Below are 72089 nucleotides of genomic sequence, written 5' to 3'. Positions count from 1 at the left end.
GTTGCTGCAGTCTAAACAAAATAGAGAATCCACATGACAACAAATGCAAATGAACATTATACTACCAAAATGTAATTTTTTTTAATGCTTTTCATCACGTTATTAAGACATTGCATGCATAAGACCCTGAAAACTTGCTAAAACATATATTCCAAATAATCTAGGTCTGTCTGCTAGGTTTAATCTGCGTGGATCTTCATGAACGCAAATCAAATTTCAGCCATTTTATTTTTATTACTCTGGAACAAAGAGGACAAACAGTGTTATAAAGGACAATAAGCAGAACGTTAAAGAGCAAACTTTACTTTTCCCCAAAATGACATGAACAGGAAGCGATCGCAGCTCACAGCAACTCCCTTTGAAAATAAAAGAGAAACAACCTGAGTTTCTCGCATGTTTACATAAAACAAACACAATAACAATGCCTATAAACCCAGATAATATATTCACAAGAGTTTTAGGCACAAAATACAAAGAGTTTTATGTTGCGATGTTAATGCTGTTGTCCGTGTGCAGCAGTTAAAGTGCAGCCTGATCAGACCGTCTCAATGCAGTTTTCAATGTTAAGTTTTGTGAGATTTTGCGGGATTTGAAACCTCAATACGGCAAATATGTTCGTTGTACTGTGATGTCCAGTACCGGCAGGGCCTGTGCAAAGGGATGACATGGCGCTGCCTCCCACTCCGTCCCGTGTCTGCCATCCAGACTTTTGGACATTGGTCAGTCTTCAGCATCTTTTATGGCCTCTGACAGCAGTCTGTGTCATCTAACTGCTGTCTAAATAGGCTTTGGATGCGATCGTGCAGGTGTGGACAAGGTAGTCTGGATGGGATCCGTCCACAGTCCACACACTTCTTTCCCTCCAGACTGTGTCTGGATTATGGCCATATTTGCTGTGTCAGGCTTGTTCCTGCACATTCTTGCTAAGTGTGATGGGGGCTTTAGATATGTATTCTCTATTCTACTCTTTTATTGTATTAGTTGAATTCTGAAGTACAAATCCTACATTTGTACTTTTAATACTAAGAAGTCTATTTTTCATGGTATGAGGCGATATTTGAAAAGCAATAATAAGTCCATGACAGATATTTGCATGTATTATAAAAGTGTAAAAGTATAGACTTTAATTTTAGTTTCATGGTTAGTTTCATTTAATCAATAGCATCACATAGAGAAAAGATAATATGGTTTTAAAGATATTTGTTATGTGCATCGTCTTAGTTTTTGTGTGTGTGGAAGGGAGTTTTGCCTTCTATGCATGACATTGTTACTAAAGTGCTCAACAAAATCTGTCAGTTTTAGTTCCATCTTTGACATTAAAATGTTAAAGGTAATAGATCACAATGGGGCGAGCGAGCTGATATACAAAAATACATACAGATTTTTTTTCCATCAGTAATTTTTGCTACAGGCCTCACAGTAAAGCTGCTGTGGACCCACATGCTGATTTTCCACGTTTTATGCCAGATGCCCTTCTGGAAGCAACACTAGACAATGGAACATGTACAGTAGGAGATAATATATTTTTTATTTATTCATTTTAGTTATGGTGTATGTAAATTTAAGTCTGTAAGTGGAAGTGAAATATTCGTACTACACCAATTCCAATGAAGTTGGGATGTTGTGTAAAATGTAAATAAAAACAGAATAAAATGATTTTCAAATCCTCTTCAACCTATATTCAGTTGAATACACCACAAAGACAAGATATTTAATGTTCAGACTGATAAACTTTATTGTTTTTGTGCAAATATTTGCTCATTTTGAAATGGATGCCTGCAACACATTTCCAAAAAGCTGGGACAGTGGTACGTTTACCACTGTGGTACATCACCTTTCCTTCAAACAACACTGAGTAAGCGTTTGGGGACTGAGGACACTAACTGTTGAAGCTTTGTAGGTGGAATTATTTCCCGTTCTTGTTTGATGTACGACTTCAGTTGTTCAACTGTGCGGGGCCTCCGTTGTCGTATTTTGCGCTTCATAATGCGCCACACATTTTCAATGGGCGACAGGTCTGGACTGCAGGCAGGCCAGTCTAGTACCCCAATTTTGCATCTGCGCATGTGTCATTTTGGACCACAACAGCACGTCTGAGATCGAGTCTCTTCACTCAAAGCAATCAAATGGATCAATGGGATTATTAACCATCAGATGACAAGGTAAAACCTCTTAAATCATTCTAAAGTCAGTTTTAAACAGAAACAAGGCTGTTTTGAGCAGAAACAAGGCAAATTTCCGTGACACTTTGAGATGTCCAACGTGCAGTGAATGCATCAGCTAGCAGCTCGTTTAGCCTCGGTGCTCTGATCACTTCTGCCACCTTTTATATGAAATAATGCTGAATTTATGTGGATATGATTGTTGTACAAAAGCTTCAGATATCTGTCACTGAGACAGATGATGACTGGAGTGCAGTTTGATGCAGAAACGAGGTGATATGGACTGCGTCATCAAGGGGGACCGATTTTTAGGATGACCATTTGGTCTGCGACACTGGATCACCTCCAAAATTTTATGTCAAAATTTTAGTCTTCCATGGCCTAATATCTATTTGTGGTGCAAATTTAGTGAGAATGCATGAAGTAGTTTTGAAGAAATCTTTTGTTTTATAATGGGAAATCTTGATTGAGAATCTGGATCACCTCCAAAATTCAGTGGAGTCTTCCATGGCCTATTATGTATCCGTGATGAAAATTTGGTAATAATCTGTGTCGTAATTTTGACGTAATCCTTCAAAGCCTATATTAAGTGAAACTTGATCCAGAATCCAGATCCAGATCATCTCAAAAATTTAATGGAGTCTTCCATGGCCTAATATATATCTGTGTTGAAAATCAAAATCTGTGCAGTAGTTTTGACGTAATCCTGCTAACAGTAATCCTTCAAAGCCTATATAAAGTGAAACTTGATCCAGAATCCGGATCCGGATCCAGATAGTTTTGACATATCCTGCTAACAGACAGACAGACAGAAAAATAAATAAATGCAGATGATTTTATTACGTCCTTGGCGGATGTAACAAAGCACTGGACTGATGGGAGTTTAATAAAGTCAGTGTTGAGTAAAGAGAGTGGGAGGCCCCTGAGGCCACACTGACATCCTCAAACTGAAAGGAGGACAATGACGCCATTGTTGACTCTTTAATCAGGACACTGATCTTCGCCTTAAAGGAGGTGGGACAGATCCTGAGGTTTTAGATGGACTGAGTCCACACGCAGTCCGTCTGCAGACTTTTACAAACACATACGCTGTTTTCTTAGGATGGACATTCAGTGTTTGTCGGATTCTCTGAGTGTTGTTGATGGTGTTGTTTTCAAATGACACTCGGTTCTCGCCCACATGCATGCTGGATGTTGATCCTTTGGCAGGAGCTCAGGTAACTGATAGCTCCTGAATAAAATGCAAACAAGCATGTAAGACCGTATGACATGAAGGAGTGGACTCTAGGGCTGTTCATGTTCTATAGTGAAAAAATAAAAGTTGTTAGAGACTTTGGGCCACATGTTTTGTTCCACTTGGGGTTTTATAGGTGCAGACCAAATTTGAACTCAATCAGATAAGATTTAGAGGTCCCCCAGAGTGACACATTTAACTCTCCCTCCGCTGGCAAGGCAACGTCACCCGAATGGGAGAAGACTCTGACGCCATTATTTTTCTTTTACAGGTACATGTAACGACTTCTAATCGCAAAAAGTGGTGGTTGATTGGTCACCCAGAGGAGAACATTACTGGAATTACTGGATTACTACATTGCTTGTTTGGGGAAAAATGTTGCTTTGTGGGGGACCCCTAAACAATGTCCAATTACAGTCAAATTTGGCACAGATCTTTTATTTTATTAGTGGAACAAGAACAACATGTGGCCCAAAAGATTTTGTAACATTTGACATTTTGAACGGGTCACAGAATGTAACACTCTGATGAATAATAAGACAGTCAGCTGAATGAGCCACTGGTCCAACAGGGACACATTGCCATTGATGAGTAACATTTTCAAACTCATGAAAAGGTAAAACAACCCTGTAATGAATACCGGCGTGTGAATTTATTGCACTGATAATAGTGAAGGTAGCTGTTTAAGCCATGGCCAGTTGAACATTAGTCATCATAACTTCTCATAATGGAAAATTCAGAGAAGCACAACTTGTAACTGTTACTTCTGTAAACAACCTGGGTTAGATTTCTGTATGACCACACTGGTTTACAGTTATTTCCATTGTTCCAAAACCAGAAACTTTCCAGTACCTTAATTCAGAAACATAAAGTGAAGAGGAACACTGTGTCTTCAATAACCCATTCTGTACATAAATGAAGTCAAAATCAAGTGAATGCCACAGTCACATGATAGGCGGACAATTCATATTTTCTCAGTGCGGCCAAAGGAATGAGTGCAGCTTGAAGTCTGGCTATGTAGGGACCAAACTCAGAACCGCTTTTGCTGTTGTGCTGTTCATGTGGAGCTAATTGTACACAAATATGTGACATCATACATTTAATTTATTCATTATTTTATTTATATAACTCCAAATAACAACAACACTGCCTCAAGGTGCTTCACATGAGTAAGGTCTAACCTTACCAACCCCCATTGAGCAAGCATACTGGTGGTAAGGAAAAACTCCCTCTGGTCATGTTGAGAAAGAAACCTCATGCTTACCAGACTCAGAGGGGTGACCCACTGCTTAGGCCATTCTAACAGTTATAAGGTTTTGACAAATTTTACAAGAATTCTTTTGCAAACAGAAGAAACAGAAACAACAACAACAGGGTCCTTAATTGAAATTAAAAAGCAGTCCATCTTGGGTCTTTCATCTCTGTGCTTGTTCATGTCTTGAATGAGCAGGTCCTGAACAGATAGGGTAAATGGTAAATGGACTGCATTTATATAGCGCTTTTCCATCTGTATCAGACGCTCAAAGCGCTTTACAATAATGCCTCACATTCACCCCGATGTCAGGGTGCTGCCATACAAGGCGCTCACTACACACCGGGAGCAATAGGGGATTAAAGGCCTTGCCCAAGGGCCCTTAGTGATTTTCCAGTCAGGCAGGGATTTGAACCCATGATCTTCTGGACTCAAGCCCAGAAGAGAAAAAGAGCAGAATCAGTCAGACGGAAATAACTGCACCTAAGGAGTTAATTCACCAGCAGTAAACCAACAGGGAATCAGAGAGAATTACTAAGGTGATCACCAGCAGCTTCACTGTGCTTCACTAACAGACCCAGAATTTAGACGTAGTGAGGCTGAGACCTGTTCCACTGCTAATACGAGCAAAGCAACCCACAGCGGCCAGAAGCTTGCTCATGGTACATGGAGTCCCAAACAGGAAGTGCCAAATTTGGAGTCCATAGTGAAACAGCAAATGTCAAACACTTCCTGGATCGACACTTCCTGGATTAACAGATGAGATCTTGTGGAATCTCGCGGGAACTCAGTGGCACTGAAACAGGAAATACCAAATTTTGAGTCTACAGTGAAACAGGAAATGTCAAATGTTGAACACTTCCTGGCATGGGTGGAGCTAGAGCGGGTTCTCAGTCCAGTGTCAGGATTGCACTGAAGTCCACTGAAATCTGACTGGACACAGATGATTGACATTTCATGGTACCGCACGTCTGGTTGAAAAGAGCTGTATTTTGAAATTGTGACATATATTGACTGGTAGGTCTCTCCTGTACAGTAGTTGGCGCTGTGTACCACCACAAGAAGTTGTAATCTCTTCCTTAAACTCAAACTGAAAGCAAATCTCTACAACTTGATATAAATTAATTAAAAATATAAAATCCAGCTTCCTGATGGAGTGGTGCAGAGGAGGATTTTCTTAAAAAGAAGACCCGATAGTTCAGCTACAATTTGACAGAAAGTACATTTGAGATGAAAGCCTAGATTTGATGTTTTGCTAAAAGAAACTTTTGTATTTCTTCATAATTGAAGTAAATAAAATCCAGGACATATTCAGTGACTTGGAAATGTTCATGTTTCCATCCCCTGACTTGTCTGAATAAAATTGGCAATAGAACTTATTATTATCTAAAGGTACGAGGATTATAGTTTTAGAGATTTGCTTTCAGTTTGAGTTTGACAAAGATAATTTTCAAAATTTTTATTCTTTATGTTTTTTTTTTTTTTGTATTTCTTGTATTTAAAATGGCATAAACTAATTAAAATATGTGAAAAACCAAGTGCTCCAATACTTTTGGAGGGCACTGTATCCTAACCTTATGATGAGTGCAAAATGAGTGTGGTATTATTACTGTTTTGTTTAAAGTAGACCTGCATTGAAATAAATGCAGTCGGATCTTTGGACCAAAAAATGACTTATATTTACACATAAGATCCTTCTGAATGTAGTAAAGTAAATCTGCAAGTCCAGATCTGTCATTCAACTGAGAAATCTTAGTTTAAAAATGACAAATTTACAGCTAAAATTTTGCCCTCCGCAAAACTGTCAGCACATCCAGGACACTGCTAAGACGTCAGAGAGAAGACCCTATCCCAGCATGCATTGCGCACGCCAACTGTAATTTATGGATTTACGTCAGTTTGCATCTCTTACAAAAGCACCTTTTTATTGTCTTATACAGAAGGATTGACTTTTTTTAAAACTTCATATTGTCTTGCGGTACGTTTGGTGAGTATACATTTCTTTTATTGTTGCTTGAAAATTATTTTGGGGGACTTTTTCATATGCCCCCATTTGATTGAGTGGTGTCACATTGAAAATCTACTGTCTTTAGCCTCCGGTGTTACCGTCACGGGGTACGGATGCGGGACCCGCAAAGAATTCAATTCATTAAAAAGATATAAACCTATCTCAGCGGCCACGGAGCTCTGCGGCTCCGATTACCGAGACCGTGCAGCGCTGCGGATTTTGTCGCAAGAAGTCTGTCCTTGCGGGCAACAGGTGTCACCAGCTGCTCCACATCAAAACAGCGAGCTTAGTCTCTGGACTTGCTGCCAAGTTGGCCACACCTCCATTCAGTAGACAGGGAGGTGGTGCCGGCTGCACAGCAGACACGAGGGTGGTGTGAGTGGCCCGCTGCAGCGTTTACCGAGCCCTCAGACTCGGTAAGCGCATCGGAGGCAGTGAGAGCAAGGCGTCGGAGAAGAACATCACCCGCTGTCGATGTCGCCGCTGATCTGAGCATGCAGAGCTGTATCTCGCATTCAGTGCAGCTTACTTTTGGATGTTGAAACCAGGATGTGTATAACAGTAACATTACTAACAGATAAAATCAATTTCAATGCGGGATCGGACTGAAGGCGCGAGCACTCCGTCTTCTCCCCGGCGTCATGGAAATGACCCGGATGTACAAACTGTTTTCGCGGAGGGCTAAATTTTAGCTGCAAATTTGTCATTTTTAAACAAAGGTTTCTCTGCTGAATTACAAATTTGGCTTACAGATTTACTTTACTGCATTCATAAGGGTCTTATAAATACATATCAGCTATTTCTTTCTGAGATCTGACCACATTTATTTCAATGCAGGTCTACTTTAAGAATGTTTAATTTTCACTGTTGCTGCACTTTGTGTCAAATCATAGTCATATCGTATATCATATTAATATGACAATATTGAGATACAATAATTTGGCCATATTGTACAGCCTGACTGTCAACTAATTATTATTAGCATAATAATTTAGATCTACATTTTTTAAAAAATGGTTAAAGCAGCAGGAGGTTAAGAGGGGGCTGTAATTAGGGGGGTCTGGGGAGCCATGCTAATGCTGCTCTGAAGCAATATGAATATGAATTAATAGGAGAGGAAACATAATTCCAGACTACACCAGTATTACTGGTGTAGTCTGGACTTGAATGTCTTTACGGAATCTGACCTTTTTTATCTCTGCAGGGAGATCATTCCACAAGACAGGCGCATAAGAGAAGGCCCTGTGGACTGCTGACTTTTTTTTTTAACCCTAGGGACACAGTTCTAAGAACACAGAGCATGGGCCAGTGAAATGAAAATTATTTAGTAAAATGACTATCTGTATAGCAGTAGAGATCACTCGATGAACATGTACACTCAACAAAAATATAAACGCAACACTTTTGGTTTTGCTCCCATTTTGTATGAGATGAACTCAAAGATCTAAAACTTTTCCACTTACACAATATCACCATTTCCCTCAAATATTGTTCACAAACCAGTCTAAATCTGTGATAGTGAGCACTTCTCCTTTGCTGAGATAATCCATCCCACCTCACAGGTGTGCCATACCAAGATGCTGATTAGACACCATGATTAGTGCACAGGTGTGCCTTAGACTGCCCACAATAAAAGGCCACTCTGAAAGGTGCGGTTTTATCACACAGCACAATGCCACAGATGTTGCAAGATTTGAGGGAGCGTGCAATTGGCATGCTGACAGCAGGAATGTCAACCAGAGCTGTTGCTCATGTATTGAATGTTCATTTCTCTACCATAAGCCGTCTCCAAAGGCGTTTCAGAGAATTTGGCAGTACATCCAACCAGCCTCACAACCGCAGACCACGTGTAACCACACCAGCCCAGGACCTCCACATCCAGCATGTTCACCTCCAAGATCGTCTGAGACCAGCCACTCGGGCAGCTGCTGAAACAATCGGTTTGCATAACCAAAGAATTTCTGCACAAACTGTCAGAAACCATCTCAGGGAAGCTCATCTGCATGCTCGTTGTCCTCATTGGGGTCTCGACCTGACTCCAGTTCGTCATCGTAACCGAATTGAGTGGGGAAATGCTCACATTCGCTGGTGTTTGGCACGTTGGAGAGGTGTTCTCTTCACGGATGAATCCCGGTTCACACCGTCCAGGGCAGATGGCAGACAGCGTGTGTGGCGTCATGTGGGTGAGCGGTTTTCTGATGTCAGTGTTGTGGATCGAGTGGCCCATGGTGGTGGTGGGGTTATGGTATGGGCAGGCATCTGTTATGGACGAAGAACACAGGTGCATTTTATTGATGCCATTTTGAATGCACAGAGATACCGTGACGAGATCCTGAGGCCCATTGTTGTGCCATACATCCAAGAACATCACCTCATGTTGCAGCAGGATAATGCATGGCCCCATGTTGCAAGGATCTGTACACAATTCTTGGAAGCTGAAAATGTCCCAGTTCTTGCATGGCCGGCATACTCACCGGACATGTCACCCATTGAGCATGTTTGGGATGCTCTGGACCGGCGTATACGACAGCATGTACCAGTTCCTGCCAATAACCAGCAACTTCGCACAGCCATTGAAGAGGAGTGGACCAACATTCCACAGGCCACAATTGACAACCTGATCAACTCTATGCGAAGGAGATGTGTTGCACTGCATGAGGCAAATGGTGGTCACACCAGATACTGACTGGTATCCCCCCCCCAATAAAACAAAACTGCAACTTTCAGAGTGGCCTTTTATTGTGGGCAGTCTAAGGCACACCTGTGCACTAATCATGGTGTCTAATCAGCATCTTGGTATGGCACACCTGTGAGGTGGGATGGATTATCTCAGCAAAGGAGAAGTGCTCACTATCACAGATTTAGACTGGTTTGTGAACAGTATTTGAGGGAAATGGTGATATCGTGTATGTGGAAAAAGTTTTAGATCTTTGAGTTCATCTCATACAAAATGGGAGCAAAACCAAAAGTGTTGCGTTTATATTTTTGTTGAGTGTATTATCAGCCCAGCAAACACACAATGAAAATTCATTGTTGTATTTTAGTTGTTTATACCCCCGTCACACATAGCAGGAATCACACAGAATGGCGTCAGAATGAAATGTACTGGTTCCTATCATCTTCGTTCTGCCGACCGTTTTTTTATTATCAGTTCCAAATGTCCGGTCGGAGCTGGGAAAGAAGGGTTTTCAGTTTGCTGCACCCTGTGCATGGAACCTTTTACAGAATGGCCTAAAACTGAGGGAGCTGGTCTCCTTCGAATCTTTAAAAGGACTTTTAAATGATAGAGATGCTGCCACATTAACACGTAGTTGTTTTAACTGATTGTTTTTAATTATCGTAAAAACGTGTTGTCTCTGAACTTTCACACTGAAACTTTTTCATTGGTTGGTAATTGTTTATTTTCTTTGTGTGGTTGAATTATGAAATTACGCGCACACACATGCACATGCGCATGGGGAACACAGCACTCTAGATCCCTTGTTTACCATCCAGACAATTGGACACTGGACAGTCTGCAGCGCCTTTTATGGCTGTCTGTGTCATCTAGCTGTTGTCTACGTCCACTTTGGATGCCATCGTGCAGGTGTGGATGAGGTAATCTGGATATGTTCTGACATGGCTGACCACACCTCTTTTCCTCCCAACTTTATTGGATTATGGCAATACGCGTATTTGCTGTGTCGGGCGGGCATGGTTCCTACACATTCTTGCTATGTGTGACGGGGACTTAATTCAAACGTTCCCAGAACATTCTGGTAACATTACAAGAAGTCATTGTCTTGTCACTGAAAAAAATTTGGAGTAAGAATGACGGTGAGACTAGCATTAATATGTTTGTCAAATTTCCCTCAACTACAAACATGACTTCGTGCTGACCATCAGTCTAAAGAAGACCAATGTCTTGGGTCAAGACACACCTGCACCACCATCCATCACCGTCGATGATTATGAGCTCAATGTTGTTCACCAGTTTACGTACCTTGGATTCATCATCACCGATAACCTCTTCATTGATGCTGAGACTGACAATAGGATTGGGAAAGCAGCCACAACACTTGCTTGCCTCACATCAAGAGTGTGGACAAACCCCAGGTTGACTGTGAAGACAAAGATGGCTGCGTACCTCAGCATCTCGCTTTATGGCAGTGAGACATGGACCATGTATGCCTGCCAGGAGAAAAGGCTCAACTCCTTCAATCTCAGAAGCCTCAGACAAATACTCGGCATCTCCTGGCGAGACAAGGTGACCAACATTGATGTCCTATCTCCTGCTGGCCTTCCCATGATATACACCCTGCTGAAACAACATTGGTTGCGCTGGCTAGGTCGTGTTCGCCATATGGAAGATGGCCGAATTCCAAAAGACATCCTCTATGGAGTATTTGCCGTTGGATGGAGTAGCATTAGCCGCCCTCAGCTGAGGTCCAAGGACGTGTGCAAGAGAGACATGAAGGCACTAGACATCGACACCAACTCCTGGGAGGACCTCACAGCTGCACCAGCTGGAGAGGCACGCTCCATAGGCAGCCGCAGACTGGTGAAGAGAAGTTGTCTGCTGTGGCAGCAGAGAAGTGAGCTTGCAGAAAGGAAATGACAGCCAACAGACCAGAGTTAATCCAAAGATGTGACCTATGTGATCATGACTGCCACTCTCGCATTGGCCTCTACAACCACAAGAGGCACTGCTCAATCAGTTTGCAAAATTAATGGCGTCAGTCATGACTGATGGAGGCCAGATAGATAAACATGACTTGTCAATATATAGAAGGAAGTAATAATGCTAGGAAAACGTTCTAGAAACGTTTCTAATAACCATAACCTAAATATAACCAATATATAACGTTACCAAAACGTTATATGTTAGCTGGGATGTCTGTTAGCACTTAAGCAGCAGCATTTTGAACTCTACACTTTGCCTTGCCTCATGAAATCTTTAAATTTTCTTTTGATATTTGTCCATGTCTTTTAATTCCTATTCCTCCTTCTTCTTCCTCTTTTAGTTCTGATGTAAAAACCCATGTGTTTATGTCTCGTATGTCTTTCGAGAAGACCTTGTTTATTCTGCAGAGTGTCAGTGTATGACTCTTACTATCATTTTGGAGGAAATACCACAATTCGCGTGCCAGTCCCAGTTTACCACAAACCAAAGCTGGGTGGAGAGGAGTATTTTTCAGAAATCATGGAATATGGCTGTGGGCGAGCCACTGCCAGGCTGAGTGAACAGCCATAAATAGATCCCCGTTGCATGCAGTAACAGCTTTGAGCAGCACAAAGAGACAGTAATAACCACTGCCTGTGGTATCATTGGAATCAGAAGGGAGTCTTTATAAATGCCTAAAATCCCCAAAGTTTCACTTCAGCCCTCTCCTACAAGACAGGAGAATTTGTGACAGTAGAACAGATGTGGTCGGGGCTAAACGGTTCCAGTGATGCATTTAAAGGGAGGAGTGTTGACGGTCCACAGGGTGGGTCAGAAGAAGGAACGATAAAAAAAGAATTAAGGTGAGAAACAGATCAGATCAGTATGTGTGTAAGAAATGCCTATTGGGGGAATGGTGTCAGGGCTGCTGGAGAGGTCACCTCAGGACACAGATCACACCCTCGGGCTCGAAACAACAGTTCAGTTACATCTGTTTCTCTGTACGCCCCATGATCCTCTCTGCTATCTGTTCAAAAGTCCGTTGTTTCATCGTGATGCTGTCTGACATCTTAGCAGTGGTGGTTCTCAGGAGGAGCCGGGGGGCAGTGCACCTGTAACAACAAGATTTGGAGCCTCTCAAAACAGAAGATAGTTAGTGTTACATTGAGAGATACGTTAAAGACTGCAAAAGTAAAATTTAACCCTTTAAAACTGGCGCACTGTGCATGCAGGTCTGACACACTGCAAGTGTGGTTTGCAACATTTTTTAATTGCTATTTGTAATCAAAATATTTGCCTATTGTCAGAAAGATTTGAGTCTTCGTAACAAAATTAGTTGGAGGTTGGAGGAGATGGAAAGAAGTTACAGCTGTCAGGAAGACACTTGAAGCTGGTAATGAGTATAGTAGGGTGTTCACGCAGGATACAGAGATATTTGGTCTCATGGAAGCATATGACTGGATATTTTGAGTCATCAAAATTTGCAGCTAATATGTCTATGTCGCAGACATGAACAACATGCTCTCTCCTTCTAGTCCCTGTTAGTACTCTAGCTGCAGCATTTTGAATTAACTGAAGTTTTCAGGGAACTTTTAGGACAACCTAATAATAATGAATTACAATAGTCCAGCCTAGAGGAAATAAATGCATGAATTAGTTTTTCAGCATCACTCTGAGACAAGACCTTTCTAATTTTAGAGATATTGCGCAAATGCAAAAAAGCAGTCCTACATATTTGTTTAATATGCGCATTGAATGACATATCCTGATCAAAAATGACTCCAAGATTTCTCACAGTATTACTAGAGGTCAGGGTAATGCCATCCAGAGTAAGGATCTGGTTAGACACCATGTTTCTAAGATTTGTGGGGCCAAGTACAATACCTTCAGTTTTATCTGAGTTTAAAAGCAGGAAATTAGAGGTCATCCATGTCTTTATGTCTGTAAGACAATCCTGCAGTTTAGCTAATTGGTGTGTGTCCTCTGGCTTCATGGATAGATAAAGCTGGGTATCATTTGCGTAACAAAGAAAATTTAAGCAATGCCGTCTAATAATACTGCCTAAGGGAAACATGTATAAAGTGAATAAAATTGGTCCTAGCACAGATCCTTGTGGAACTCCATAATTAACCTTAGTCTGTGAAGAAGATTCCCCATTTACATGAACAAATTGTAATCTATTAGATAAATATGATTCAAACCACCGCAGCGCAGTGCCTTTAATACCTATGGCATGCTCTAATCTCTGTAATAAAATTTTATGGTCAACAGTATCAAAAGCAGCACTGAGTTCTAACAGAACAAGCACAGAGATGAGTCCACTGTCTGAGGCCATAAGAAGATCATTTGTAACCTTCACTAATGCTGTTTCTGTACTATGATGAATTGTACATGCCTGGAGAGTCCTCACCATCTCATTTAGGTCCTCCAGACTTTATTTTCAGTAAATGCATCTGGGGAGCATTAGCATGGCTAAAAACCTTCAACTACAAAATGACTGCAAAGTGTTTCACTCTTTATGCAAGTAATGCAGTAATATTTTTGATGTAAAAATGAGCCTTAAAGGACTATTTCAATATTTTACAACCCCAGTTATAAATATAAAATATTGGTAGCAATCACAGCTCCGAGTACTGTACTCACCTTTCGCAACCACGTCTTATGTGACAAATTATGTTATCCACAAATTTAATAAAATCTGTATTCGTCATCAATTCACCTTTGCGAGTTTACCTAGTAGGTGTGGCATATCAAGAGATGCTGATTAAACAGCATGATTGTTGTACAGGTGTGCTCTGGACTGATCACAGTAAAAGGTCAGTGTAAAATGTGCAGTTGAACTTGATAAAAGGCCTTAATGAGCCACTGAACTACAAAATGGCCAATGACACGTCTGGTTAGTTTACAGGCCATGCAAGAACTGGGAAGTTTCCAGCTTCCAGGGACTGTGCACAGAGCTTTGCATCATGGGACCATGCATTATTATGCTGAAACATGAGGCAATGGTGGCAGATGAAAAGCACGACAGTGAACTTCAGGATCTCATCATGGTATATGTGTGCATTCATACAGACAAGAAAATACAGCAGTTTTCCTTGTCTATAGCTTATGCCTGCCTATACCATCATCCCACCACCGCGGGCCACTCTGATCACAGCATTAACATTACCAAACAGGTTTGTCATGTGCGGGTACAGTGGTACAGTGTAAACCAGGATTCATCAGTAAAAGAGAACAGTTCACCAAAGTGTCACACACCTTCGAAAGTGAGCATTTGCCCAATTTAGTTGGTTATGAGGACAAACCACAGTCAACTCTAGACCAGTGATGACAACGAGCATTCAAATGAACTTTCCTGAGATGGTTTCTGACAGTTTGTGCAGAATTTCTTTGGTTGTACAAACTGTCTATTGTACCAGCTGTCTGGGTGGTTGGTCTCAGACGGTCACTCTGCTGAAGAAGCCAGATGTGTGGTCCTGGGCTGGCGTGAATACATGTGTTCCGCGGTTGTGAGGCCCAACGGATGTACTGCCAAATTCTTGGAAATGGCTTCACAGGGAGAGCTCATGGTAGTTCAAAAGTAAGACATTCCTGCAGTCAGCATGCCAGCTGAACACGCTCTCAAAAGTTGTGGTATCTCTGGAAATATGTTGTGCAAGAAAACTGTACATTTTAGAGTGAGCTTTTATTGTGACCAGTCTAAGGCACACCTGTGTACTCATGCTGTTTAATCAGAATCTCGATATGCCACACCTGTGGGTGCATGGATTATCTTGGCACTAACATGGATCATAACAAATCTGTGAACAGAATGTGAGCAAAATAAGCCTCATGTGTGCATATAAGAAACATTTTAATTCAAAGCATGAAAACGGTTAACAAATACAATGTACAGGAGTTTGGAAATTTTAATGTGTTTTAATGTTTATATTGAAAAGTTGAAAATTGTGAAAGGTGAAACCAGAAAGTGTTATATATAAGTAAAATTATTATTAATATGTATATGTCGCAGACATGAACAAGCAAAGCTTTTCAGCATGTCGCCATGTCATTTAGGTTCTTCAGACTTTATTTTGAACAAATGCTTCAGGGGAGCATTAGCATGGAAAAAACCTTTCCGCAAATAATAATATATAATAATAATCTGTTTTATTACCAGTTTTCTTTAGACAAGTCAGGGGATGGAAACACGAACATTTCCAAGTCACTGAATATGTCTTGGATGTTATTTACATCAACTATGAAGAAATACAAAAGTTTCTTTCACCAAAATGTCAAATCAAGGCTTTCATCTCAAATGTAATTTCTGTCAAATTGTAGTTGAACTTTCAGGTCTTCTTTTTAAGAAAATCCTCGTCTACACACTTCATCAGGAAGCTGGATTTTATATTTAATTTATGTAAATCAAGTTGTAGAGATTTGCTTTCAGTTTGAGTTTAAGGAAGATAATTTTAGGGTAAAAAGTATTTGAAATTGCATAAACAAATTAAAATTTTGTGTGAAACACCAAGTGTTCCAATACTTTTGAGGGCAATTGAGAAACAGTGAGGAGCAACATCTTACATCTCATACAGTGAGGAAAATAAGTACTTGAACACCCTGCGATTTTGTAAGTTCTCCCACTTAGAAATCATGGAGGGGTCTGAAATTTTCATCTTAGGTGCATGTCCACTGTGAGACATAATCTAAAAAAAAAAAAAAAAAAAAAAAAAAAATCCGGAAATCACAATGTATGATTTTTTAATAATTTATTTGTATGTTACTGCTGCAAATAAGTATTTGAACACCTACCAACCAGCAAGAATTCTGGCTCACACAGACCTGTTAATTTTTCTTTAAGAAGCCCTCTTATTCTGCACTCTTTACCTGTATTAATTGCACCTGTTTGAACTTGTTACCTGTATAAAAGACACCTGTTCACACACTCAGTCAATCACACTCCAACCTGTCCACCATAGCCAAGACCAAAGAGCTGTCTAAGGACACCAGGGACAAAACTGTAGACCTGCACAAGGCTGGGATGGACTACAGGACAACAGGCAAGCAGCTTGGTGAGAAGACAACAACTGTTATGATTATTTATTAGAAAGTGGAAGAAACACAAGATAACTGTCAGTCTCCCTCGGCCTGGGATTCCATGCAACATCTCATTTTGTGGGGTAAGGATGATTCTGAGAAAGCTCAGAACTACACAGGAGGACCTGATCAATGACCTGAAGAGAGCTGGGACCACAGTCACAAAGATTACATTAGTAACACATGATGCTGTCATGGTTTAAAATCTTGCAGGGCAGCAAGGTCCCCCTGCTGAAGCCAGCACATGTCCAGGCCCATTTGAAGTTTACCAGTGACCATCTGGATGATCCAGAGGAGGCATGGGAGAAGGTCATGTGGTCAGATGAGACCAGAATAGAGCTTTTTGGAATCAACTCCACTTACCATGTTTAGAGTATGAGAACTGTAGCTGCCATCGAAGTCAGAATAAATAAATACACAATAGATTAATAAATATTAGGATAAAAATATAGAGTTCATAAATATATTCATTTATAGTAGCAATAGTTTAATCTTAAAAGCTTCATTTTATTTATTTCATGTATTTTGTTTGTTTTGATGTTATGTCAAGTCTTAAGTAAGGGGGGAACCAAAGTTTGCCACCGCGGGTTGACGGGGAGTTTTTGAGGGTCGCTACTTGTTGTTTTGTTAGCAATCCGGACCAAGCTAGCAGGCAGATACCACGTTGATTCCTCTGCCTAAGACCTGCAATGTTTCAAGAAGTTTGGATAAAGTGCATAGTACATTGAAGGACTGAAGAAAGATTTCTAATTTTCTCTCAAAGGAAAGCGGCCAATGAGGTTATTTATGTAATACAACAGCACGGTCGCGTTTCCTTTTTTTTTCTTTTTCTTTGATGTGTCTTTACATGGAAATAATTTGTGTTTATTTGTTTTCTGTCTGTATGTTTACTAGTTCTCACGGCACACTATCATGCTCTGCGTGTGATTAAAGCCAGTAACGAAAAGAACGACTTGGTTTTGTGATTTTGGCTTGAGAGGGAATTACAAGAACAACCCCATTCTGTGGGGGTGCTCTTCTGCAAAGGGGACAAGACGAATGCACCGTATTGAAGGGAGGATGGATGGGGTCATGTGTTGCGAGATTTTGGCAAACAACCTCCTTCCCTCAGTAAGAGCATTGAAGATGGGTCATGGCTGGGTCTTCCAGCATGACAATGACCCCAAACACACAGCCAGGGCAACTAAGGAGGGGCTCCATAAGAAGCATTTCAAGGTCCTGGAGTGGCCTGGCCAGTCTCCAGATGTGAACTCAATAGAAAATCTTTGGAGGGAGCTGAAACGCCAAATCTGAAAGATTTGGAAAACATCTGTATGGAGGAGTGGACCAAAATCCCTGCTGCAGTGTGTGCAAACCTGGTGAAAAACTACAGGAAACATTTGACCTCTGTAATTGCAAACAAAGGCTACTGTACCAAATATTAACACTGATTTTCACAGGTGTTCAAATACTTATTTGCAGCAGTAACATACAAATAAATTATTTTAAAAAATCATACATTGTGATTTCCAGATTTTTTTTTGTTAGATTATGTCTCTCACAGTGGACATGCACCTAAGATGAAAATTTCAGACCCCTCCATGATTTCTAAGTGGGAGAACTTGCAAAATCACAGGGTGTTCAAATACTTATTTTCCTCACTGTATATAGTGCAGCAGATAAGAGATTATTTAGAGTGGAATCTTGCAAATGGTGATACAAGCATCAAATTTGGCACAAATAATCCATAGACATGAAGTCTTTAAAAAAAAAATGATTGGCCACTTGAATTTTCAATTGGCAGCCAGGTAGGGGTCAATTGAAGAATTACACAGGGGTCAAAATTAAAAGATGTTCCAATCATATTGAAAACTGTACCACATTATTTGCCTGATCACAAAGATTCCAAAACGGTATAGTTTGGACAATCTGTGACTGAATGTTTTGGAGTTATGAGGTAAAAGGAGCAAGAATGGTGACAAAGGTCAATTTCAGTTTGTACAGGGGTCAAACGTTAAAGCTACTCCAATTTTGGTAAAAAAAAATTATGCAAATTATTGGTTGAGTTAATCGGGTTTTAAAAAGTGACCGTTTGCATCATGTGTCATGCTTAGTTCATGTTACAGGGTAACATATGTCACATGTCACAGAATCCAATGGACACTGACCTTGTTTGGCCTTTACTTTGGACACCAAGCATTCAACACTGTCAAAACTATTCCATTTATTAATCCTATTAGCTCAACTAATAATTTGCATCACTTTCAACCAAAATTGGAGCCACTTTAACTTTTGACCCCTGTACAAACTGAAACTGACCTTTGTCACCAGTCTTGCTGTTTTTACCCCAAAACTCCATAACATTCAGCCACAGATTGTCCAAACTATACCTTTTTGGTATCTTTATAATCAGACAAGTAATTGTGTAGTTTTCAATTTGATTGGAGCATTTTTAAATTTTGACCCCTGTGTAATTCTTCAATTGACCTCTACCTGGCTGCCTATTGAAAATTCAAGTGGCCAGTATGTTTTTTTTTTTCAATATTGTAATATCTAAGGTGTATTTGTGCTAAATTTGATACTCGTATCACCATTTGAAGGATTGTTTCAGTTCTGCTGCACTAATAAGCCAACAGAGCATGAACCAGCTGCTGTCTGTTAGCTTAAATGTATATATATAGCGCAACCTGAATTAAAGGAGAAATGCTGCTTTTAACAACCTGAACCTCATTTCTGGCATAAAATATGGTCATTTGCTCACCAATATAAGTTTGGTGTGATTAGGAATCCATAGTTCAGATGTGTTCAGGTTCAAATATGGCTCCAAGATTTTTCTTCTTTGACTAGGGTGGATTAGAACTTTTTGTGGCACACAGTGCCAACTACTGTACAGGAGAGACCTAGCAGTCAATATATGTCACAGATTTACAATGGCTCTTTTCAACCAGACCTGCGGTGCCGTGACATGTCAATCATCTGGGGTGGTACCTGGGGTGTCCAATCAGATTTCAAGATGGTCCAGTGACACCCAGCTCCAACCATGCCAGGAAGTGTTCAACATTTGACATCCATCCATCCATCCATCCATCCATCCATCCATCCATCCATCCATCCATCCATCCATCCATCCATCCATCCATCCATCCATCCATCCATCCATCCATCCATCCATCCATCTATCCATCCATCCATCCATTTTCTTCCGCTTTATCTGGATTCGGGTCGCGGGGGCAGCAGCTCAAGCAAAGCCGCCCAGACCTCCCGATCCACACACACCTCCCCCAGCTCCTCCGGGGGAACCCCAAGGCATTCCCAAGCCAGCCAAGAGATGTAGTCCCTCCAGCGTATCCTGGGTCTTCCCCGGGGCCTCCTCCCAATGGGACGTGCCCGGAACACCTCTCCAGTGAGGTGTCCAGGGGGCATCTGAAAAAGATGCCCGAGCCACCTCAACTGACTCCTTTCGATGTGGAGGAGCAGCGGCTCGACTCCGAGCTCCTCCCGAGTGACCGAGCTCGACACCCTATCTCTAAGGGAGCTCCCAGCCACCCTGCAGAGGAAACTCATCTCGGCCGCTTTTGACATCAATGACATTTCCTGTTTAACTGTGGACTCAAAATTTGGCACTTCCTGTTTGGGATTCCCTCTGCCATGAGCGAGGTTTGCGCCGCTGTGTGCTGCTTCGCTTCGTATTATGAAAGCAAGCCAATAACTAGACACTACCTCCTGCACACTAGAAACGTGAAAAGGTTTATGATGATGATGATTTGATTTGATATATTTTATTGTCTCCATAGGAAAATTTGTTCTGAGAATCATCTGCATCCATCCATCCATTTTCTATACCCGCTTACTCCAACCAATGGGGCTAATGGACCCTATCCCAGCAACCATGGGGCATGAGGCAGGGCACACCTCGTTCAGGATGCCAGTCTATCACAGGGCAGAATCATCTGCAATTCCACAATATATACAGTAAAAAAGGCATCATCTGAACACAAGGCTTCCATGCACATCCACATTTTGAACATCTATAAATGATTGCATACACATATACATGTACACACCAACTGGAAAAGTACAATCAGCATACACAGTACAAAGTACATTGTACAATCCTACACAGCCAAATAAAGCATTACATCACTGCTGAAATGACATGTTGAGAGAAATAAACCTGTTGTGTATATCAAAGAAATCTTACATTACTTTTATATTTACTTCGGCTTGTGAAAAATGGGTGCAAAAACAAGTGTTACATTTTTGTTGAGTGTACAAAGTAGCTTGCATTATTTTGTGTTATTGCTATGATTGCTATGATCTATTTCGATTCACTTTGATTCATTCCTTACAAAAGTAATAAATAAAATCTCACAAATAAAACAATTGTCAAAGGCGAGTAGTAAACAAGTAATGTACTGGCTCATACGCGTACAGACCTGGTGTTGCAGACCGAACAGTCCGCCTATAAAAATCGGTCCGCCTTTTGCATCTGCGCATGCGTCATTTCGAACCACAGCAGCACGTCTGAGAGGGTGTTTCTTCACCCAAAGCAAACAAATGGATTAATGGGATTATTAACCATCAAATGATAAAGGTAAAACCTCTTACATCATTCTAAAGTCAGTTTTAAGCAGAAACAAGGTTATTTTAAGCAGAAACTCACAAAATTCTGTGACGCTTTGAAATGTCCGACGCGTAGTGAATGCATCAGCTAGCAGCTCGTTTAGCCATGGCGTTTTATGATGAAATAATGCTGACTTTATGTGGAAATGATTGTTGTACAAAAGCTTCAGATATCTGTCGCTGAGGTAGATGATGACTGGAGTGCAGTTTTAAGCAGAAACGAGGTGTTAATCCATGAACTGCGTCATGAACCGCGTCATCAGGGGGGACCTATTTTTAGGGGTACCGTTCGGACGGCGACACAGCACTGACTATAATTTGATATGGATAAACAATCCTGGTGCCAGTGTTCATGTGGACTCCAGAGCAATGTTAAGAACAAACAAACCAACCAACAACAACAAAAAAACAACATAAAAACAAAATGGATGGTTCTCAAAGGATTCTGAACATTTTGAAGCAGTGTTTCAAGTCAGCCTTCATTAATTTGCAGTACTGATAAATCGGTGTGGAACAGTGTCTAGCCACACATTCTCATATCCGTTCTTTCATTCTGGTGTTAATATCTTGTTCTGTTGTAAATTTAGGCTCACCTTGTGACATATTCCTTTTCATTGGGACTCCAGTATCATCTTCGAACCATGGTTGTTTCAAAGGTTTCAAAATGTTTTCAGCATTTTTTTCAAATTAGCCATGTGTTATTTCTACCTGGTTCTTTTTATGTAAATTCTGCCCCTTACCAAAAACCAAACCATTGTATTCCTCATTTTGAGTTTATTCAAGGTCACGTTAGAAACCAGGCCTGGGACCCTCACAGACAGTGTCCATCTTGTGAAAGGCCCCTAAAATGAGTCATACAACACATTTTATACCTTGTGGGTGTTAACATGGGTGTGGTTTAGTCTCATATTTCTAATGTTACTGGCTGTCACCAACAGGGGGAGCTCTCTCCCTGTATCTGAAACTTGGACAGATGATAGAGTAAAACTTAACATATGTCTCAGAACTTCCAAACAAATAACACAAATACTTAATAGCTAACATAAAACAAAGAATTAGCACAGATATTATCTAACACATGCATAATTCTTGTATGCATCAACTCCGTAACTATGAATGTATCGCCATCCCCGCATAGAGTGGATGATGTAATTTGTCTCATCTCACACATTCAACGGGCTGTGACGCTACCTTTTGGATTGCTGCTCCGGTTGATGGGCAAATTGACTGCAGTGTCGCAAGTGGTACCTTTGGGACTTCTGTTCTTGCTTCCCCTACAGATTTGGATCAACAACCTAGGCCTCAACTCAAAGTTGCATCAGCACAGGCTTGTACGACTCTCCAACCAGTGCCTTCTGCACCTCAGACTCTGGAGGAACGTGGACTTCATCTGCAAGGGTGCCCCTCTAGGGTCCGTCCCTTCTTGTCGAGAGGTCGTTGTTACAGATGCATCACTCAAAGGTTGGGGGGCCGTGTGGAATCACAGGATGGTGAGGGGTGTCTGGAGTCATCAGGAGAGACTTCAACACATAAGCTGGAGCTTCGCGCTGTGCGACTGGCTGTCAAGCATTTCCTCCCGGCCCTGAGAGGAAAACATGTTCTTGTCCAGTCGGACAACACGTCCACAGTCTATCACATAAACCATCAGGGGGGCACCAGATCCAATCACTCATTGGCAGAAACTCAGATGCTTCTCTTATGGGCGTTGCCTCGCCTTCAAAGTGTCAGAGCAGTTTATCTGCCTGGTGTACAGAACAGCGCTGCGGATTTACTCTCCAGACAGAAACCACCACCGGGAGAGTGGAGACTGAACCCGATTGTGGTCAAGATCTGGCAGATGTATGGTGTAGTGGAAGTGGACCTCTTCGCTTCAAGCACCTCGACACATTGCCCACAGGGGTACTCCCTCTCAGAACCAGACAGCCCGCTGGGGCAGGATGCATTGGATCACCTGTGGCCGGATTGCCTCCTTTATGCCTTCCCTCCTCTCCCACTGCTAATGTTGACACTGCACAGGATAGACCAGTGCAGCCACAGAGTGCTGCTGGTTGCTCCGTTCTGGCTGGGGAGGATTTGGTTTCCCATGATTTACAAACTCCTCGAGAGGGAACCTTGGGCTCTCCCAGAGAGGAAGGGTTTATTGTCACAGCTACAGGGGAGGATTTGGCACCCTCACCCAATACACCTTCAACTGTATGTGTGGCCGTTGAGGGGCTGTGACCAGGCTGTTGTTCAGACTATCCTTAATTCACGTGTTGCTTCTAGCAGGGCTTTGTATGACAACAGATGGAAGCTGTTTGCGCGGTGGTGTGAGAACCAAAAGTTAGACCCGGAGCGTTGCCCTGTGCCTATTCTACTCAAATATTTATAAGAACTGCTGGAGAAAGGACTTTCTGTCGCTACCTTGAAGGTTTATGTTGCTGCAATCTCTGCCCGGCACGTCTACATTGATGGCCGGTCAGTGGGTTCATATTTCTTTGTGTGTCATTCTTTGAAAGGTACTCTACGTTTGCGGCCTCCAAGGCTTACACGCGTACCTTCATGGGACCTTCCTCTAGTCCTGGAGGGTTTAAGCTTATCCCCTTTCGAACCAGTTGAAAGTGCTGATCTTAAATGGGTGTCAGTGAAGACTGCCTTTCTACTTGCACTATCTTTGGCTAAGCAGGTGGGAGAGCTCCATGCCCTATCAGTCGCTGAGGACTGTTTGCGATGGAATTCTGACGGATCTGGGGTTACGCTGTGGCCTAATCCGTCCTTTTTACCTAAGAGAATTTCAACCTTTCATGTTAACCAGCCAGTTTCCTTGGCTGAGTATGCCCCGCATTCTGATCCAGGATTATCTGTTTCAGGTTCCCTGTGTCCTGTCCGAATGTTGAAGCAGTACATTAGTGTGACTGCTGGGATCCGGAAAACGGACGCTCTGTTTGTGTGTTACGGTCATCACAAAAGAGGCTGTGCTGTCTCAAAGCAGCGACTCTCACATTGGGTCGTGGATGCCATTTTACAAGTATACAGGTCCAGAGGTCTTCAGCCTCCTAAGGTTATGTGCCATTCCACCAGAGGGGTGTCCACCTCCTGGGCTGCACTGAGAGGTTTCCCTTTGAGTAATATTTGTGCTGCTGCTACGTGGGCTTCATCCTGTACCTTCACTCGCTATTACAGACTGAATGTGGCTGCTCCTCCTGCGGTAACTTCGGCGGTGTTGTCTGCCTCCACTCCCCACTGCTGATGCAAGGTGAGTGTGACTCTTTGTGACCTTGTTGGTATTAAGTCATCCAGGTGCTAAAGCACCACCCTCTGGCGGTCAGGAGGAATGAAATAGAACGTGAGTTACGAATGTAACTACAGTTCTAAGAATTCCGGATGACCGCCAGAGTTGCTTGTCACTCAGAGTCTTGCGAGTTCATTCCCGAAAAGAAGCGAGCGCTGGGTGCGTCTGGCATATAAAGACAACCAGTGACGTCACCCAGGTCACATCAAATGACGTTGACTTTTTTGGTATATATTCTCGACCTCTCTGTGCTTGCGCACATATCCAGGTGCTAAAGCACCACCCTCTGCCGGTCATCCGGAATCCATAGAACCATACTTACATTCATAACTCTTGTTTTATGTTGTGATGTTAATGGTGTTGTCTGTGTGCAGCGTGATCAAAGTGTCTCAATGCAGTTCTCAATGTTACTGAGATCTCGCAGCGTGGCGACCTCTCCAAGGTTTTGTGGGATTTGAAACATCAATAGGGAGAATAGCCAACATTTATGTGTCAAGACAATATTGAGTGCACGTTTTACAATATAATAAAATCAATCAATCAATCAATTTTTTTATATAGCGCCAAATCACAACAAACAGTTGCCCCAAGGCGCTTTATATTGTAAGGCAAGGCCATACAATAATTATGTAAAACCCCAACGGTCAAAATGACCCCCTGTGAGCAAGCACTTGGCTACAGTGGGAAGGAAAAACTCCCTTTTAACAGGAAGAAACCTCCAGCAGAACCAGGCTCAGGGAGGGGCAGTCTTCTGCTGGGACTGGTTGGGGCTGAGGGAGAGAACCAGGAAAAAGACATGCTGTGGAGGGGAGCAGAGATCGATCACTAATGATTAAATGCAGAGTGGTGCATACAGAGCAAAAAGAGAAAGAAACAGTGCATCATGGGAACCCCCCAGCAGTCTACGTCTATAGCAGCATAACTAAGGGATGGTTCAGGGTCACCTGATCCAGCCCTAACTATAAGCTTTAGCAAAAAGGAAAGTTTTAAGCCTAATCTTAAAAGTAGAGAGGGTGTCTGTCTCCCTGATCTGAATTGGGAGCTGGTTCCACAGGAGAGGAGCCTGAAAGCTGAAGGCTCTGCCTCCCATTCTACTCTTACAAACCCTAGGAACTACAAGTAAGCCTGCAGTCTGAGAGCGAAGCGCTCTATTGGGGTGATATGGTACTACGAGGTCCCTAAGATAAGATGGGACCTGATTATTCAAAACCTTATAAGTAAGAAGTAGAATTTTAAATTCTATTCTAGAATTAACAGGAAGCCAATGAAGAGAGGCCAATATGGGTGAGATATGCTCTCTCCTTCTAGTCCCCGTCAGTACTCTAGCTGCAGCATTTTGAATTAACTGAAGGCTTTTTAGGGAACTTTTAGGACAACCTGATAATAATGAATTACAATAGTCCAGCCTAGAGGAAATAAATGCATGAATTAGTTTTTCAGCATCACTCTGAGACAAGACCTTTCTGATTTTAGAGATATTGCGTAAATGCAAAAAAGCAGTCCTACATATTTGTTTAATATGCGCTTTGAATGACATATCCTGATCAAAAATGACTCCAAGATTTCTCACAGTATTACTAGAGGTCAGGGTAATGCCATCCAGAGTAAGGATCTGGTTAGACACCATGTTTCTAAGATTTGTGGGGCCAAGTACAATAACTTCAGTTTTATCTGAGTTTAAAAGCAGGAAATTAGAGGTCATCCATGTCTTTATGTCTGTAAGACAATCCTGCAGTTTAGCTAATTGGTGTGTGTCCTCTGGCTTCATGGATAGATAAAGCTGGGTATCATCTGCGTAACAATGAAAATTTAAGCAATGCCGTCTAATAATACTGCCTAAGGGAAGCATGTATAAAGTGAATAAAATTGGTCCTAGCACAGAACCTTGTGGAACTCCATAATTAACTTTAGTCTGTGAAGAAGATTCCCCATTTACATGAACAAATTGTAATCTATTAGACAAATATGATTCAAACCACCACAGCGCAGTGCCTTTAATACCTATGGCATGCTCTAATCTCTGTAATAAAATTTTATGGTCAACAGTATCAAAAGCAGCACTGAGGTCTAACAGAACAAGCACAGAGATGAGTCCACTGTCCGAGGCCATAAGAACATCATTTGTAACCTTCACTAATGCTGTTTCTGTACTATGATGAATTCTAAAACCTGACTGAAACTCTTCAAATAGACCATTCCTCTGCAGATGATCAGTTAGCTGTTTTACAACTACCCTTTCAAGAATTTTTGAGAGAAAAGGAAGGTTGGAGATTGGCCTATAATTAGCTAAGATAGCTGGGTCAAGTGATGGCTTTTTAAGTAATGGTTTAATTACTGCCACCTTAAAAGCCTGTGGTACATAGCCAACTAACAAAGATAGATTGATCATATTTAAGATTGAAGCATTAAATAATGGTAGGGCTTCCTTGAGCAGCCTGGTAGGAATGGGGTCTAATAAACATGTTGATGGTTTGGATGAAGTAACTAATGAAAATAACTCAGACAGAACAATCGGAGAGAAAGAGTCTAACCAAATACCGGCATCACTGAAAGCAGCCAAAGATAACGATACGTCTTTGGGATGGTTATGAGTAATTTTTTCTCTAATAGTTAAAATTTTGTTAGCAAAGAAAGTCATGAAGTCATTACTAGTTAAAGTTAATGGAATACTCAGCTCAATAGAGCTCTGACTCTTTGTCAGCCTGGCTACAGTGCTGAAAAGAAACCTGGGGTTGTTCTTATTTTCTTCAATTAGTGATGAGTAGAAAGATGTCCTAGCTTTACGGAGGGCTTTTTTATAGAGCAACAGACTCTTTTTCCAGGCTAAGTGAAGATCTTCTAAATTAGTGAGACGCCATTTCCTCTCCAACTTACGGGTTATCTGCTTTAAGCTACGAGTTTGTGAGTTATACCACGGAGTCAGACACTTCTGATTTAAAGCTCTCTTTTTCAGAGGAGCTACAGCATCCAAAGTTGTCTTCAATGAGGATGTAAAACTATTGACGAGATACTCTATCTCCCTTACAGAGTTTAGGTAGCTACTCTGCACTGTGTTGGTATATGGCATTAGAGAACATAAAGAAGGAATCATATCCTTAAACCTAGTTACAGCGCTTTCTGAAAGACTTCTAGTGTAATGAAACTTATTCCCCACTGCTGGGTAGTCCATCAGAGTAAATGTAAATGTTATTAAGAAATGATCAGACAGAAGGGAGTTTTCAGGGAATACTGTTAAGTCTTCTATTTCCATACCATAAGTCAGAACAAGATCTAAGATATGATTAAAGTGGTGGGTGGACTCATTTACTTTTTGAGCAAAGCCAATAGAGTCTAATAATAGATTAAATGCAGTGTTGAGGCTGTCATTCTCAGCATCTGTGTGGATGTTAAAATCGCCCACTATAATTATCTTATCTGAGCTAAGCACTAAGTCAGACAAAAGGTCTGAAAATTCACAGAGAGACTCACAGTAACGACCAGGTGGACGATAGATAATAACAAATAAAACTGTTTTTTGGGACTTCCAATTTGGATGGACAAGACTAAGAGACAAGCTTTCAAATGAATTAAAGCTCTGTCTGGGTTTTTGATTAATTAATAAGCTGGAATGGAAGATTGCTGCTAATCCTCCACCCCGGCCCGTGCTACGAGCATTCTGACAGTTAGTGTGACTCGGGGGTGTTGACTCATTTAAACTAACATATTCATCCTGCTGTAACCAGGTTTCTGTAAGGCAGAATAAATCAATATGTTGATCAATTATTATATCATTTACTAACAGGGACTTAGAAGAGAGAGACCTAATGTTTAACAGACCACATTTAACTGTTTTAGTCTGTGGTGCAGTTGAAGGTGCTATATTATTTTTTCTTTTTGAATTTTTATGCTTAAATAGATTTTTGCTGGTTATTGGTAGTCTGGGAGCAGGCACCGTCTCTACGGGGATGGGGTAATGAGGGGATGGCAGGGGAAGAGAAGCTGCAGAGAGGTGTGTAAGACTACAACTCTGCTTCCTGGTCCCAACCCTGGATAGTCACGGTTTGGAGGATTTAAGAAAATTGGCCAGATTTCTAGAAATGAGAGCTGCTCCATCCAAAGTGGGATGGATGCCGTCTCTCCTAACAAGACCAGGTTTTCCCCAGAAGCTTTGCCAATTATCTATGAAGCCCACCTCATTTTTTGGACACCACTCAGACAGCCAGCAATTCAAGGAGAACATGCGGCTAAACATGTCACTCGCGGTCCGATTGGGGAGGGGCCCAGAGAAAACTACAGAGTCCGACATTGTTTTTGCAAAGTTACACACCGATTTAATGTTAATTTTAGTGACCTCCGATTGGCGTAACCGGGTGTCATTACTGCCGACGTGAATTACAATCTTACCAAATTTACGCTTAGCCTTAGCCAGCAGTTTCAAATTTCCTTCAATGTCGCCTGCTCTGGCCCCCGGAAGACAATTGACTATGGTTGCTGGTGTCGCTAACTTCACATTTCTCAAAACAGAGTCGCCAATAACCAGAGTTTGATCCTCGGCGGGTGTGTCGTCGAGTGGGGAAAAACGGTTAGAGATGTGAACGGGTTGGCGGTGTACACGGGGCTTCTGTTTAGGGCTACGCTTCCTCCTCACAGTCACCCAGTCGGCCTGCTTTCCCGGCTGCTCGGGATCTGCCAGGGGGGAACTAACGGCGGCTAAGCTACCTTGGTCCGCACCGACTACAGGGGCCTGGCTAGCTGTAGAATTTTCCACGGTGCGGAGCCGAGTCTCCAATTCGCCCAGCCTGGCCTCCAAAGCTACGAATAAGCTACACTTATTACAAGTACCATTACTGCTAAAGGAGGCCGAGGAATAACTAAACATTTCACACCCAGAGCAGAAAAGTGCGGGAGAGACAGGAGAAGCCGCCATGCTAAATCGGCTAAGAGCTAGTAGCTACGCTAAGCTAGCGGATTCCTAAAAACACGCAAAGTGAATAATGTGTAAATAATTTAGAGGTGATTCAGCAGAAGGAGTGCTTTAGTTAAGGCACGTAAAGATTACACTGGGAAACAAATCGTAATCTAGATAACTAGATCAATCTAACTGCGCAGATTAAACAGCTAACAGATACAGAAAAACACCGCTGTGCTCCGGAACAGGAAGTGATACAATACCGCAGTGAGAGCCAACCACCAGTAGAGGCTACTAAATCACTACACTAAAAATGTGCGCACATTCTCTCCACTTGCAAAACATTTTGCGATGACACTTCCAGGGCTCCATAAAAATGCCTGTTTTAACAAATTAAAAAAAATGGAATATTTTACAAAAGCACATATATCTGTAAACACCAACACACGACACATGTCACATTAACGTGTTGGTTTACATAATGAATGACTGAACCAATCAGTGTTTAGCAGAGGCACATTTTACCTAGAATCCTTTGCGATCTGTCTGTGTTTGTTACAAAACCTCAGAATTAGTGCATTATTCAACATTAAAAGATATATGTTATATTTTAACTTTGTACAAATGACAGAATTGACATTAATGGAGTTATTCTATCGGTATTAATGTTATTTATAAATCAAAACCGCAAGTCAGCACTGCTTTATTTTCCAAGACCTGTGCCTGACCGGACTGTTGTGATTGGTAGAGAGCTAGGATTTATGGCTGCTCTCAGCTTGTTTCTGTGCTGGAAGCCATGTAGTAAACAAGAGCTTCCAGCAGGGGGAAAGATGTTCAAAGACAGAAGTGTGAGCTCATTGTTTGGGTTTGTTGTTGCTTTTGATGCTACCAGAAGCGTCGTGGTGTTAAAACTCAAATTCAGTTTATTAGTAGTTGCAAATGTACTTGAGACATTACTGGAATTTATCGGTTTTCTGTAACTTCCGATACGTTTTTGGATGGTTTATCTTATTATCTTTATCAAAGATAACTTTTCAGTTATCTGATTATCTGTTATCGAAGTAAATTTTTTGGTTATCTGTGCCCACCACTGAAAACAGGCACATCTAATATGTATATGTTGCGGACATGACAAGCGAAGCTCTTCAGCATCTCACGTCATTTAGGTCCTTCAGACTTTTTTTGAGTAAAGTCTTTGGTGGAGCATGAGCATGGCTAAAACCTTTCAGCTTCTGAGGAGCTCCTCCTCCCCACAGCTTTTTAAATATTTTTTGTTTATTTTTGCCTTTCAGCTTCTGGGGGAGCCCCCCAGACCGCTCACCTTTTAAATATTTTTCTTTTTTTTGCCTTGGCCAAATTATCGTATCTCAATATTGTCATATAAAAATGATATATGTATGATATGACTATGATTTCAAAGAAAGTGCAGCAACAGTGAAAATAATACCACACTCATTTTGCACTCATCATAAGGTTAGGATACAGTGCCCTCCAAAAGTATTGGAACACTTGGAATTTCACACATTACATGTTCGATGTCATTGACATTAATGAGCGAAACTCTTCACTATCTGTGTATATGTCATCAAAAAATAATTTAAAATTGAATAATTGTTGCAGAACCTACCATCGCTTAATGGCTTTTTACAACGTTGTCCGGTTTGTGGCTTTGTCTACCATGGGCTCAGATTTTGTGCCATTTGTGGTTTGTGACTTCGTCTACCATCGGTTTGTGGCTTTTTACGACATTGTTGTCCAGTTTGTGGCTTTTTCCCTGCCACCCGAACCCAGAAAAGCGGTTGAAGATGAGTGAGTGAGTGACAAATTTGAGTTGGAAATTGATCTGGTGAAACAAAGCCCACTGTGAACTTATCAATTCATCCTTGTTATGTGGTCTTTGTAATTTTGTGAGTTACAAAATGAGAGTATTTATTGTTTTTGAGTTGTCGATAGCTGACTAGGCTGGACAAACTTAAACACTCACCTACATTTTTGTTGTTTTACACGGTTACTAATGCAGGGTAAAGTGAATTTATTCTTCAACTGGCACCACTAATGGTCATTTTGAAATGTCTGATCTAAATGCAGTTTAATAAAATGATGTCATGGAGGACAACAGTCATCTGAAATGTGATGCACCCGAGGGGCAAGGAGGAAACACAAAGTACTTCTCTGTGGATAGGATGTGTTTAGTTTTGGGTTAATTTTACCCTATGGTAATATGAGAGTGACATGTGGGCACACCATAGCCACAACTGCATTGCACTGGTTCATACATATTGGACGGTAAGTTATTTTGGCTGTGAAAAGAGATACTTAAATACCTATTATGCACAAATTAATATTTTTGTAAACTGGCGCCTCTACAGTTTCAGAGTCTGCTCTTTTTCTTGCAATTTTTGCCTTTATTTAATAGTACAGTAGAGACATGAGATGGGAAGATAGAGAAAAAACACTGATGCACTTAAATCAGGCATGTTGAAGACAAGTTGTGGTATTTGGTAAGCCTTTTGCCCACTAGCCCAACAGTGTACCCCTGGAAGACCTGAAATTTGACCCTCAAGCATCATAAGAAGGTATAGATAAATGACTGGACAGATGGTTCACATTTATTTTTAAAAACCTGTATCTGACATCAGTGAAAATGCAACTGGTCAAGCAGCATTAGAAATTAAGTTATGGCTTATTCTTGGCACGGTGTACTTGTTACCTCAAGTGTATGTTGGGGAAAGTGAGGAACACGGACCCACAACAGGGGGCGCAAATGAACGGACAATGAAGAAAGTCAAATAACAAGGTTTTACTGTTGTGAACACGCACAACAAACATAACAGATCACAATTGTGAAATAAACCAATTCCAACAGTGTCGTGTGGGAGGCTCGATGATAGGAGACGTCCGTCTGAGTCGAACCGGAACCACCCGATTTCCTCTGCCACCGAACCCCGGGAATACTGGAGCCGCCAAGTCCCGAACTCCCAGGTGGCCACTGCCTCCGCTCGTCGGATCCGGTACTGCTGGCGAGGAACAGAAACAGTCAGATGTGGGTGCGGCTGCACCCAGTAACACGTAGGGTGGAAACACCACCTCCACCTCTCGTCAGGAAAATACTGATAAGTGCAGGAATGTGAGTACTTATCCAAAACAAGTCCAACACAGTCTCCAGCTGTAATATTCACTATCTGTACATAAGCAACAAGGGATTACTGTCAAGAAGACAACACAATTGGCTGAGTACGTTACCTTCCTAGTAGAACGATATCTCGGCAATGAGATGGAGATGCCGTCCAGCTGATATACCCCTCAGCTGATGGATGTCAGCTGTTTCAGTTGATAAGTGACGGCTGTCACCTGGGCTGCTCCTGTAAGGCGGCAGCGCCCTCTGGTGCCTGGAGCCCGCACTCCAGGCGGGGCGCCCTCTGGTGGTGGTGGGCCAGCAGTACCTCCTCTTCAGCGGCCCACACAACAGGACCCCCCCCCTCAACGGGCGCATCCTGGGCTTGTCCGGGTGGCGGCGGTAGAAGTCGGCCAGGAGGGCCGGGTCCAGGATGAAGCTCCTCTTCACCCAGGAGCGTTCTTCGGGGCCGTACCCCTCCCAGTCCACCAGGTATTGAAAGCCCCGGCCCATCCGTCGGACATCCAGAAGCCGGCGCACAGTCCAAGCCGGCTCGCCATCGATGATCTGGGCAGGAGGTGGCGCCGGACCGGGAGCACAGAGGGGCGAAGTGTGATATGGTTTGAGTCTTGACACATGGAACACAGGATGGATCCACAGTGAGGCTGGAAGCCGAAGCCTCACTGCGGCGGGATTGACGATATGGAGGATCTTGAACGGTCCTATGTATCGGTCCTTCAGTTTCGGGGAGGCCACTTGTAGTGGAATGTCCTTGGTGGACAGCCACACTTCCTGCCCGGGGCGATACGTAGGGGCCGGGGTCCGCCGCCGGTCTGCATGGGTCTTAGCCCTCGTCCGGGCCCTCAACAAAGCATAACGGGCGGCTCGCCACACCCGACAGCACTTCCGCAGGTGGGCCTGGACCGAGGGCACACCGACCTCTCCCTCAACCACCGGAAACAATGGGGGCTGATACCCCAAACATACCTCAAAAGGGGAGAGGCCGGTGGCTGACGACACTTGACTGTTGTGGGCGTACTTGATCCAGGCCAGATGAGTACTCCAGGCCGCCGGGTGCGCGGCTGTCACACAACGTAGTGTCTGCTCCATCCCTTGATTGACCCATTCTGCTTGCCCGTTGGTTTGGGGGTGATACCTGGACGAGAGACTGACCGTGGCCCCCAGTTCCCGGCAAAAACTCCTCCAGACATGCGAGGAGAACTGGGGACCGCGATCGGAGACGATGTCTGATGGTATTCCATGCAGCCGGACGACGTGGTGGACCAGGAGGTCCGCTGTCTCCTGGGCCGTTGGGAGCTTCGGGAGGGCCACGAAGTGGTCCGCCTTAGAGAATCGGTCCACTATCGTGAGGATGACGGTGTTTCCCTGGGACGGCGGGAGGCCCGTGACAAAATCCAGGCCGATGTGAGACCAGGGGCGATGAGGTACGGGCAGCGGCTGTAGCAATCCCGAGGACTTGCGGTGGTCGGCTTTGCCCCTGGCGCAGGTGGTACAGGCCTGGATATAGTCCCGGACGTCGGTCTCCAGGGATGCCCACCAGAAGCGCTGCCGGACGACTGCCACGGTTCTTCGCACTCCAGGATGACAGGAGAGCTTAGAACCGTGACAGAAGTCCAGGACCGCAGCCCTGGCTTCTGGTGGGACGTAGAGCCTGTTCTTCGGCCCGGTTCCAGGGTCCGGGCTTCGTGCCAGGGCCTCCCGGACGGTCTTCTCCACGTCCCAGGTGAGGGTGGCCACGATAGTGGACTCCGGGATGATGGGATCCGGGGGATCCGACGGCTCCGTTTTGACTTCGTCTTCATGTACCCGGGACAAGGCATCCGATCTCTGGTTTTTGGTCCCGGGACGGTAGGTGATCCGGAAGTCAAAACGTCCGAAGAACAGTGACCAGCGGGCTTGCCTGGGATTCAGCCGCTTGGCGGTCCTGATATACTCCATGTTCCGGTGGTCAGTGAAAACCGTGAATGGCACGGACGTTCCCTCCAACAGATGTCTCCACTCTTCAAGAGCCTCTTTCACCACAAGGAGTTCTCGATTGCCGACGTCATAGTTCCGTTCGGCCGGGGTCAACCTGCGGGAAAAATAGGCACACGGGTGAAGGACCTTATCAGTCTTCCCGCTCTGGGACAGCACAGCTCCTATCCCTGAGTCCGAGGCGTCCACTTCAACCACTAACTGGCGACTAGGATCGGGCTGCACCAGAACGGGTGCAGACGAGAACCGGCGTTTCAACTCCTTGAACGCGGCATCGCAACGATCCGACCAGGTGAAGGGAACTTTTGGCGAGGTCAGGGCTGTCAGGGGGCTAACTACCTGACTGTAGCCCTTAATGAACCTCCTATAGAAATTAGCGAAGCCGAGGAACTGTTGCAGCTTCCTACGGCTTGTGGGTTGGGGCCAGTCTCTCACCGCCGCAACCTTGGCCGGATCGGGAGCGACGGAGTTGGAGGAGATGATGAACCCCAGGAAGGACAGAGACGTGCGGTGGAACTCACACTTCTCGCCCTTCACAAACAGCCGGTTCTCCAACAACCGCTGTAGGACCTGACGTACATGTCGGACATGGGTCTCAGGATCCGGAGAAAAGATGAGTATGTCGTCAAGATATACGAAGACGAATCGGTGCAGGAAGTCCCGCAAGACATCATTAACCAATGCTTGGAATGTCGCGGGAGCATTTGTAAGACCGAACGGCATGACCAGGTACTCAAAATGACCTAACGGGGTGTTAAATGCCGTCTTCCACTCGTCTCCTTTCCGGATCCGAACCAGGTGATATGCATTCCTAAGATCGAGCTTGGTGAATATCTTAGCTCCATGCAGGGGCGTGAACACCGAATCCAACAAGGGTAAGGGGTATCGGTTACGAACCGTGATTTCGTTCAGCCCCCTGTAATCGATGCATGGACGTAATCCGCCATCCTTTTTCCCCACAAAAAAGAAACCCGCACCCATCGGGGAGGTGGAATTCCGGATCAACCCGGCGGCCAAAGAGTCCCGGATGTAGGTCTCCATTGATTTGCGTTCAGGTCGTGAGAGGTTGTACAGCCTGCTGGACGGGAATTCAACACCTGGAACCAAATCAATGGCACAATCATACGGGCGGTGCGGGGGAAGGGTGAGCGCCAGATCCTTGCTAAACACCTCCGCAAGGTCATGGTACTGCACCGGAACCGACCCTAGATTGGGCGGGGCTCTGACCTCCTCCCTGGCCTGGGAACCGGGAGGAACCAAGGAACCTAAACATACCCGATGGCAGGTCTCGCTCCACTGAACCACTACCCCGGACGGCCAATCGATCCGGGGATTGTGTTTCAACATCCAAGGGAATCCTAAAATCACACGGGAGGTGGCCGGAGTCACAAAAAACTCGATCTCCTCCCGGTGATTCCCCGACACCACCAGAGTTACTGGTGGTGTCTTGTGAGTAATTGGAGGGAGTAGGGAGCCATCTAGCGCTCGTACCTGCACAGGCGAGGTAAGCGCCACCAGAGGGAACCCTATCTCCCTGGCCCATTTGCTGTCTAGCAAATTCCCTTCAGAGCCCGTGTCCACCAGTGCTGGGGCCTTCAGGGTTAAATCCTCATACAGGATGGTAACTGGCAGTCGTGTGGCGATGTGGGTGTGTCCCACGTGAATGTCTCAGCCCACCCCTAGCCCAGTTTCTAGGGGCGGGCGTTGGTGTTTTAACCGCTCGGGGCAGTCTCTTAATTGATGCTCAATCGAGCCACAAACAAAACACGCCCCGTGGGCCAGCCTCCTTTGTGTAACCGGTGCCCTAAATGTTGCCCTACTCGTGTCCATAGCTTCGTCAGCAGGGGGGGCTGTAACCGCACGGAGCGCAGGGGCTGTGGAGCGTGGGGAGGGCGGAACGCGGTCGGAACCGGAAGGGAGAGGGACGACGCGTGCCCGGCCACGCCCTTCGTCTCGTTCCCGACGGCGCTCTTCTAACCGATTGTCTAATCGTATGACAAGATCGATGAGCCCATCTAAATCCCGCGGTTCGTCCTTAGCCACCAGGTGCTCCTTGAGGACCAACGACAGTCCGTTTACAAAGGCGGCGCGGAGGGCAGTGCTATTCCAGCCGGACCTCGCAGCCGCGATGCGGAAGTCGACTGCATAGGCAGCTGTGCTCCGGCGCCCCTGTCTCATTGACAGCAGCACGGCTGAAGCGGTCTCTCCTCTATTTGGGTGATCGAACACTGTTCTGAACTCCCTCACAAACCCATCATATGTCTGAAGGAGCCGTGAATTTTGCTCCCAGAGCGCTGTAGCCCAAGCGCGTGCCTCACCACGAAGCAGATTTATCACATAAGCTATTTTGCTAGCGTCAGTCGCGTACATGACGGGACGCTGTGCGAAGACGAGCGAACACTGCATAAGAAAATCCGCGCACGTCTCCACACAGCCTCCGTACGGCTCTGGGGGGCTTATGTATGCTTCAGGGGAAGGTGGGAGGGGTCGTTGAATGACCAGTGGAACGTCGCTGTTACGCACAGGGTCGACGGGAGGGAGAGCCGCAGCGGCGCCCGGAGGGCGCGCTTCCACCTGTGCGGCGAGAGCCTCCACCCTGCGGTTCAGGAGGACGTTCTGCTCAGTCATCAAATCCAACCGAGTCGTGAAAGCGGTGAGGATCCGCTGCAACTCACCGATCACCCCTCCTGCGGATGCCTGTGCGCCCTGTTCTTCCATTGGCCGTTCAACAGCCGGTTGACGCCCCTCGGGATCCATGACGCTGGCCGAGATATCCTGTTGGGGAAAGTGAGGAACACGGACCCACAACAGGGGGCGCAAATGAACGGACAATGAAGAAAGTCAAATAACAAGGTTTTACTGTTGTGAACACGCACAACAAACACAACAGATCACAATTGTGAAATAAACCAATTCCAACGGTGTCGTGTGGGCAGGCTCGACGATAGGAGACGTCCGTCTGAGTCGAACCGGAACCACCCGATTTCCTCTGCCACCGAACCCCAGGAATACTGGAGCCGCCAAGTCCCGAACTCCCAGGTGGCCACTGCCTCCGCTCGTCGGATCCGGTACTGCTGGCGAGGAACAGAAACAGTCAGATGTGGGTGCGGCTGCACCCAGTAACACGTAGGGTGGAAACACCACCTCCACCTCTCGTCAGGAAAATACTGATAAGTGCAGGAATGTGAGTACTTATCCAAAACAAGTCCAACACAGTCTCCAGGTGTAATATTCACTATCTGTACATAAGCAACAAGGGATTACTGTCAAGAAGACAACACAATTGGCTGAGTACGTTACCTTCCTAGTAGAACGATATCTCGGCAATGAGATGGAGATGCCGTCCAGCTGATATACCCCTCAGCTGATGGATGTCAGCTGTTTCAGTTGATAAGTGACGGCTGTCACCTGGGCTGCTCCTGTAAGGCGGCAGCGCCCTCTGGTGCCTGGAGCCCGCACTCCAGGCGGGGCGCCCTCTGGTGGTGGTGGGCCAGCAGTACCTCCTCTTCAGCGGCCCACACAACAGTGTAGTCCTGTTGTGTATGCAAATTAACCTGGAAATGTGTTATTTTCCCTCCTGATGTAAATTAGCTTTGGTTACAAGAAATAACCGTTCAAGGTTATTTAACACAATACTACACTTCATGTTTTGCAAAGTCCCTGCTTTGTTCCAGTCCCAAACAAAGCTTTAGTTCCTACTGGGTATTGGTATTCTCACATTATATTCTTGTATTTGGGTAATAGAAAGTCATTTTGGTCGTGTAATGGGGTGAAACTAAGAATAAAATTTTTTTTTTTAAAATGATGTTATTTCAAACAGGTGATGTCAAACGGTGACTGTAATCATGATTTTATACAAAAACAGTATCTACAAAAGGCTGAATCTTTGAAGAATGAAGGGGAGCTCCAATTTACAATAAAATATATTAATAGAAATTATTTAAATGTTTAAAAACAATATTTCTTAAAGAAAGATGGGAAGGTACTTGTATAGTTCTCTCTCTACAGTGCATAAACCAAAAATGAAAACCCGTAATCCCCAGTCCCTCAGATTTATTTACATTCACAAATGCCACCTAAACTTTACTGTGCAATAAAGAAGCCTTATGTTAACCTTGTCCAGGAGCAGAGGAGACTTCTCCAGTCTTGGAAGCATCTGTGATGGACGATCACACAGTGGAAACGTGTGTTGTGGTTAGTCGAATCTATTTCAAATCATTTTTGGAAGAAATGGACAAGTGTTGTGGACTGAAGTTGAAAAGGACCATCAAGGCTGTTATCAGCAGCAAGTCCAAAAGCCAGTGTCTGTCACAGTATGGTAGTGAAAAGAGTGAAATGTAATTCCATGGCTTCACACTATCTAAGCAAAAGGTGTTATATGAAGCAAAAATAAGAACACAAAACTAAATCCTGAGGTACCCCATACTTCACTCCAGTGGATTTTAAAGTAGGGCTTTTAAACACTTAACAAGAAAGAACCTGACATTAAATGCCAAAATGGTTTCAGGACTATCAAACAATATGCAGTGATGTTTCATACCAAAAGCTACATTAAAGTTGAGCTGCTGCAGCAGCAGCAGCACTAAAGTGGGATCTGAATCCCAGCAAGCAGGTCATTTGTCACTTCAGTGAGTGCACTTTCTGTAGAGCAATAAGTCCCAAGTGCTGACTGGAATAGCTCAGAGACAATTATTGTTCAAATACGACATGATTTGTTGCAAAACACTTTTTCACAAATTTTTAAAAGAAAGGTAAATTAGAGACTGGTTTATTATTCAAAATTAGTGCAGAGCAGGTAGGTCTGTGGGATAGAAGTTGAATGACCAATAAAGACCTGGGTTTAATTCCCGGTGTGTGCTTCACACTACCTGTCTGTGTCCTTGGAATGAGACACTTCTTCTGCATGGTCCCAGCTGGAAATGGGTACCAGGAAATGTTGATTCTTAATTATCTTGTTCATGTTAGTTTAATTGGTAGCATGTCAAAGAGACAAGTAGCACTTTTAGTCACTCCCTTTCGGCTTCTCCCTTGTTTTCACTCTGGGTCACTGCAGAAAATCCAAGGTGAATTTGCATGTTGATTTGGCATAAGTTTTTTTGCCAGATGCAGAAGTAGCACTTTTACAGTAGGGGAAGCTGGGGCACAGTGGACCAGAAACGCTGTTTTGTGGCAGCATAAACACATTATGCATACACTGAAAAAACAAACTTTTGGGGCTAGTAAAATATATTAAATTGGCTTTAATAATTTCTACATTGTAATATCAAGATTCTAGGACAACTAGAATTTCCTAAGTAACACCAAAAATATTTACACACTTTATTCATGTGATAAATGCACTGTGTGGGAAAAGTAACTTTTAATATGAATTTGGTGGTCGTATTTAAACGGTTTATAGTCATAACATAACAACGGGAAAATAGCGAGTAAATTTTAATCTGAAAAATCCATCTGGGTGCGGGGGAACGATGGATGAGACACCGGAAGTCAAGCAAGGCACCATGGGAGTTGGGAGGCCGCGCACATGAGACTGAGGAGAGGTGTGAGTCGGCGCATCACTTGGAGTTGCAACGCAGGTGTACAAAAGAATTGAGCCGTAAGTTTCAGTCTTTCTGTTTAAATGCTTATTTGTGATTATGTTGACTCGTGTAATATGACGTGAACAACTATTAAATTCGAAATCATCAGGCGGAGGTTTACCTGTTGGGCATGTTCAAATGATAGCTGCGCTCACAGCCGCTTTATAACATAAATACTTTACACGTAGCCTGGGTTATCGTACTTAGCGTTAGTTTGGCGTACTAGTTACTGTACTTTACAGCAGTTGAGCGAATGCAAATTTAGTTTAACGTAGTTAAAGTTTCGACCATTCTGTAAGTCGGATGTCGGGATATGTCACGTGATCTGCAGTGCGCCGTCGTCGCCATTAAGTGAAATGGAAGGGTGAAGGGCCTTTGCAGGCGTCAGATGCGGCAAGTGCCGAAGGCGTTGCAGAGACGTCACAAATCGTTCTAAAAAGCATTATTTTCAATGAGACGCATCGCTTTTGTGACACGGCAGATGTGTCGTGGGGAGAGTGCATTGCTGCCGTGGTGAAAGTTCAACCCAATCCAACTTTGGCCGCACACTCTCACGCACGCCATTATCTTAGCTTATGGGAAGCTAAAAGTTGACGCTCTTGTTTTGGCTATCCAGTTTTGGATATTCTGTGTTTGTGTGCGCCCGTGGCCGACGTGCTTCATGAATTCCTGCGCAGAAAGTAGTTCCAGATAAGAAGAACAAGAAGTTGCACTGAAACAGATCTATCAGTGAAGAGACACATTCTGTGTGTTGTCGCTCCATTAAGAGCAGCGCACTGAGCAGGATGCTTTCACCACTGTGAGCTGTGACGTAGCTTTGCGCTGTCCAATACAAACGAGGCATCAGGCCAAGATGCTGTAGACTTCAGTGCAGAAACCACTGATCTGTATAAAACAGTTATAAAGAGATCAGTGGCAGAAAAAAGTTGCAGAATGGCTCATTTATATGCAGCAGTTTTCTGAAGAAAATCCTTGCAATTTTTTTTGACATCATCATCATATAGTAAAAAAGAGTCTTTAGAAACCTTTCTTCATCTGTAAATTAAACCATAATTTACCTGTTATTTCAGATTAGATCAACTCTTGTTTAACATAAGGAACCTTGGACACTTATTTTTAGACATATAAAATAACATTATAAAACAAGAACATCACGCCGACTTACAGAATACTGTAACTTTTAATTTTACTGAATGTATTTTAACTTGTGGCTACGTCATCTGGGCTACTGTAATCCACCTCTGTGCATAGCTACAGAGGCTAAAGTAGAAATAACTCAGCCGTTAGGTTTTATGGAGGTTTGAGGTTGTGTTTTTCACAATGGAAACACACTTTTAATATTAGCCAGTGAATGATCCGCCATCTTCCCAGATAACAGATATTTGAATTTTGAGCGTGGCGTAATGGCCGTGAGCAACTTGTGATCTGAGGCAAAGCTCCAGATCTCTCTCTCGCTGTTCTTTAATGTACACTTAAAAATTGAGCATTGTAATTATTCTATTATTAATAACCATTTGATTTCATTTTTAGGGCAAGGAGAACACTGGTGTCATCAAATGGCCTGAAAAAGTAATGATATGGTTGTGTAAGAATTGCAGCTTTAGAACATCAACACGTTTACAACTCTTAAAGCATTATAGGTTGAAACATTTACCCACTGGTCAGGCACTGCCATGCTTGTACTCAGATTGTCCTTGTTCTTTCAAAAGTTGGGGTGCACTTCGCACACATATATCAAGGGATCACGTACAAACTGAACAATTAGGGCATAGTGTTTCATTTTGTTGTCTTCTCTGTAATTCACCTAATTTTGACACAGAGGCAATATTTTGAACACCTGGGAGTTCATCTGAAAAAACACGAAACTGTTTGTTGTGTTTTTAAAGACTGTAATTACAGTACAAATATATATTCAACCTTTGCATCACATAAAAGTAGGAAGCACAATGCTCACTGCCTTGAAGATTTTAAACACACCATATTTCAGACATACTCAATTCGGACAACAGAAGATAGTTGTCAGTTGGTTGATGAAAGTGACATTTCATCTGATGAAACACTTGTCAATGAGGGTGAAGATTTAGGTAAAGTAATTGTTAATCATCTTGCTTCATTGTTACTTAAATTAAACTGCATCTTCAATGTTCCAAATAGATGTATAGATGAGATTGTAGAGGAGCTCCAATTCATTAGTTGTTCAGCATCTACACCTGTTATAAAAATTATTGTAACTAACACATTAAAAAACCATAACTGCACTGTTGATGGCTTGGTCATCAAAGATTTGGTAAATAGCATTTGCCAGTTAAATCCTCTTGGCTCAGCCTTAAGTGAAAAAGGTCCTCTTGGTACAGCATTCCAAACTTCACTGCCTACCCAACTGGTCTTCAAATACTGGCAGTTGTAGAGGCTTTAATTCGAAAGCATCTTTGTCTCAGGGAACCTACAACATCATTTTCAGGCATGTATGGATGGCAGCAGCGTCTTAAATACAAGATGGCTAATTACCGTACAAAAATGAAAAGACGTGATATACCTTGTCCTGAGCTCGACATCAACTCCTTGAAAAGGAAATCCCCTGGTGAGAAAAATCCTGCAAAAAATTGCAAGAGACCAAAGAGGGCAGAGGTCAACTACCTACCTCCAGATCCACCTGGAGAAACTAGCGACAGTCTCGAGATTGAGAGACGGGAGCTTCTTCTTGAGGTTAAAAAGAAGAACTACACAAAGTTGATTCAGGAAAAGATGGCCAAAACGTTCTCCTGTCAAAGGCTTGAGGTTGTGAATGGTAGTCCAGCCGTTGCTGATTTTAAAGAAAGATGGCCTGCTTTGTTTTGCGAAGCTGAGGTAGGTGAAGCTATTGCAACAAAACATACAGAAAATGCATTGGTTTTCCATTGTTGCTATTAAACACGGGTGTGCTTGTGAATCTTGTCATTTCAGATTAAGGAAGAATTCAGGAGAATTACGACAATCTCTTTGGAACATACCTTCATGTCCAAACTGGACTACTATACACCTAAACTGATGCCTTGATGAAAATTAAGGGAGGTGTCCTGGGGACCAAGCTGATGCCATTACTCGACAAACTAAGTCAGGTGTGTAGAGCTGTACATGGCCCAGATTTTTGTCAGAACATAAATGACTGGTCAATTCAAAGATTTGCAGATGTGTGGCACTATTTTCCTCTATTGTTACACGAGTATGTTCCTTGAACTATGTATGCTTTTGCATTTTGTTAGTTCATTGTGTATGATTCATAGCTTGTTATTGACACAATTTCAATTTTTTGACAGAACCAAGGCATTGAGATGAGACGTGAAACTGTGTTCCATGGCCTCATAGTCTACCTTGGAGAGAAAGAAGAGGAACCACTTGAAGATTGCCTGGTAAGGTTTCTTAAAACACCACAAACTTTTAACCCTCATACCCTGTTTTGAAATAGATGTGTTGTTACTATTAAGGGACAGTTGTCCTTTTTAAAAACACTATGATTATGTAATATGTTAGTTTTTCACTTTTAAACATTTTAATCAACTTTAGCCTTAATCATGAATATTAAATATTAATTTCAGAATTTTAACCCTTTAAATGCCAGTGTTTGTGACATTATCACAAATTCTTATTAAAAAAACACACATTAATATTTTCAATATACTGAATGCAAAGTGGTTCTTGGGGGCATTATATAATATAAAGAAATGGAAAATTCTATTGACATATGACATATTTATAGTGTTTTTGAAGACACTTTTGTTCCTTAATGTTAACAAAGTAACTATTTTGGTTACACAGTGTAAAAATGGTCTAAAATTTAAATTCAACAAATTATTATCAGGGCTATGAAAACTTAGTGGATCCGAAGAATTCTGCAGATTTCATTGGGCGGGTGGGTAGAGTTCTACTCTGTGATCATCACTGAGTTATGAAAATGCCTGTCGTTCTTTTTTTCTAACATTGTGCAAGTTTTATAAGTCCACGGACAATGATCTGTGTGTTACAGATACAAATCTGTGTCCGAGGATCTGAGGATGTCAGTGGAGAAAAATGACACTCAAAGCCTGGCTGTTGTGACGATGCTGTGTGGTTGCTCCATGACGCTGATCTTTAAGCTAAACATACCATGTAGACATCACATACTTTAAGAGCCATCAAGTTTTTTAAAAGTCGAATTTTGTATATATTTTATATTTTTTATTAATTTATATCAAGTTGTTGAGATTTACTTTCAGTTTGAGTCTAAGGAAGATAACTTTAGAAATTTTTATTTTTTGTAATCAAAATGGCATAAACAAATTAAAATTTGTGAAATACCAAGGGTATGAATACTTTTGCAAGGCACTGTAAGTGACTTTTTTACCATAAGGTATGTTATAGATAATTTTCAAAATATTCTACAAGTTTTAGGTGTGGTATTTGAAATGCTTTAATTCCGTCTTCATGAATTTAATGTAGTTTAATTGTTCTGCGTTATTGCATAATTTGGTTTACAATTAAAAGGGTTAGGGTTAGGGTAAGAAAATCATTCCAGGTCCTACTTCCATGTCATACTGTTATTCCAACATTATCATTGACAGTTCAAATGAAAGTTGCACTTCTTTTGAGAATTTTATTTTTTCTTCCAGGAGATGCTGAAAATGTATCATTAGATACAAAATTAATTTGGTTTCTGGGGCCCCACAAGCCATAAACCCCAGCTCTTGCAAATTTTCCTCTGATTTCACAATTTTTATTACACATCCCTGATTATACAGTGGCATGTAAAAGTTTGGGCACCCCTGGTGATTTCAATGATTTTACTTTATAAATTATTGGTTGTTTGGATCAGCAATTTCAGTTAAATATATCATATTGCAAATTAACACAGTGATATTTGAGAAGTGAAATGAAGTTTATAGGATTTACAGAAAGTGTGCAATTCTTTAAACAAAATTAGGCAGGTGCATAAATTTTGGCACCCCAACAGAAAAAAAATACATCAGTATTTAGTAGATAATCCTTTAGCAGGAATAACAGCCTCTAAACATTTCCTATAGCTTCAAATGAGAGTCTGGATTCTGGTTGAAGGTATTTTGGACCATTCTTCTTTACAAAACATCTCAAAATTGTTGGTTTCCTAGCATGGACAGCCCGCTTAAAATCACACCACAGATTTTCAATAATATTCAGGTCTGGGGACTGAGATGGCCATTCCAGAACGTTGTACTTGTTCCTTTGCATGAATGCCTTAGTAGATTTTGAGCAGTGTTTAGGGTCGTTGTCTTGTTGAAAGATCCAGCCCCGGCACAACTTCAACTTTGTCACTGATTCATGAACATTGTTTTCAATCTGCTGATATTGACTGGAATCCATGTGACCCTCAACTTTAACAAGATTCCCAGTACCTGCACTGGCCACACAGCATGATGGAACTACCTCCAAATTATACTGTAGGTAGCAAGTGTTTTTCTTGGAATGCTGTGTTCTTTTTCAGCCATGCATACCACCCCTTGTTATGTCCAAATAACTCAATTTGAGTTTCATCAGTCCACAGCATCTTATTCCAAACTGAAGCTGGCTTGTCCAAATGTGCTTTAGCATACCTCAAGTGACTGTGGCGTGTATGCAGAAAAGTCTTCCTCTGCATTACAGCATCTCTTTGTGCAAAGTGTGCTGTATACGATACTATCTTCAGCAAGATCATGTTGTAGGTCTGTGGGTTGACTGACTGTTTTCACCATCCTTTACTTAAGCTTATCTGATATTTTTCTTGGCCTGCCACTTTGGGCCTTAACTAGTATTGTGCCTGCAGTCTTCCATTTCCTCACTGTGTTCCTCACAGTGGAAACTGACAGCTGAAATCTCTGAGATAGCTTTTTGTATCCTTGCCCTAAACCATGATGTTGAACAGTCTTTGTTTTCCGGTCATTTGAGAGTTGTTTAGAGGCTCCCATGTTGTCACTCATTAAATGAGATGCAAATAACGGAAACATTTGCAAATGGCCACCTTAAATACCCTTTCTCATGATTGGATTCACCTGTGTAAGGATGTCAAGGATCAATGAGCTTACAAAACCAATTTTGTGTTCCAATAATTAGTGCTAAATGTATTCAAAACAATAAAATGACACGTCCATGCTCAGAAAGCAACAATTCTGAGATGTTTTGTAAAGAATGGTCCAAAATACCTTCAACCAGAATCCAGATTCTCATTTGAAGCTATAGGAAAGGTTTAGAGGCTGTTATTTATGCTAAAGGATTATCTACTTACACCTGCCCAGTTTTGTTTAAATTATTATTGCACACTTTCTGCAAATACTAGAAACATCATTTCATTTCTCAAATATCACTGTGATCGTCTGCTATATGATATATTTAACTGACATTTCTGGTCCAGACAACCAATGATTTATAAAGGAAAATCATGAAAATTATCAGGGGTGCCCAAACTTTTGCATACAACTGTATATTACCTGTAATAATAGCTGCAGATGGCATGAGACATGACCACACATTTAGAACTTTCTGCAGTGGTTATTCAAATTGTAACCTTTACAACTTTACAATGTACTTACCAGCAGACAACTTTACTGATTAATTTAAATGCCTTTGTTCTGATCAGCAACCCCTTGTTAGTCCTGAGCATACAGCCATCATGTTTTTCCAGCGTTTTTTTTTTTTTTTTTTCCCCAACCTTACTCATTAAATACAAGGTCTGTCCGTAAAGTATAGGTCCTTTTTATTTTTTTCAAAAACTATATGGAGTTCATTCATATGTTTTTACATCAGACATGCTTGAACCCTCGTGCGCATGCGTGAGTTTTTCCACGCCTGTCGGTGACGTCATTCGCCTGTGAGCACTCCTTGTGGGAGGAGTCGTCCAGCCCCTCGTCGGAATTCCTTTGTCTGAGAAGTTGCTGAGAGACTGGTGCTTTGTTTGATCAAAATTTTTTCTAAACCTGTGAGACACATCGAAGTGGACACGGTTCGAAAAATTAAGCTGGTTTTCAGTGAAAATTTTAACAGCTGATGAGAGATTTTGAGGTGATTCTGTCGCTTTAAGGACTTTTCACGGTGCGAGACGTCGCACAGCGCTCTCAGGCAGCGTCATCAGCCTGTTTCAAGCTGAAAACCTCCACATTTCAGGCTCTGTTGATCCAGGACGTCGTGAGAGAACAGAGAAGTTTCAGAAGAAGTCGGTTTCAGCATTTTATCCGGATATTCCACTGTTAAAGGAGATTTTTTTAATGAAAGACGTGCGGGTGGATTGCAGCGTCGGCTCGCAGCCGCCGCGACGCTCCGCCACAGGAAAAACACCTCTGTTGGAAGCCTTGAGGACAAGTTGGAACATCTCCAGCTGATAAACAATTTCTCATATACTCACTCCACTGAAAGCCATCAAAAGCCAACTGGATTTTAACAAATGGTTATCAACACGGAGGTGTTTTTCCTGTGCCGCCGCGCCGCGTCGGCTGCGCCCCGACGCGCGGACCCGTCCGCACGTCTTTCATTAAAAAAATCTCCTTTAACAGTGGAATATCCGGATAAAATGCTGAAACCGACTTCTTCTGAAACTTCTCTGTTCTCTCACGACGTCCTGGATCAATAGAGCCTGAAATGTGGAGGTTTTAAGCTTGAAACAGGCTGATGACGCCGCCTGAGAGCGCTGCGCGACGTCTCGCACCGTGGGAAGTCCTTAAAGCGACAGTATCACCTCAAAATCTCTCATCAGCCGTTAAAATTTTCACTGAAAACCAGCTTAATTTTTCGAACCGTGTCCACTTTGATGTGTCTCACAGGTTTAGAAAAAATTTTGATCAAACAAAGCGCCAGTCTCTCAGCAACTTCTCAGACAAAGGAATTCCGACGAGGGGCTGGACGACTCCTCCCACAAGGAGTGCTCACAGGCGAATGACGTCACCGACAGGCGTGGAAAAACTCACGCATGCGCACGAGGGTTCAAGCATGTCTGACGTAAAAACATATGAATGAAATCCATATAGTTTTTGAAAAAACTAAAAAGGACCTATACTTTACGGACAGACCTCGTATACACCCACCACAGTGCCAATATCAAGTTCATATACATTGTGTTGATGGAAAAATTGATCAGGATTTTTAAGGCGTTAAACTGCATAGATAGTCTAGCTGGTTTTGGGTGTGTTAATATGCCCCAATATATAACCAAAACATTGACCAATGTTTCACTGCAGATAACGAGGGGAGAATCTGTTTGAAATAAAATTAAATTAATATGATTTCAGGAGGGGATGTTTGGAAACATGCTAATCTCAGTTTTCCTAAAGCCCCTTTCACATTGGTATATTCGTAGACCTGTGTATTGCGGCGTTGTTTTATTTCAATATGCCGAAATGCGCGAGTAGTCAACCTTTTTCCGTGTTCGTAGATCTGCTTGCAGCTGCGTGTGTTCTCTTTTTAATGTGCACACAGGCGTGTGTATCTTGCCGCTATTTAAACCCAATTCACTCCTGCTGGCTGTGCAGAACACATCACTGCACTTGTAAAACAGTGGACTGTATCATGAGGTTTCTTTCCAGTTTCATTACTGCCACGTATGTAGCCAAAGCTGCTAGTTTCTGCCTCTGTGGAAGTGTGCTCTGGTCTCTACTGCACGGTATGGTGCACGTCAGAAACAGAGTCATTTAACATTATTATTATTATTATTATTATGATTGTTATTTGTCTTGGTGGATCATTTTCATTGTGTCCTGATGCTGCTGAGTCTGGCTGTGGTAAAGGCTGCTGTGAATGAAGCGCTGTGACTCGTTAAACTTTTAAAGCTCTGGTTCCTCTGATCAGGTCCGCTGATTTGATCTGATCTCAGACATGCAGCAATGAAGGTTTTATTTTAAAGAGTCACAGCTAATTTCAGGTTTGATCAGACCTGATCAATCAGGGCTTTTGATGAGTGAACCGACATGCAGCGACGAGGCTTTTATTTTAAAGTCACAGGTTTGATCAGGCGCACACAGAGACAGACTGTTCTGTTGTGTTTCTGGATTTCTGAGTTGAGGTTCGATTCCCTGTTCTGAGGACACACAGGTGCTGTGGGCTGTGTGATCATGTTCTCCAGCTGATTCCTCTGGATTCACGCACTCAGTTTTTGGTTTTGGACAGAACCGCAGTGTTGCACAGACTTGCATGCAGTAACACTGTGCTGCACTGTGTCCAGCCCTCTATGCCGAAGAAAATTAAACATGTTTAATTTCTTACATCCTACGCGTGTAGCCCTCAACATACTGCTGCATAGGGAGAAAAAAACTCGACGTAGAGCTGCTCATCTCAGCATAGATGATACGCCACAATGGGCAACTCTATGAATACGCCAGTGTGAAAGGGGCTTAAAATGTGCATCCACTGATCAGAGTAATGTTTAATAATGGTTGTTTTTAGGGCATATGTAATCTAGAATATTCAAATCACTTAAGTGATTCAAATGGTTCTGTTTTTATTTATTTATTTTTATTTTTTAATTAATTGTATTGTCATTTTATGCAGGAGGACAACCGCAGTGATGCCACTCAGCACATCCTAAAGATTCTGGTTGTCCATGGGCCGGATGGAGAAGATCCAGTGGATGTATCCATCCTTCTTGAAGGCCAGGAGATGTTGCCAGGATGCGGCAATGGTGCCAAAGCTTGTGCACTGCTAATGGGACTGATTTATGCCCTCAACCTTGCATACCCCTCACCACTGCGCTACACCTGTGAGGTCTTTCAGAACCTTTTCTTGGAACTGGATGGGATTAAGTTATCCCCAAAAGTGCAAGCTTTAAAGTTGAAATTGTTGTCTTAAATTTTGTAGCCAAGGAAACGGTATATAACAGGGGTGGGCAATGAGGGCTGAGACACTGCAGGTTTTCCTTGCAACCAATCACCTCAGCAGGCGGGTTGCTGATGAGCATACACACCTGATGGTCAATGAAATCACCTGGTGAGACACCTGATTGTCACTGAAATCACCTGCTGAGACACCTGATCTTCACTGAAATCACCTGCTGAGACACCTGATTGTCACTGAAATCACCTGTTGAGACACCTGATTGTCACTGAAATCACCTGCTGAGACACCTGATTGTCAATGAAATCACCTGCTGAGACACCTGATGGTCAATGAAATCACCTGCTGAGACACCTGATCGTCACTGAAATCACCTGCTGAGACACCTGATCGTCACTGAAATCACCTGCTGAGACACCTGATTGTCAATGAAATCACCTACTGAGACACCTGATTGTCACTGAAATCACCTGCTGAGACACCTGATTGTCAATGAAATCACCTGCTGAGACACCTGATGGTCAATGAAATCACCTGCTGAGACACCTGATCGTCACTGAAATCACCTGCTGAGACACCTGATCGTCACTGAAATCACCTGCTGAGACACCTGATTGTCAATGAAATCACCTGCTGAGACACCTGATGGTCAATGAAATCACCTGCTGAGACACCTGATCGTCACTGAAATCACCTGCTGAGGTGATTGGTAGTAAGGAAAACCTGCAGTGTCCCACCCCTTCATGACACGATTCCCCACCGCTGGTATATAATCTTAGCTGCCAGTGTTCCCTATGCTTCTCTATCTTACAAAAGACTGAAAAGACTATAGCATCTTTCTTGGACCCTCTGTTCAGACGGCAGCTTGTTTTTGTTTGTGCGCTTCACTGTCCCTACATTTTGAGGACTTCAGCCTGCTGGCTGGATGTTATCGATGACCGGTTTTGGCCCCCGGGCCATACATTTGATACCCCTGGTTTAAAGTACAATGCCATCGTGCTATTTTGAATGTTGCTGTTTGGCTGTTATATTTGAAGAAAAGTTTTGTTATAATATTTGAAAAGCTAAATGCTGTTATAGTATTTGAAAAGCTTAGTGTTTGAAAAGTGCCATTATAATATTTGAAGAAAAACAGTTATATTTGGAAAAATGCACTGTTAGAATATTTGAAGAAATGTACTTAGAATATTTGAAGAAAATTTCTGTTATATTTTATGAAAAGCACTACAATATATGAAGAAAATGTTGTTATATTTTATGAAAAGCACTGTTAAAATATTTGAAGCAAAGTGCCGTTATATTTTATGAAAAGCACTATTACAGTATTTAAAGAAAAGTGCCATTATAATACAGGGTGAACACAAAAACACTCCTTGGTTTCAAATATTTATAATATCAAAAGTTACATGAATATTTTTACAATTTTGAAGAAGAATCTGCAATAAAGGAAAAAAAAAAACTTGAGTTTCTATACCTAGATATCAAAATTGTGAAATTATTCATGTAACTTTTTGATATTATAAATAATTGAAACAAATGAGTGTTTTTGTGTTCACCATGTATTTTAAGAAAAACAGTTCTATTTTGAAAAGCTGACATTTTCCATTGTTGTACAGTAGTTCAGTTTGTTCAAAACATGTTTTAAAAACGACCTGTTCACATGTGAACTTTTGTAAATAAATGTTTATTCTTCTGTACTCAAGTTGTGATTTGTGATAAAAGTATATTATCTGGTTACATTTATCAAAATAAGCATAATTTACATAATTATAATGAGTAATAAAACATGATACAATTTATTTAATTTTAAATGGTAGAAACATTAAGGTCTACTTATGTTTTTCATAACAGTAATTATTACAAATATATTAGATTTACTTAATATTTTCATGTTTGATTTTCCTGCCTATGGAAAAAAGTCATTTAATTTTACTTGATTTGTTTGCGTAAATACAACATCTAAATTATGTAGAACAGCATAACATTTACTTAATATCTTCATGAACTTTAAGTTCTTTAGTAAGTACATTTTACTTGATAGTGCCAAGTAAGTTGAACTTGATATTACAGAAGTAAAATTTACTTAAAAAATGTTAGTGCAAATTGTTACGAGGATTTAATCAAGTAAATCTTACAAGTTTGTTTTTTCAGTGTAGGTTTAGGTCATTCCAAGTGTAATTTACAGGTGTTTAAAATCGATTTTAAAGTTTTTGATTCACTGTGCCCCGGACACTAATTCACAGGGCACAGTGAATCAACTTAGAATATGAGGTCTGTTAGACAACTATCCGACCTTTTTATTTTTTGCAAAAACTATATGGATTTGAATCATGTGCGCTTGCATCAGCCAAGCTTGAACCTTCGTGCGCATGCGTGACTTTATTCACGCCTGTCGGTTGCGTCATTCACCTGTGGGCAGGCTTTGAGTGAGCAGTGGTCCACCCCTCTCATCGGATTTTCATTGTCAGGAAAATGGCTGAGTGACTGCTGCTTTGCTGCATGAAATTTTTTTCAGAAACTGTGTGAGACAGCCATGTGGAAACCATTCGGAAAATTCAGATGGCTTTTGGTGAAGATTCTATGGGGATCACACAGTTTAAGGAGTGGTACAGCCGGTTTAATGACGGCCCACAATGGCGCAGGGTGCGCTGCGCTCCGAGCAGCCATCGACAGGCTGAAACGACCAGATCATTTCCAAACTGAATGCTGTGTTGATCCGGGGACCAGGACGTCATCTGACTACCAGAGAAATGGCACAAGAGGTGGACATCAGCCATTTTTCGGCACATTACACTGTTACACGAGATTTTGTAATGAAAGACGTGCGGAGGCATTCGCGCGTCGGGATGGAGCCGCTAATGGCGGAGAACAAAAGAACCATTCCACCTGTAGAAGAATTTTTAGGTCCTTATTTGAACTATGATGAACTATCAAGTGTCCTGATCCGAACTGTATGTCCTCTGGTTGAACTAGCAGGTGTTCAACCCAAAAAAAGGGCTCTATTAGTCATTCAGTCTGTCAGGGGCTTTCCAAGGCCTTTTAGGTGCTTTCCCGCAGGCCACGTGCAGGGGCCTCAGGCCAGCTGCACCTGTGGCTGAGGCCATGTGCGGGGGGCCTCAGGCCAGCTGCACCTGTGGCTGAAGGTCTTTTAAAAAAATCAGTTGTAAATCCTTCACGTTTTAATGGGAGCGTTTGTCACATTGAAATAATGGCCTAACACCTGCTTAGGGTTCACTAGAGGACGCTTCCAATAGAAAACCATGTCTTGGGAATGAAATAAATAAAAAAGTCGAAGGAGGAGCAATGCCCGCGGGTCTCCAATAAATAGATGAGCGCGGTTGTCACTTATTCAGTCTCTCTAGAGGACTCAGTTTGTCTAAGCTCTGTGTCGAAGGCTTAAATAAACTTAAAAACTCTGTGCATTTTATCTTGCTTAAGGCTGAATTATTCTAAAGTGTTGTGTCCTTTTCTAGCATATCACTTGCAATTAGTTTGTGTTATCTAAAAGACGACATCCTGAGAAGACGAAAGACGAACCACGACAGAACTTGGCGAGCCAGCTTCAGGAGGGTCCAGGGGCATTCCGGCAGCCTGGGGCAGTCCAGCTCATCCCTCCAGACCGTAAATAACAGTGATCACGACTAAAAGGTAAGCAGAAACCTTTTATAACTTCTGCACGATCTGGAGGAGTGAGTCGGGATTTCCGCCCAAGTTGACAGGTGATATTTTTTAATTGCCTCTTACCCAAAAGAACCTGGACTAAGAAAATTGATAAAAGACAAAAAAAGATAAGATTGAAAATTATCAGGCCTTGTAGATAAAATGCTCAGAAGGTGTGTGTGTTCCCGGGAAAAAGAATGTCTGTGTGAGTGAAAGGTCAGGAATGTTCATGAACTCTGGTGCGGAAAAGAGTGTTGGAGAACTAACCTGGATGCTTGGGGAATAATTGGTGTTGAAATTCGTTACTAACGTGCCGGCTGATAGCATGCGCTGTAGGGGTTAATTTAGGGGAGTATACTGACAAATAGATACAAGGTAATACAAGGTTATTTAAAGAGTTTAACAGAGACTGAAGTGAAATAAGTGAGAAAAAGAGTTTAACAGAGAATACGTGCAGAGGAAGCACAAGATAAGCGCCTGAGGGGGCGCAGTAGAAATACCGTACGTGATAAAGAGATTTAAAGAGAAAAGTGCAAAGTAGCACAGCTGACAGTAAGTAAAAGAGCTCAATAAAGGACGTCATTTTTTAAGAAAAGAGAAAAACTATAAAAAAAATTTAAAAAATGAATGAAGAGTTAGTGCAGAATACATGAGAATTAATGAAGCAGAAAATAGTGCAGTAAGGCACCAAATACACGCTTGTGGGGCGTGGGAGAAGAATAAGTAATTAAGTACACAGTAATATGAGTTTTTTATAAGAAAAGAAAAAGAGAGTATTTTCAGTGCAAAGGCACATTAAGCTCACGAGGAGCTCAGTAAGTGAAAAAAAAAGTAGAAGAAAGTGCAGAAAGGCACAGGATACGCACGCGAGGCGCGGTAAGGCGTAGAAGTAAATGAAATATTGTACGCTCAAAGAGGGCTTGTAAAAAAAAATAATATATGAAGTTGCTGGCAGCGCCGGAGAAGCTGTCTAACGTGAAGAAGAGATACATATTTAAACAGAACACATTGGTGTTAAGTGATTAAAAAGGTTGTTTAAAGCCGCGGAGTAAAGGGTGGCAGAGGTCTAGATAGAGATATATAGAAAGTTGTTTTTAATAATTTTTGTGTATAAAGCTTTTGAAGATTGGTGTGTGGGAGAGTGGAGAGTAATCGGGGAGTTGCAGGCAAAGCTGTGAGGGCTTGCAGGCTGGCTGACATACAAGATTAATGTGAAGAGTAGGTACGAGGAGGAGGCGTTTAGACCCAACAGAAGGACTTGGGAGGTGCATGACAGGCAGAGAGGAAAGTGTGAAACAGAGACAGTGAAGAAAAAGACAGGAAAAGAGACTGCTATGTAAATACAGAGAAGGTAGATATTATTTCAAAGAAAGAAAACTAATAAACAAACATAGCAGAAAAAGACAAGAAGCAGAAAGGTAAAAAATTAGAAGGAAAATAGAAAGTTGGGAGCAAAGACATTAGGAAGTGTTAGGGTTGTAAGAGGAGTAAAGAAATAAAATTGGTTATAAATCAAAAGAGTTAAAGCTTAGATTATAGTGAAAAAGCTGACAGACTGATCAATGCTTGGGACAGTCTTTGATGGGAGACTTAAGTGATGATGAAACAATACTCCCAGAACATTACTTGACTGACGGAGACATCGAAACCCAGGGAATCAGGACACATTTTTGGCTGGAAAGGACCTATTTTGACAGGGTAGGAGCAGAACATTGGCAGGACGAACAAGAGATCAATCAGAAATTATGGCAGATTACTAAGGTAATCAATCTGAAGCAAAAGAAAGAACAATTCCCTCTAATTAATTGGGAGCTGCTGATAAGACGTCTGTGGCATCAGGGTTTAACCCAGTGGCTGGAGCTGCTTTGTGCTGATCCTAATAAAGAACTTAGCATACCATTAAATCATTTAATAACACTGCCAACCGATCCAGGTGAAGAACTGTTTCCTAGGTTGACTCTGACTGTGGTCCCAAGGAAGGTTCGGTGGGAAACAGGTAAATTTTCGTATTTAGTTAAAGAAAAAGAAGACAGGCATAACAGTTGGAAATTCAATCCTTTTAAGGGTTTAAAATACAAAACAGGTGTTACAGCCAGCAAGTTATTGGTCTGGATCAGGACAGCCCCTGAGGGACTACCAGAACACCATAGAAACACCTCACATAGCGTTTGTCAGGGTTACATGGGTAACTCTCAAGGTCAAGGTCGGGAAAGTACCCCGCTAGACTTAGTACTAACAAAATATCCAGGAAAACGCACTAAGGCCAACCAATGTATGAGAAAGTGGCACAAAAGGTCACATGGGGGCAGGCAATGGCCTTTGGAGGGATCATTTGATCCGGTGATATGTGAAGCAGTTGCGGTAGAAATACAGAAAAAAGAAATTAAAGATCAGCAGAAGAACGTAAATAACAACAAAAAACGCACTGAAGAAAAAGAAGTTTTGGCCTTGTTCAAGCAGGAAGCGCAGAGGCTACAGCAGAAAAGAGAAAAAATGACAGAGGAAAGATTCAAAGAGACTAAAGCCAGTGCACCGAGCTGGGAAGCAGAGCCACCCCCATATAAACGTCATGATATGGGAAAGACAGCTGGACAATTTGTATTAGGAACTCGTGAAGAGGACCAAGGCATGGATGTGGAGGGCAAATTCACACTGACACTGAAAGCTCGAGAGCCACAAGGAGACAGGTCCTCAGTCTGTCAAATGGATCATACAAGGTCTCCAAGTCCGAAAGTAAGTGGTCGCTCACCACGACCAGCAGGGGGGGCCACAAATAACAGTGACACGGAGGCAGACGAGGATAAAGACAGAGACCTGAAGGCTCCGCCTGTACATCGAGGTCCACTGAAAACCGTCCCCTCCCACCATAAGTCAGCCGACTGGACCTTCACAGGCTATAGAGGCTCCGAAGAGTGGCACAAGAGCTTCTGTGATACACTGGATCTGGCCAGAAGAGATAATGAAGAACTAGCTGAGCAGCTTCGGCTAGCGAAGGAAAGAATACAAAGACATAGGGACGCCGAGGAAAGAAGAATATTACAACAATCGACGCCCAATCAAGGGAATCACATTATAGAGCCACCCACCCGAAAAATTTCTGGTGAGATCATCATTGAGAGTGCAAAAGAGGCCCGACTCAGGCAAAGACAACAATGTGTAGCCAAAGACATAGCGGCTTTAGAACAGAATATAACCAACTGGATGGACTGCCTGGAACCAGTCAGTTGCACTCGATCTGGAAGACAGTATGGAGCCCCCACAGAAGAAGAGGAGGACGAAGACCTCATATGCCCATTGGTGGTCAGGAATGGTCATCATGTGTATACCCCATGGAGCTGGACAGACATGGTGGGGCTGGCCAACAGGCTGCCAGACATCACCCAAGGAGCTGGGAGATGGATAACTGCCTTAGAAGAAGGCACTGCAGGGGTAACCTTGTCTTTAGGTGACATAAAAGCCTTGCTAATGCATGTCATGGGAAAACATGACACTGAAGAATTAGCAGGAAAGGTTGGACTAACACAGATGATGGGCACTAATCAACATGATGAAGTCCCCTTTAATCGCTATAGAAACTCCATGTGGGAAGGACTGAGAAGAAAGTACCCTGAGGTCTTGGATCCCTCTAAATTGGATGATGAGGAGTGGACACCTGAAGAGTGCCCAAAGAAGTTCCTGCACCAATTCCAGAAGAGACAGGCGGAGGAAACAGGAAATGCATGGAACCATTCTTGTTGTGAAAGTGTAGGAACACAGACCCACAACAGGGGGCGACAATGAACGGACAATGGAGGAATCAAATATACTGTTTTTACTGTTGTGAAAAAAGGGCACAACAAATACAACTGATAACAATAGAGAGATCAAGTCTAATTCAAAGGTGTCGTGTGGGCAGGCTCGACGATAGGAGACGTCTGTCCAAGTCGAACCGGAACCAACCCGATCTCCGCCGCCACCGGACCCTGGGGATACTGGAGCCGCCAAGTCCCGAATTCCCAGGTGGCCACTGCCTCCGCTCGCCGGATCCGGTACTGCTGGCAGGAAACAGAAACAGTCAGGTGTGGATGCGGCTGCACCCAGCAACACGGAGGGTGGAGAGTCCACCTCCACCTCTCGTCAGGAAAATACTGGTGAGTGCAGGAGTGTGAGTACTTATCAAAAAGGTCCAATACAGTCTCCTGCTGTTCCACTCACTATCTGCGCAAAAGCAACAACATATTATGTTCAAAGAGACAACACAATTGGCTGAGTACGTTACCTCTTAGATATGGCGATATCTCGGCAAATGAGGTGGAGATGCCGTCCTGCTGATATACCTCCGTCTTGATTGGGATCAGCTGTCTCTAGTGATGGATGACAGCTGTCGTCCTGGCTGCTCCTGTGAGGCGGCAGCGCCCTCTGGTGCCTGGAGCCCGCACTCCAGGCAGGGCGCCCTCTAGTGGTGGTGGGCCAGCAGTACCTCCTCTTCAGCGGCCCACACAACAATTCTCCAGCAACTGAAATCCTGTTTAAAATAACTGTAAAAAAGGCTCTACCAGATGAGGTTCAGAAAGCCCTAGATGGAGTCGTGGGACTATCAAAAATGAATTGGGCTTTATACTCTGAACATATTTGTCACCATCTTGAAATCTACAAGAAAGAAAAACAAAAAGAAGAAGATGCAGCAAAATCCCTGACGAAAAAATTGGTGCAGATGCAGTTGGGAGAGCTAACCAAAGTCAAGAAAGAAAAAACAAAGACCCAGGCACCAATGATGACCCCTGTTCCTTCTGAGCCGGCAAGCACAGGCCCTACGGCAAACACTGCTGCCACCATACAGGCACCTGTGGTAACAGCCACACAGAGCCCCCAGGGAGCAGCAGGGAGCACTGCTGCAGGAGAAGTCTCGGCACCAGTGGAGCATCACTATCACTACCATAGCACTGGCACACCCGGGAATGGACCCACCTACAGTCATGGATGGAGAGGAGAGTCACGGAACTTTCAAGGTCAAAGAGGAGGATGGCGAAGAGGATCTCGCCAACCTTCATTTGGAAGCAGATTCCAGAACTCAGCTCCCAGGAACAGTCAAGCGGGACCGCCTATGGGATCAACACCCCCAATAGGGGATCAACCCTCTAATGAGTGTTGGAGCTGTGGACAACCTGGACATCGAATGAGAAATTGTCCGGCCCGACCTTGGGTTGGACCCTCTGCCTATTGGCAATAGGGGGGCCTAGAGAAGACAGAGGGGGAAACGGTGGCATTGGCTATTTCGATGATACCTAAGGAAGAGCCAACCATCACCGTTAATATACAAAACAGAGATTTCCCTTTCATGGTGGATACAGGGGCAACATACTCTTGCATAGGGAAAATGGGCGCTCATCTCCCCCTCTCTGGGTCTGTAATTAAGACCATCGGCTTCTCTGGGAAGACTCAAATAATACCTTTTACACGCCCACTTCCTGTAACGATTGCAGGAAAAACAATTGAAGCACCCCTGTTATACTCACAAAATACACCTGTGAATTTGCTGGGAAGAGACATTTTATGTAAGCTACAAACCCAGATAGTGTGTACCCATCAAGGACTGCAAATACACTTTCCTGACGAAGCACTCGCCAACATTATGGTGCTTATGGACATGGAAAATAAGGTCCGACCTGTGCAACCCATGGTATACTGGCTGAAGTTACAACCAGAAAATTCAAATCTTCAACTGGAATGGGAAAAATGGAAGCCCTGGGCAGAACAACACTATGAAGCAGTATATACACCTAGTTTACCTTTACATGTCACCCTGATGTTCGATGCCAAACAAGAACAAACTGACTATGCATGCTGCTGGGATGCATTGAAACGGCTGTTTCACATAACCACCACAGAAATTTATTTAGGCCCCCAAGGGGCCGCAGCTTCTGTCAAGCTAACTTCAGCTGAACAACAATGGTATCAAGTGCCGAATGCCACGCCTCATGTGACCCTTTTAGTCTCAGAAAAGTACGAATCCCATGACCTAGGTCCAATGGTAAAGACAGCCTCAGAAGTTGAAGAATGGCAAAACATGGAAAGTCCACAAGTACATCTGTCAAAAGACCAGTAGTTTGTACGAATTAACTTAAAAGTAAATGATGAGGCTATAGCTCAAAAAGTGGAGCTCAATCCTAGACCAGAGGGACAGATGGTGTTATCGGCCCAACAAGAGAAATTGTTAGAGCAAATACCACCAGTGGTGTGGTCCAAAAGCAAAACGGATGCAGGACTAGTAAAAACAGCCTTACCAGTAAAAATAAAAGTAAAACCGGGAGCAAAACTGCCTCACCAAAGGCAGTATCCATTAAAACCTCAGGCTATTGAAGGCATAAAACCAGTAATTAAGGGACTAATGGCAGCTTGAGTTTTAATAAAAACTGCAAGCCCATGCAATACTCCTATCTATCCTATCCCTAAAAACAATAACAAAGAGTATCGGCTGGTACATGATCTGCGTCCTATCAATGCAATAATAGAAATGGATGCACCTATAGTACCTGATCCGCATACTATACTATCAAGCATCCCTGCTGGAGCAAAATGGTACACAGTAATCGATCTGTGTTCAGCCTATTTCAGTGTGCCTGTGCACCCAGACTCACAACATTTGTTTGCATTCACATTTCTGGGACAACAGCTAACGTATACACGGCTACCTCAGGGACTGAACCTGTCCCCAGCCATCTTTAACAACAAAGTCCTGGCTGAAGATTTACACCTTGACATACCCAGTACATTGGTGCAATATATGGATGATCTCCTTATTGCATCAGAGACTCAAGAACAGTGTGAAAAAGATTCATTAATTGTATTGCATGCATTGGCAGATGAAGGTCATAAAGTAAGTAAGGACAAATTGCAGTTCTGCAAACAACAAGTAGAATACTTGGGAAGACAGTTGTGTGGGACCACGCGATGTATAGCCCCAAGCCAAGTGGAGGCTATAATCAAGGCTCCCAAACCCCAAACAGTGGGACAGATGCTTTCATTCCTTGGGATGGCAGGGTACAGTCGGCCGTGGATTTGTGATTATGCTATAAAAACTGCACCTTTGCGTGCCATGATTAGAGCAGTGGGGCAAACAAGCAATGCAGCTATCCTCGTGTGGACAGATGAGGCAACGGGAGCTTTTGAGGCCCTAAAAACAGACATGCAATCTGCTCCCGCGTTAGGTAACCCAGATTATGGGAAACCTTTCCATTTGTATGTTACTGAAAAAGCTGGTTATGCTTGTGCTGTACTAATGCAGGAAACAAATGAAGGAAAACAACCATTGGCCTATTATAGTACAAAGCTTGACAACATTGAAACAGGATTGCCACCATGCTATCAGGGTCTAGCAGCAGCTGCCTTTGCATTTCAAAAAGCATCATCCATAATCATGGGACATGCAGTAACGTTGTACACGTCGCATCAGTTACATGCCCTGCTAACCAGTCAACGTTTTGTCTTAACACAAGCTAGACGCACTGGATATGAAGTTGTGTTGTCCGCTCCAGAAATAACAATACAACGTTGTCACACGGTGAATCCCGCCACCAAATTGACCACACCGTTAGATGGTACTCCACATAACTGTGTGGCAGAGACAGAGAAATTTTTGAGAGCCAGAGAACATTTGTATAATCACGCCATAGATGCAGATCTAACCCTGTTCGTGGACGGCTCATGCTTTCGGGATGCCGCGGGATTGCATGCAGGTATGGGGATTGTTAAACTAAACACGGATGGCGAGACCTTTGAATTACTGGAGTCCCAAGGAATTGATCAGCCTTGTTCAGCCCAACTGGCAGAAATCAAAGCCTTAACTATGGCTTGCCAGATAGCTAAAGATCAACGTGTTAATATCTACACAGACTCAGCCTACGCTTATGGCATATGTCATGTACATGCAAACATTTGGAAACAAAGGGGATTCCTGAGAGCAGATGGCACCCCTGTCACTCATGGAGAAGCGATTTCCCAACTGTTACAAGCTCTCCAATTACCGTCTGAGGTAGCCATCATTAAATGTGCAGGTCATCAAAAGAATAATAACATCATAGCTCAAGGTAACAACCTAGCAGATGACGCAGCTCGCAAAGGAGCACAAGGAGAAAATATGTTTCCCCTGCTAACCATCCAAGATTGTGCCCCACTGGTTTCACTTGACGCACTGATAGTGGCTCAAAGTAGGGCCAGTGGAGAAGAAAAACGAATGTGGGTTAAACGAGGCGCTATTGAGACACGCAGTCAGGGGCCAGCAGACAAGCTGTGGCGCAGTAGTCATGGACATTTTGTGTTACCCACCAATTTATTACGACATGCAATCATTTGGGCCCACGGACCCGATCATTGTTCGCAAATCCAAATTATGAACAAACTAAAAGCTGTCTGGTGGTCACCATATATGGCAGCTACAGTGGACCGTTTGTTGAATGAGTGTGAGGTATGTGCACAGTACAATGTCCGGAAATCATTCACAGCCCCTTTAGCCCACATTCCGGTCCCTGATGGGCCATTCAGACATCTTATGATGGATTTCATAGACATGGGAGCTGAAAACTGAGTTAAACGAATGAGATATGTTTTGGTAGTGATATGCAGATTCAGCCGATGGATTGAGGCAGTAGCCTCTGCAAATCAAGACCATAAAACGGTAGCCAAATTCTTGTGCCGAGATGTCTTTCCAAGATTTGGCATTCCAGATACTATCTCATCTGACAACGGTAGGGCTTTTGTAGCCAAGGTTACACAAGAAACATTCAAACAATTGGGTATCAAACAGAAGTTTGGGTGTGTTTATCACCCTCAATCAAATGGGGCGGTGGAACGGGCTAATGGCATTTTAAAGAACAAACTAGCAAAAATCATAGCAGACAGCAATGGCAAACTAACCTGGCTGGATGCGTTGCCGCTTGCTTTATTGTCAATGCGCTCACAAACTAACCGACTAACCCATTTGACACCATTTGAAGCTCTTACAGGTCGGCCGATGCCTATTCCATACCTGAGAGGACCCTACGAAGGACCATCGCTGGAGCAGCTACAAGACGAATGGCATAATTATCTGAGACAGTTAACCCAAATACACAAAACTATCTTTTTGCAGGTCAAAGGTGCTACAGAAGACAGAGAAGCAGAGATTCCACTCGAAAATCAGAGCATCCAGCCTGGTGATCTGGTTTACGTCAAAGTGTTCAAAAAGAAGTGGGACAGGCCCCGCCGAGAAGGTCCTTTTAAAGTTATTCTTGCCTCACGTACAGCAGTCAAAGTAGACGGTAAGGACACTTGGTTTCATTTAAACCACTGCTGTAGGGTTGGTGGCCCAGCGCCCCTGCGGCCTCGGCAAGCTCGTCTTGGCAGAGCCGCCGGGCCAAGGGGGGAAGCAGGAGAAGCCAGAGACCCTACAGCAGCACCGAGGGACGGCCACGCCTCCCTGCAGCCAGAAGAAGCACCGAGGGAAGGCCACGCCTCCCTGCAGCCAGGCGAACACCGGCCAAGGCGCTCACAGAGACTGACTGAACAAAGACGACGCACAGCTTCAGAGAGTAGTGGATCCCTGCCAGATAGAGCAGCGACAGACTCAGATGCAGACTCAGAAACAACTGGAGACGCAGGCCAACAGACAGACAGAAATACAGACCGACAGATAGACAGGCCACAGGAGACATCAGACTCGGACAGCAACTTAGTAGATTTACTGACAGAAGAACCACAGGAAGTACAACCCAGACAAAGCACAGATACACCACACATCCCTAGTGACAGCTCATCTAGTGACGGCTCACTCAGTAGCACATCTAGTAGCACATCTCAACAGTCATCAGAGCAATGATTAAGGAATTATTCAAGGGATTGACAATACTACTGGTGGTCAGTATGGGAGAAAATAGACATCCAAAACATACAACGGACTGTGCCGTGGCCATGGCCGCAATAGCAGCTAAACAAGGCATTCTAAACACAGGAAAAACATATAATTTGGTATACATTAAATCAAAAGCCTACAAGAACATAGGAATACAGGGAAAGCTGGGGGATTACATATTAGGCGAAGCCATTAGCATCAAATGTGAAGAGGAGGGAACACTCAACATAGAGGTAATTTGTGATAAAAGAGGATGCAGGGAAACCAAGCAAGACGTAACTGTTACAGTACATGAAGCCACAAAATGGGTAAAAATCAAACCAAGGAAAAAGAGGACAATTAGAAGCCTAGAAACAAGCAGTCACTTAGGGAGATGGGATCCCAGTACAGACCTAGCCCGCACACAAGGGTTGAAGACCAATTTATTTTACCAATGGTTGAAATTTTCGGCTAGGCAGATCAGTGAAAAGCCTTGCATAGCCTGTCACCGGAAAGGTGTGATACCTCAGGCTAAACCCCTACCTGATATCAACAACTGTTATAGGAGCCCCCAACATAACTCAGACCAAGCAGAATGCTATACACAATGTGTTATGAAAATGGCAGTAGGTGATGAAAAATATGCTGCCGACAGTAAACTTTGTCCAGTGCCTCTAAGTACAGAAGGAACCGTTCCACCTATGATTAAAATAGAGAAAGGGATGATACACCCATTCTGTATAGCTAAAGGCTTAGTAGCACAATACATAAGCGATTGGCAGGTAGGGACGACCCAGTCAAAACACCACATACAGTGTATGCAAAAGCAGCAAGAATACAAACCGGCCAAAACAGCATGGAACATTACCGTCTGTCACACCCTGCCAGCAGCAGGCATACAGTGTGAACAAATAGTACCGGCCACAGGGGGGTCTGTAATTGGACTGAATCTCACCCATGCTTCATGGGTATCTACTCCAAATTTAGCTAAGGGAACGGTACCCTTAGCTGACATCTTTTGGATATGCGGACAAAGAAGGAAACTCCTGTCATCGCTGTCCCCTAATTGGAAAGGCCTTTGTGCTCCTGTGATGCTCACAGGAGCTATAACAGTAATTGAAATGCCAAATTCAATACAACCCATGCCACAGAAACTTCGTAAGAAAAGAGGAATAATGACGTTTAAAACAGACTACAACATCACAGTAAGAAACGGGATACCAGAAGGGATACCCCGACAATTAGAAGCCATAGACAGTAGCAGAGTTAAAGCAGATGAAGACGCAGATAAATGGGGATGGGCATTGGCTCTGTTCGGGGTTACTCCAAAAATCCGTTCTAGGTTCCAGGAGGTGCAGTGGATTAATTACTTGTGGTATAATCAGCAAAGATACCTGAACTGGACATTGGCAGCAGTAGGAGCCTTAACCGAACAACTGCACGCCACCTCGCTAATGACAATGCAAAATAGATTAGCTATCGAGATGATGATGGCTGATGAACAAGGAGTTTGTATTATGATCATGCAGTAACGTTGTACACGTCGCATCAGTTACATGCCCTGCTAACCAGTCAACGTTTTGTCTTAACACAAGCTAGACGCACTGGATATGAAGTTGTGTTGTCCGCTCCAGAAATAACAATACAACGTTGTCACACGGTGAATCCCGCCACCAAATTGACCACACCGTTAGATGGTACTCCACATAACTGTGTGGCAGAGACAGAGAAATTTTTGAGAGCCAGAGAACATTTGTATAATCACGCCATAGATGCAGATCTAACCCTGTTCGTGGACGGCTCATGCTTTCGGGATGCCGCGGGATTGCATGCAGGTATGGGGATTGTTAAACTAAACACGGATGGCGAGACCTTTGAATTACTGGAGTCCCAAGGAATTGATCAGCCTTGTTCAGCCCAACTGGCAGAAATCAAAGCCTTAACTATGGCTTGCCAGATAGCTAAAGATCAACGTGTTAATATTTACACAGACTCAGCCTACGCTTATGGCATATGTCATGTACATGCAAACATTTGGAAACAAAGGGGATTCCTGAGAGCAGATGGCACCCCTGTCACTCATGGAGAAGCGATTTCCCAACTGTTACAAGCTCTCCAATTACCGTCTGAGGTAGCCATCATTAAATGTGCAGGTCATCAAAAGAATAATAACATCATAGCTCAAGGTAACAACCTAGCAGATGACGCAGCTCGCAAAGGAGCACAAGGAGAAAATATGTTTCCCCTGCTAACCATCCAAGATTGTGCCCCACTGGTTTCACTTGACGCACTGATAGTGGCTCAAAGTAGGGCCAGTGGAGAAGAAAAACGAATGTGGGTTAAACGAGGCGCTATTGAGACACGCAGTCAGGGGCCAGCAGACAAGCTGTGGCGCAGTAGTCATGGACATTTTGTGTTACCCACCAATTTATTACGACATGCAATCATTTGGGCCCACGGACCCGATCATTGTTCGCAAATCCAAATTATGAACAAACTAAAAGCTGTCTGGTGGTCACCATATATGGCAGCTACAGTGGACCGTTTGTTGAATGAGTGTGAGGTATGTGCACAGTACAATGTCCGGAAATCATTCACAGCCCCTTTAGCCCACATTCCGGTCCCTGATGGGCCATTCAGACATCTTATGATGGATTTCATAGACATGGGAGCTGAAAACCCAGTTAAACGAATGAGATATGTTTTGGTAGTGATATGCAGATTCAGCCGATGGATTGAGGCAGTAGCCTCTGCAAATCAAGACCATAAAACGGTAGCCAAATTCTTGTGCCGAGATGTCTTTCCAAGATTTGGCATTCCAGATACTATCTCATCTGACAACGGTAGGGCTTTTGTAGCCAAGGTTACACAAGAAACATTCAAACAATTGGGTATCAAACAGAAGTTTGGGTGTGTTTATCACCCTCAATCAAATGGGGCGGTGGAACGGGCTAATGGCATTTTAAAGAACAAACTAGCAAAAATCATAGCAGACAGCAATGGCAAACTAACCTGGCTGGATGCGTTGCCGCTTGCTTTATTGTCAATGCGCTCACAAACTAACCGACTAACCCATTTGACACCATTTGAAGCTCTTACAGGTCGGCCGATGCCTATTCCATACCTGAGAGGACCCTACGAAGGACCATCGCTGGAGCAGCTACAAGACGAATGGCATAATTATCTGAGACAGTTAACCCAAATACACAAAACTATCTTTTTGCAGGTCAAAGGTGCTACAGAAGACAGAGAAGCAGAGATTCCCAACCACTTGCCTGTGCGACATCAACAATACTCCCCCCACACACGAAATGCCTTCCCCCTTGTACTTCCTGTCCCCTGGACTGCACAACCTTAATCTGGTCATGGTCACCCCACTGGACATGGCAATCTTGGTTCGAGAGCTTCGTCTTCCACAAGAGTCTGTTCCAAAAACCTTGGAGCAGCTCCTGCCCCTCACAAATCACATTCCCCATGGGCTATTTGAGGAAATCATGCCACAACTGAGTCAGACAGCTGCATACCTGTTAAGGATACACCGTGACAATGCCAACATCTCTTGTGCTCAGGAGGGCCTCCATACTCAACTGTGTGGTCTTCAGTCTAGTATGGACATGCTAGCCAGCATGATGGAGCATATGGAAAGGGAACAGCTAGGGCTGGCCACCACCACCCTGAATGTGGGCAAGAATTCTCTGGGGGCCCTGTACAACCTGGCCAAGCAGCACAAGGAGCTGGAAAGATCCATCAGAGAACTGCACGACTGTCTGAAAGCCAGAATTCCTGATCCTTCCCCCACTACCCCTGAAAGGCCAACCTCCCCATATTCCCCAACTTCTCCCAAAACTTCAGATGCTGAGTAAATGCTGAGGAGCGCGGACTGACGTAATGGCACTGAACACGGACTATGATCTTGGTTCTTGAGTTTGAATTGCGGACTGGTTTCAGATATCTGAGTGTAAATAAAAACAAAGAAGGATATATGTTAGTAACGAAGGTTGGGTAAATGTCTGTCCTTACCATCATCTGCGTAACACAGATAAAGCTAAATGCATACACATAGATATCACATTGCAAAGTTATAAAAAGGGGACCCTTACACGGTGTGTTTGGAGATTTAGTAGTAAAGATGCACCATAGGGACCCCTTTTTCTTAAATTATAGCATGCCTCAAGAGACATGCATCGCCTAAATTTGGCGCCTGGCCAAAAAGGGCATTAGAAAACAAGCTGAAAAAGAAGAAAAACAAAGTGGAGAATGTTGAGAAATGGCCTATAATGAAAACCATTATATGATTGACTAAGGCAAATGACTTAAGGACGGACATGAAGGGAAACCATTTATTGTGTTTATCATTTAACTAGACATAGCTGCGCTAACCTTAGAATAGTTTCTTGATTGGTTGACTAAATAGTGGTAACGTAGGGGTTATTTGATGCATTTAAGTAATAAATGTGTGACGCTTTAACAAAATAATATGTAGAACCAAGTATAATGGGTTGGAGCCTCTGGTTGAGTGAGACAATAGATTCCAGAAGATGATTGGTTGCACTAATGTCAATGTAATGCCTTTACTTTGCCATGATTAAGAGGTTGCTGTAACTTGTTTTATGTGGCCATTTTAAGTGCCTTGAATTACACCAAAACTCAATGTTTGAATGTCACCTTGCGTTGATATAATCCAGCTAATTGCTCACCTTGTGCCTTAGTATGTAGGTTCACTTGCACTTCAATATATTTACCGTGTGAAGTATCACTGATATTCATATCCGCACCAGAGTTATCAGTAAGTCGAGTGATGTGTTTTTCTTTCTTTTTTATTGCAATGCACAAATGAGGATGTCTTGTCAGTAAACAACCCAAGAGTATAATTGATGTAATGGGACTCTTTCGAGTCCCAGAGGAGGGACTGTAGAAGAATTTTTAGGTCCTTATTTGAACTATGATGAACTATCAAGTGTCCTGATCCGAACTGTATGTCCTCTGGTTGAACTAGCAGGTGTTCAACCCAAAAAAAGGGCTCTATTAGTCATTCAGTCTGTCAGGGGCTTTCCAAGGCCTTTTAGGTGCTTTCCCGCAGGCCACGTGCAAGGGCCTCAGGCCAGCTGCATCTGTGGCTGAGGCCACGTGCGGGGGGCCTCAGGCCAGCTGCACCTGTGGCTGAAGGTCTTTTAAAAAAATCAGTTGTAAATCCTTCACGTTTTAATGGGAGCGTTTGTCACATTGAAATAATGGCCTAACACCTGCTTAGGGTTCACTAGAGGACGCTTCCAATAGAAAACCATGTCTTGGGAATGAAATAAATAAAAAAGTCGAAGGAGGAGCGATGCCCGCGGGTCTCCAATAAATAGATGAGCGCGGTTGTCACTTATTCAGTCTCTCTAGAGGACTCAGTTTGTCTAAGCTCTGTGTCGAAGGCTTAAATAAACTTAAAAACTCTGTGCATTTTATCTTGCTTAAGGCTGAATTATTCTAAAGTGTTGTGTCCTTTTCTAGCATATCACTTGCAATTAGTTTGTGTTATCTAAAAGACGACATCCTGAGAAGACGAAAGACGAACCATGACACACCATTCAGAAGATTCAGACGGCTTTCGGTGGCTTTTTGGTCAAGTGAGTATCCGAGAAATTGCGGAGAGCTTGGCATGTCACAACATGTCCTGTGAGACTTCCAACACGGACTTGCTTTTTGTTCTCCGCCATTAGCGGCTCCATCCCGAGGCACGAATGCCTCTGCACGTCTTTCATTACAAAATCTTCTGTAACAGTGGAATCTGCCGAAAAATGGCTGATGTCCACCTCTTGTGCCATTTCTCTGGTAGTCAGACGACGTCCCGGATCAACACAGCATTTAGTTTGGAAATGATCTGGTCATTTCAGCCTGTCGATCGCCGCTCAGAGCGCGGCGCGCCCTGCCCCATTGTGGGCCGTCTTTAAACCGGCTGTACCACTCCTTAATCTCTGTGATGCCCATGCAATCTTCACCGAAAGCCATCTGAATTTTCCGAATGGTTTCCACCTGGCTGTCTCACACAGTTTCTGAAAAAATTTTCATGCAGCAAAGCGGCAGTCGCTCAGCCATTTCTTCACAATAAAAATCCGACAAGGGGGGTGGACCAGTGCCCACTCAAAGCCTGCCCACAGGCGAATGACGCAACCGACAGGCTTTAAAAATACTCACGCATGCGCACGAAGGTTCAACCTTGGCTGATGCAAGCGCACATGATTCAAATCCATATAGTTTTTGCAAAAAATAAAAAGGTCGGATAGTTTTCTAACAGACCTCGTATAATGAAAAACACATGATTATAACGATTTCTTCAAAATTATTAAATATATGTTTATGCATATACAAACTATAATCCAGCAAACCAGCTATATAATGTGTGACCTCCAAGACAGGAAGGTGTCGAGGCACAAATCTGGAGAAGGGTAGAGAAACATTTCTGCTGCTTTGAAGGTCCCAATGAGCACAGTGGCCTCCATCATCCATAAATGGAAGAAGTTCAGATCCGCCAGGACTCTTCCTAGAGCTGGCTGCCTGTCTAAACTGAGCGATTGAGGGAGAAACGCCTTAGTCAGGGAGGTGATAAGAACCTGATGGTCAATCTGTCAGAGCTCCAGCATTCCCCTGTGGAGAGAGGAGAACCTTCCAGAAGAACACCATCTCTGCAGTAATACACCAATCAGGCCTGTATGGTAGAGTGGCCAGACGGAAGCCACTCCTTAGTGAAAGCCACATGGCAGCCCACCTAGAGTTTGCCCAAAGGCACCTGAAGGACTCTCAGACCGTGAGAAACAAAATTCTCTGGTCAGATGAGACAAAGATTGAACTCTTTGGCGTGAATGCCAGGCGTCATGTTTGGAGGAAACCAGGCACCATCCCTACAGTGAAGCATGGTGGTGGCAGCATCATGCTGTGGGGATGTTTTTCACCAGCAAGAACTGGGAGACCAGTCAGGATTGAGGGGAAGATGAATGCAGCAATGTACAGAGACATCCTGGATGAAAACCTGCTCCAGAGCGCTCTTGACCTCAGATTGGGGTAACGGTTCATCTTTCAGTGGGACAGTGACCCTAAACACACAGCCAAAATATCAAAGGAGTGGCTTCAGGACAACTCTGTGAATGTCCTTGAGTGGCCCAGCCAGAGCCCAGACCCGAGTCCAATGTAACATCTCTGGAGAGATCTGAACGTGGCTGTGCACTGACGCTCGCCATCCAACCTGATGGCGCTTAAGAAGTGCTGCAAAGAGGAATGGGCAAAACTGCCCAAAGATAGGTGCATGAGGTTTGTGGCATCATAGTCAAGAAGACCTGAGACTGTAATTGCTGCCAAAGGTGCATCAAAAAAGTATTGAGCAAAGGGTGTGAATACGTAAGTACATGTGATTTCTTATTTTTAATACATTTACAAAAAACAAAACAAAAAAAAAACATTTTTTCATATTGTCATTATGGAGTGTTGTGAGTAGAATTTTTAGGGAAAACATGAATTTATTCCATTTTACAATAAAGCTGTAACATAAAATGTGGAAAAAGTGAAGCACTTTGGATACTTTCCGGATGCACCGTATACACATAAACATATACATAAATCATACATATACTATATTGTACTTTATAATTAGTCATTTTAAGCATTTTCTTTAGTTGCATCTCACATGCCTGGAAAAAGTCCTCACCATGTAATTTAGGTCCTTGAAACTTTATTTTCAGTAAATGCTTCTTTGGAGCATTAGCATGGCTTAAAACCTTCAGCTTCAGCTAACTACAGCCTGCTTAACCCCCTGTCACTTTAAGCAATTTTAAAATGTAGATGTAAATTCATATTCATACTGTTCAGCTAGTTGACAGTAGGGCTGCAAAATATGGGCAAATTAGCTGAACTTTCAAGTCGTCTTTTTGAGAAAATCCTCCTCTTCATCAGGAAGTTGTATTTTATATTTTTAATTAAATTTATAAGTTGCAGAGATTTGCAATCAGTTTAGGTTTAAGGAAGATAATTTTAGATTTTTCTCTTTTTTGTATTCGAAAAGGCATAAACAAATTAAAAAGTGTGAAATACCAAGTGTTCCAATACTTTTGAGGGCAACTGAGAAACAGTCAGGCAGCATCTTACATCTCAAATAAGCAAACAGAGCATGAATCAGCTGTTGCCTGCTCATTTTATTAATCTAAAATCACCGGAGAAACATGTATATATAAGGAAACCCAAATTAAAGGAGAAATGCTGCTTTTAACAACCTGGACCTCAGTTCTGGCATAAAATATGGTCTTTTACTCACCAATATAACTTTGGTGTTATTAGGAGTCCGTGAGTCAGATGTTGTGTTCAGGTTCAAATCTGGCTCAAAGATGTTTCTTTTTCTATTAAAGTGGATTAGATCTTTTTGTGGAACACAGCAACAACTACTGGTGGGACCTAGCAGTCAATATGTGTCAACAATTTCAAAATGGCTCTTTTCAACCAGATGTGCAGTGCCATGACATGCCAGTGCAACCGAGCTTCACCCATGCCAGGAAGTGTTCAACATTCAATGCAGACTCAAAATTTAGCACTTCCTGTTTCAGTCTCAACTTGTCACTGACAAAATTTAGTTTCTCCTGAAATCCCAGCATTATAATGTTAAATTATAAATTAAATGTCTTCTAAAATTACAGCTCATTTTAATCAAGAGAACATATTTATCTGGGGGGGAGCATTCCATAACATGTGTGTGTGTGTGTGTGTGTGTGTGTAGTTTGCATTTGTGTGTGTGTGTGTGTGTGTGTGTGTGTGTGTGTGTGTGTGTGTGTGTGTGTGTGTGTGTGTGTGTGTGTGTGTGTGTGTGTGTGTGTGTGTGTGTATGCATGAGGTCTTGAAAAGGGCGGAAGTTACTGTGATGCGATGCATGATGCTGACATCTGTGAAATGTCTTGTAAATCACTCCAGTGGTGTTTTCAATTTTTTGATTTTAGAAGTGTTTATTTTTCCCTTGC

The sequence above is a fragment of the Thalassophryne amazonica genome, chromosome 4, assembly GCF_902500255.1.
Source record: "Thalassophryne amazonica chromosome 4, fThaAma1.1, whole genome shotgun sequence".
NCBI lineage: Eukaryota > Metazoa > Chordata > Actinopteri > Batrachoidiformes > Batrachoididae > Thalassophryne > Thalassophryne amazonica.
This window is presented reverse-complemented; position numbering follows the sequence as displayed.